This window comes from Salmo salar, chromosome 03 (genome assembly GCF_965601325.2).
Source record: "Salmo salar chromosome 03, fSalSal1, whole genome shotgun sequence".
In the NCBI taxonomy this organism is placed as follows: Eukaryota; Metazoa; Chordata; class Actinopteri; order Salmoniformes; family Salmonidae; genus Salmo; species Salmo salar.
This window is the reverse complement of record NC_138293.1, coordinates 79,115,383-79,187,164: the sequence shown is the minus strand read 5'-3', so window position 1 is coordinate 79,187,164 and position 71,782 is coordinate 79,115,383. Positions and strand designations below refer to the sequence as shown.

Genomic DNA, 71,782 nt, shown 5'->3' with positions numbered 1-71,782 from the left:
CTACATTAGGCTGGAGTCTGCTAGGGGGATATAGCTATCTACATATGGCTGGAGCATGCTAGGGGGATCCATAGCAGGTTTTCTGCTATCTACATTAGGCTGGAGTCTGCTAGGGGGATCTAGCTATCTACATTAGGCTGGAGTCTGCTGGGGGATCTAGAGCAGGTTTTCTACTATCTACATTAGGCTGGAGTCTGCTAGGGGGATCTAGCTATCTACATTAGGCTGGAGCCTGCTAGGGGGATCCAGAGCAGGTTTTCTACTATCTAAATTAGGCTGGAGTGTGCTAGGGGGATTTAGCTATCTACATTAGGCTGGAGCCTGCTAGGGGGATCCAGAGCAGGTTTTCTACTATCTACATTAGGCTGGAGTGTGCTAGGGGGATCTAGAGCAGGTTTTCTGCTATCTACATTAGGCTGGAGCTTGCTAGGGGGATCCAGAGCAGGTTTTCTGCTATCTACATTAGGCTGGAGTCTGCTAGGGGGATCTAGCTATCTACATTAGGCTGGAGTCTGCTAGGGGGATCTAGCTATCTACATTAGGCTGGAGCCTGCTAGGGGGATCTAGAGCAGGTTTTCTGCTATCTACATTAGGCTGGAGTCTGCTAGGTGGATCTAGAGCAGGTTTTCTACTATCTACATTAGGCTGGAGTCTGCTAGGGGGATCTAGCTATCTACATTAGGCTGGAGTCTGCTTGGGGGATCTAGCTATCTATATTATGCTGGAGTCTGCTAGGGGGATCTAGCTATCTACATTATGCTGGAGTCTGCTAGGGGGATCTAGCTATCTACATTAGTCTGGAGTCTGCTAGGTGGATCTAGAGCAGGTTTTCTACTATCTACATTAGGCTGGAGTCTACTAGGGGGATCTAGCTATCTACATTAGGCTGAAGTCTGCTGGGGGGGATCCAGAGCAGGTTTTCTACTATCTACATTAGGCTGGAGCCTGCTAGGGGGGTCCATAGCAGGTTTTCTGCTATCTACATTAGGCTGGAGTCTGCTAGGGGGATCTAGCTATCTTCATTAGGCTGGAGCCTGCTAGGGGGATCTAGAGCAGGTTTTCTGCTATCTACATTAGGCTGGAGTCTGCTATGGGGATCTAGCTATATACATTAGGCTGGAGCCTGCTAGGGGGATCCAGAGCACGTTTTCTGCGATCTACATTAGGCTGGAGTCTGCTAGGGGGATCTAGAGCAGGTTTTCTACTATCTACATTAGGCTGGAGTCTGCTAGGGGGATCTAGCTATCTACATTAGGCTGGAGTCTGCTAGGGGGACCTAGCTATCTATATTATGCTGGAGTCTGCTAGGGGGATCTAGCTATCTACATTATGCTGGAGTCTGCTAGGGGGATCTAGCTATCTACATTAGTCTGGAGTCTGCTAGGGGGATCTAGAGCAGGTTTTCTACTATCTACATTAGGCTGGAGTCTGCTAGGGGGATCTAGCTATCTACATTAGGCTGAAGTCTGCTGGGGGGGGATCTAGCTATCTACATTAGGCTGGAGTCTGCTAGGGGGATCTAGCTATCTACATTAGGCTGGAGCCTGCTAGGGGGATCTAGAGCAGGTTTTCTGCTATCTACATTAGGCTGGAGTCTGCTAGGGGGATCTAGCTATCTATATTATGCTGGAGTCTGCTAGGGGGATCTAGCTATCTACATTATGCTGGAGTCTGCTAGGGGGATCCAGAGCAGGTTTTCTGCTATCTACATTAGGCTGGAGTCTGCTAGGGGGATCCAGAGCACGTTTTCTGCTATCTACATTAGGCTGGAGTCTGCTAGGGGGATCTAGAGCAGGTTTTCTACTATCTACATTAGGCTGGAGTCTGCTAGGGGGATCTAGCTATCTACATTAGGCTGGAGTCTGCTAGGGGGATCTAGAGCAGGTTTTCTACTATCTACATTAGGCTGGAGTGTGCTAGGGGGATTTAGCTATCTACATTAGGCTGGAGCCTGCTAGGGGGATCCAGAGCAGGTTTTCTGCTATCTACATTAGGCTGGAGCCTGCTAGGGGGATCTAGCTATCTACATTATGCTGGAGTCTGCTAGGGGGATCTAGCTATCTACATTCGGCTGAAGTCTGCTAGGGGGATCTAGCTATCTACATTAGGCTGGAGTCTGCTAGGGGGATCTAGCTATCTACATTATGCTGGAGTCTACTAGGGGGATCCAGAGCAGGTTTTCTACTATCTACATTATGCTGGAGTCTGCTAGGGGGATCTAGCTATCTACATTAGGCTGGAGTCTGCTAGGGGGATCTAGCTATCTACATTAGGCTGGAGCCTGCTAGGGGGATCTAGAGCAGGTTTTCTGCTATCTATATTAGGCTGGAGTCTGCTAGGGGGATCTAGAGCAGGTTTTCTACTATCTACATTAGGCTGGAGTCTGCTAGGGGGATATAGCTATCTACATATGGCTGGAGCATGCTAGGGGGATCCATAGCAGGTTTTCTGCTATCTACATTAGGCTGGAGTCTGCTAGGGGGATCTAGCTATCTACATTAGGCTGGAGTCTGCTGGGGGATCTAGAGCAGGTTTTCTACTATCTACATTAGGCTGGAGTCTGCTAGGGGGATCTAGCTATCTACATTAGGCTGGAGCCTGCTAGGGGGATCCAGAGCAGGTTTTCTACTATCTAAATTAGGCTGGAGTGTGCTAGGGGGATTTAGCTATCTACATTAGGCTGGAGCCTGCTAGGGGGATCCAGAGCAGGTTTTCTACTATCTACATTAGGCTGGAGTGTGCTAGGGGGATCTAGAGCAGGTTTTCTGCTATCTACATTAGGCTGGAGCTTGCTAGGGGGATCCAGAGCAGGTTTTCTGCTATCTACATTAGGCTGGAGTCTGCTAGGGGGATCTAGCTATCTACATTAGGCTGGAGTCTGCTAGGGGGATCTAGCTATCTACATTAGGCTGGAGCCTGCTAGGGGGATCTAGAGCAGGTTTTCTGCTATCTACATTAGGCTGGAGTCTGCTAGGTGGATCTAGAGCAGGTTTTCTACTATCTACATTAGGCTGGAGTCTGCTAGGGGGATCTAGCTATCTACATTAGGCTGGAGTCTGCTTGGGGGATCTAGCTATCTATATTATGCTGGAGTCTGCTAGGGGGATCTAGCTATCTACATTATGCTGGAGTCTGCTAGGGGGATCTAGCTATCTACATTAGTCTGGAGTCTGCTAGGTGGATCTAGAGCAGGTTTTCTACTATCTACATTAGGCTGGAGTCTACTAGGGGGATCTAGCTATCTACATTAGGCTGAAGTCTGCTGGGGGGGATCCAGAGCAGGTTTTCTACTATCTACATTAGGCTGGAGCCTGCTAGGGGGGTCCATAGCAGGTTTTCTGCTATCTACATTAGGCTGGAGTCTGCTAGGGGGATCTAGCTATCTACATTAGGCTGGAGCCTGCTAGGGAGATCTAGAGCAGGTTTTCTGCTATCTACATTAGGCTGGAGTCTGCTAGGGGGATCCAGAGCACGTTTTCTGCGATCTACATTAGGCTGGAGTCTGCTAGGGGGATCTAGAGCAGGTTTTCTACTATCTACATTAGGCTGGAGTCTGCTAGGGGGATCTAGCTATCTACATTAGGCTGGAGTCTGCTAGGGGGACCTAGCTATCTATATTATGCTGGAGTCTGCTAGGGGGATCTAGCTATCTACATTATGCTGGAGTCTGCTAGGGGGATCTAGCTATCTACATTAGTCTGGAGTCTGCTAGGGGGATCTAGAGCAGGTTTTCTACTATCTACATTAGGCTGGAGTCTGCTAGGGGGATCTAGCTATCTACATTAGGCTGAAGTCTGCTGGGGGGGGATCTAGCTATCTACATTAGTCTGGAGTCTGCTAGGGGGATCTAGCTATCTACATTAGGCTGGAGCCTGCTAGGGGGATCTAGAGCAGGTTTTCTGCTATCTACATTAGGCTGGAGTCTGCTAGGGGGATCTAGCTATCTATATTATGCTGGAGTCTGCTAGGGGGATCTAGCTATCTACATTATGCTGGAGTCTGCTAGGGGGATCCAGAGCAGGTTTTCTGCTATCTACATTAGGCTGGAGTCTGCTAGGGGGATCCAGAGCACGTTTTCTGCTATCTACATTAGGCTGGAGTCTGCTAGGGGGATCTAGAGCAGGTTTTCTACTATCTACATTAGGCTGGAGTCTGCTAGGGGGATCTAGCTATCTACATTAGGCTGGAGTCTGCTAGGGGGATCTAGAGCAGGTTTTCTACTATCTACATTAGGCTGGAGTGTGCTAGGGGGATTTAGCTATCTACATTAGGCTGGAGCCTGCTAGGGGGATCCAGAGCAGGTTTTCTGCTATCTACATTAGGCTGGAGCCTGCTAGGGGGATCCAGAGCAGGTTTTCTACTATCTACATTAGGCTGGAGTCTGCTAGGGGGATCTAGCTATCTACATTATGCTGGAGTCTGCTAGGGGGATCTAGCTATCTACATTCGGCTGAAGTCTGCTAGGGGGATCTAGCTATCTACATTAGGCTGGAGTCTGCTAGGGGGATCTAGCTATCTACATTATGCTGGAGTCTACTAGGGGGATCCAGAGCAGGTTTTCTACTATCTACATTATGCTGGAGTCTGCTAGGGGGATCTAGCTATCTACATTAGGCTGGAGTCTGCTAGGGGGATCTAGCTATCTACATTAGGCTGGAGCCTGCTAGGGGGATCTAGAGCAGGTTTTCTGCTATCTATATTAGGCTGGAGTCTGCTAGGGGGATCTAGAGCAGGTTTTCTACTATCTACATTAGGCTGGAGTCTGCTAGGGGGATATAGCTATCTACATATGGCTGGAGCATGCTAGGGGGATCCATAGCAGGTTTTCTGCTATCTACATTAGGCTGGAGTCTGCTAGGGGGATCTAGCTATCTACATTAGGCTGGAGTCTGCTGGGGGATCTAGAGCAGGTTTTCTACAATCTACATTAGGCTGGAGTCTGCTAGGGGGATCTAGCTATCTACATTAGGCTGGAGCCTGCTAGGGGGATCCAGAGCAGGTTTTCTACTATCTACATTAGGCTGGAGTGTGCTAGGGGGATTTAGCTATCTACATTAGGCTGGAGCCTGCTAGGGGGATCCAGAGCAGGTTTTCTACTATCTACATTAGGCTGGAGTGTGCTAGGGGGATTTAGCTATCTACATTAGGCTGGAGCCTGCTAGGGGGATCCAGAGCAGGTTTTCTACTATCTACATTAGGCTGGAGTGTGCTAGGGGGATCTAGAGCAGGTTTTCTGCTATCTACATTAGGCTGGAGCTTGCTAGGGGGATCCAGAGCAGGTTTTCTGCTATCTACATTAGGCTGGAGTCTGCTAGGGGGATCTAGCTATCTACATTAGGCTGGAGTCTGCTAGGGGGATCTAGCTATCTACATTAGGCTGGAGCCTGCTAGGGGGATCTAGAGCAGGTTTTCTGCTATCTACATTAGGCTGGAGTCTGCTAGGGGGATCCAGAGCAGGTTTTCTGCTATCTACATTAGGCTGGAGTCTGCTAGGGGGATCTAGAGCAGGTTTTCTACTATCTACATTAGGCTGGAGTCTGCTAGGGGGATCTAGCTATCTACATTAGGCTGGAGTCTGCTTGGGGGATCTAGCTATCTATATTATGCTGGAGTCTGCTAGGGGGATCTAGCTATCTACATTATGCTGGAGTCTGCTAGGGGGATCTAGCTATCTACATTAGTCTGGAGTCTGCTAGGTGGATCTAGAGCAGGTTTTCTACTATCTACATTAGGCTGGAGTCTACTAGGGGGATCTAGCTATCTACATTAGGCTGAAGTCTGCTGGGGGGGATCCAGAGCAGGTTTTCTACTATCTACATTAGGCTGGAGCCTGCTAGGGGGGTCCATAGCAGGTTTTCTGCTATCTACATTAGGCTGGAGTCTGCTAGGGGGATCCAGAGCAGGTTTTCTGCTATCTACATTAGGCTGGAGTCTGCTAGGGGGATCTAGCTATCTACATTAGGCTGGAGTCTGCTAGGGGGATCTAGCTATCTACATTAGGCTGGAGCCTGCTAGGGGGATCTAGAGCAGGTTTTCTGCTATCTACATTAGGCTGGAGTCTGCTAGGGGGATCCAGAGCAGGTTTTCTGCTATCTACATTAGGCTGGAGTCTGCTAGGGGGATCTAGAGCAGGTTTTCTACTATCTACATTAGGCTGGAGTCTGCTAGGGGGATCTAGCTATCTACATTATGCTGGAGTCTGCTAGGGGGATCTAGCTATCTACATTAGTCTGGAGTCTGCTAGGTGGATCTAGAGCAGGTTTTCTACTATCTACATTAGGCTGGAGTCTACTAGGGGGATCTAGCTATCTACATTAGGCTGAAGTCTGCTGGGGGGGATCCAGAGCAGGTTTTCTACTATCTACATTAGGCTGGAGCCTGCTAGGGGGGTCCATAGCAGGTTTTCTGCTATCTACATTAGGCTGGAGTCTGCTAGGGGGATCTAGCTATCTTCATTAGGCTGGAGCCTGCTAGGGGGATCTAGCTATCTATATTATGCTGGAGTCTGCTAGGGGGATCTAGCTATCTACATTATGCTGGAGTCTGCTAGGGGGATCTAGCTATCTACATTAGTCTGGAGTCTGCTAGGTGGATCTAGAGCAGGTTTTCTACTATCTACATTAGGCTGGAGTCTACTAGGGGGATCTAGCTATCTACATTAGGCTGAAGTCTGCTGGGGGGGATCCAGAGCAGGTTTTCTACTATCTACATTAGGCTGGAGCCTGCTAGGGGGGTCCATAGCAGGTTTTCTGCTATCTACATTAGGCTGGAGTCTGCTAGGGGGATCTAGCTATCTTCATTAGGCTGGAGCCTGCTAGGGGGATCTAGAGCAGGTTTTCTGCTATCTACATTAGGCTGGAGTCTGCTAGAGGGATCTAGAGCAGGTTTTCTGCTATCTACATTAGGCTGGAGTCTGCTAGGGGGATCTAGAGCAGGTTTTCTACTATCTACATTAGGCTGGAGTCTGCTAGGGGGATTTAGCTATCTATATTATGCTGGAGTCTGCTAGGGGGATCTAGCAATCTACATTATGATGGAGTCTGCTAGGGGGATCTAGCGATCTACATTAGGCTGGAGTCTGCTAGGGGGATCTAGAGCAGGTTTTCTACTATCTCCATTAGGCTGGAGTGTGCTAGGGGGATTTAGCTATCTACATTAGGCTGGAGCCTGCTAGGGGGATCCAGAGCAGGTTTTCTGCTATCTACATTAGGCTGGAGCCTGCTAGGGGGATCCAGAGCAGGTTTTCTACTATCTACATTAGGCTGGAGTCTGCTAGGGGGATCTAGCTATCTACATTATGTTGGAGTCTGCTAGGGGGATCTAGCTATGTACATTAGGCTGAAGTCTGCTAGGGGGATCTAGCTATCTACAATAGGCTGGAGCCTGCTAGGGGGATCTAGAGCAGGTTTTCTGCTATCTACATTAGGCTGGAGTCTGCTAGGGGGATCCAGAGCAGGTTTTCTGCTATCTACATTAGGCTGGAGTCTGCTAGGGGGATCTAGAGCAGGTTTTCTACTATCTACATTAGGCTGGAGTCTGCTAGGGGGATCTAGCTATCTACATTAGGCTGGAGCCTGCTAGGGGGATCCAGAGCAGGTTTTCTACTATCTACATTAGGCTGGAGTCTGCTAGGGGGATCCAGAGCAGGTTTTCTACTATCTACATTAGGCTGGAGTCTGCTAGGGGGATCCAGAGCAGGTTTTCTACTATCTACATTAGGCTGGAGCCTGCTAGGGGGATCCATAGCAGGTTTTCTGCTATCTACATTAGGCTGGAGTCTGCTAGGGGGATCTAGCTATCTTCATTAGGCTGGAGCCTGCTAGGGGGATCTAGAGCAGGTTTTCTGCTATCTACATTAGTCTGGAGTCTGCTAGAGGGATCTAGAGCAGGTTTTCTGCTATCTACATTAGGCTGGAGTCTGCTAGGGGGATCTAGAGCAGGTTTTCTACTATCTACATTAGGCTGGAGTCTGCTAGGGGGATCTAGCTATCTATATTATGCTGGAGTCTGCATGGGGGATCTAGCTATCTACATTATGCTGGAGTCTGCTAGGGGGATCTAGCGATCTACATTAGGCTGGAGTCTGCTAGGGGGATCTAGAGCAGGTTTTCTACTATCTACATTAGGCTGGAGTGTGCTAGGGGGATTTAGCTATCTACATTAGGCTGGAGCCTGCTAGGGGGATCCAGAGCAGGTTTTCTGCTATCTACATTAGGCTGGAGTCTGCTAGGGGGATCTAGCTATCTACATTATGCTGGAGTCTGCTAGGGGGATCTAGCTATCTACATTAGGCTGAAGTCTGCTAGGGGGATCTAGCTATCTACATTAGGCTGGAGCCTGCTAGGGGGATCTAGAGCAGGTTTTCTGCTATCTACATTAGGCTGGAGTCTGCTAGGGGGATCCAGAGCAGGTTTTCTGCTATCTACATTAGGCTGGAGTCTGCTAGGGGGATCTAGAGCAGGTTTTCTACTATCTACATTAGGCTGGAGTCTGCTAGGGCGATCTAGCTATCTACATTAGGCTGGAACCTGTTAGGGGGATCTAGAGCAGGTTTTCTGCTATCTACATTAGGCTGGAGTCTGCTGGGGGGATCCAGAGCAGGTTTTCTGCTATCTACATTAGGCTGGAGTCTGCTAGGGGGATCTAGAGCAGGTTTTCTACCATCTACATTAGGCTGGAGTCTGCTAGGGGGATCTAGAGCAGGTTTTCTACTATCTACATTATGCTGGAGTCTGCTAGGGTGATCTAGCTACCTACATTAGGCTGGAGCATGCTAGGGGGATCTAGAGCAGGTGTTCTGCTATCTACATTAGGCTGGAGTCTGCTAGGGGGATCTAGCGATCTACATTATGCTGGAGTCTGCTAGGGGGATCTAGCTATCTACATTAGGCTGGAGCCTGCTAGGGGGATCCAGAGCAGGTTTTCTGCTATCTACATTATGCTGGAGTCTGCTAGGGGGATCTAGAGCAGGTTTTCTACTATCTACATTAGGCTGGAGTCTGCTAGGGGGATCTAGCTATCTACATTAGGCTGGAGTCTGCTAGGGGGATCTAGCTATCTACATTAGGCTGGAGTCTGCTAGGGGGATCTAGAGCAGGTTTTCTACTATCTACATTATGCTGGAGTCTGCTAGGGGGATCCAGAGCAGGTTTTCTACTATCATCGTCATTATTATGATGTTGCCAAGATTTCAGAGATCCATTGCTTCATATCATTGCTATGACATCATTGCATGATACCTCACTATTTCTTCTGGCTGAGCAATTATGACTGAAGGATCAATTTGAATATCCTTTGATAACATGAGTCATGGTCGAAATCCATGGGATGTAAATATTCCTACACTCATTATGTACTTTTTCAGAAACAGTCAGTTTAAGAACCATCAGCTGATCCAGGTTGGATGTGATTGGTAACAGATGAGCGAACCACATTGTAACACCTGTAGCAGTTGTGTCTTGTGGCCCTGACATGTAACTCCTCTAAGTCATCAACAGAGGTCAGTGTTTCTACCTAGAATAAAGGAGAGAAGAAAACTGCATTCCAGTGTTTATGTTTTTTAAACTGTAGCCTATACCCAAACACAATAAATATGATCTTTATATTAAGGAATGCGTCAAATAATGTGTAAACCATATCCAGGCTGAAAGCAGAGATGTTCTCATCAGAGCATATAAGACTAGACTAGTTTGAATGCATCCATCTTGAAAATAATCTATTGCCAGAAATGTGTTTTTAAAGTTGCCATGATTTTGTTTCCATGGCTACCAAGAGATGTGTGTGCTTCTAAGCAGAGCTTGTGTTATTATGGTCTGTTTGGTCTGTGGGTTCAAGGTGAACTTGAGCCTGACATCTATGTCTAGGTCCTGACTAGTTCCGTACGTAACACTTGTCAACAGCCCTTAATGAAAGTGGTCTTTTCCTCCTGGCCTCTTTTTCATTTGCAGCTTAGGGGGTCAGAGGTCGGCCCTGTGCTGTGTGTGGGCCCGAGGGGGCAGACGGGTGAGGGGCCCACCCTGGGAAAACCTTGTTGACTCTTTATCCTTTATTTCCCTGTCCCTCTTTCTGATCGAGTCCCAGTCACAGTGTCAGCCCCGGATCAAGGCCAAGCCCCAATACGACTACTACCTACCTACCCCAGTCCCAACGCTAACCCCAACTCCAGCCCCCAGCCGTAACCCCAACTCCAGACCCCAGCCGTAACCCCAACTCCAGCCCCCAGCCGTAACCCCAACTCCAGCCCCCAGCCGTAACCCCAACTCCAGCCCCCAGCCGTAACCCCAACTCCAGCCCCCAGCCGTAACCCCAACTCCAGCCCCCAGCCGTAACCCAAACTCCAGCCCCCAGCCGTAACCCCAACTCCAGACCCCAGCCGTAACCCCAACTCCAGACCCCAGCCGTAACCCCAACTCTAGACCCCAGCCCCCAGCCGTAACCCCAACTCCAGCCCCCAGCCGTAACCCCAACTCCAGCCCCCAGCCACCAGCCATAACCCCAACTCCAGCCCCCAGCCCTAACCCCAACTCCAGCCCCCAGCCGTAACCCCAACTCCAGCCCCCAGCCGTAACCCCAACTCCAGCCCCCAGCCCTAACCCCAGCTCCAGACCCCAGCCCTAACCCCAACTCCAGCCCCCAGCCGTAAGCCCAACTCCAGCCCTAACCCCAACTCCAGACCCCAGCCCTAACCCCAACTCCAGACCCCAGCCGAAACCCCAACTCCAGCCCCCAGCCGTAACCCCAACTCCAGCCCCTAACCCCAGATCACTACCTACCCCAGCCACAACCCCAGCTCCAGCCCCTAACCCCAGACTACTAGCTTTATACCCTAGCCCAGGGACCAGCCCCAGCTTCAGCCTTTTACCCCAACTTAAGCCCCATCTCCAGCACTACATCCTAGCTCTAGCCCTTTCCCTTTACCCCAGTCCCAACCCCCAGCCTCCAGCCCTGGCTTCAGCCCAGCCAGCCAAGTCAAAAGTTCAAATTCTGCCTTAAACACAGCCCAGTCTGTGGGCCTACCACCTCCCCCCGCATCGGGTCAGAGCGTGGCTGGAGAGAGAGCGCTGAGATGAGAGAGAGACAGACTGCAGGGTGCCCATCTGATGGAGAGAGAAAGAGAGAGAGCATGCATCACTCCATCCCAACTCCACTTTGCTTTCCCGTCACCGCCCCTTCATCTAACCCCTCACTTCCCCCTCTCCCCCCTCCGCATAGCCCCTTTACACAGATGTGTCCAGCCGAGGGTGAGAGAGAGATGGCCTACATCCTTTCCTCCCCCTCACCTCCCCCCTTCCGTCAGCCCCTCACACATGAAAGATCTGAGGACCAGTGGGTGATGGGTGGAGGATGGAGGGCCCAGCCAGACCCAGACACAACACAGGGCCGGCCAGGCTGCTCTCTTCTCCGTCCCCCTGGGCTCAGCAGCCCTTCACAGCTGGGCTGGAATGTGACCTGCTCCAGATTTAATGCCAAACTTGGCCCTCCATGTGAAGGGGGGATGAGGAAAGGTGGTGGAGGAAGATAGTGGGCTGGTATAAACTAGAAAATGACACGCACACATGCACAATTATTCTTGCATGTGAACATACAAATACATACATAGATACATACATACAGACAGACAGACAGACAGACAGACAGACAGACAGACAGACAGACAGACAGACAGACAGACAGACAGACAGACAGACAGACAGACCACCTGCTGTCAGTCATTTTACAGGTATAGACGCATAGCTCAACACAGAGATAAGAAGTGGACATTCTTTCAAAGTGTCATTTTTATTTCTTTACCATTGTGTTATGAACATCTTTATCATTTGGATTTACAAAATAACATAAAATAAGTCTGTCCATTATTGAATTGGATGTATCTCTAAAAGGAGAGGATCAAAAATAAATATGATGTTAAGAACAGAAGTTCATATACTGTATAATCAATCATGAACTACAAAGTGGTTTCTAGTGAAATCAAAGGAGTTGTTTGATTCCACAAGCTTTACATTACATTATCGTGAGCTCAAGCACTCAGAATATATATTACAAAACGTCTCTTTCAGGATACCATAGATACTTTAAGTCAACATAATATAACATTCATATTAACCAAGGCACAGAGTTTAGCTATCTGACAGGCATTAGTACATTCATGCCAAGATAATATATTTGAATTTAAAATATTATTCAAAGAGACATTTTAGTTTAACTAAAATATTTCCAAGGTAAGCGCTTGATATAAGTCACCACTACAGTACTATATACGGAGAATTAACTCTCCTTTCAGAAAGTGAATCCACACAAAGTATAAATCTGTTGTTGTTTTAAATATACCTCCAGCCATTTCCATAGTACAGAGGAGCCCCAACACTTAATGTCCAAACTTCAGAGTAAAGGAGAGAGAGAGAGAATCTGGAATCAGCTAACAGCAGCCGTCATCTGAGGAAATCATGGATCTTCTAGATATCCACTGTATATGGGGAACATCAGAGTGAAGGAGATAGCCAGTGGAAAATATGACAAAATACATACAAAATGTGACTTCTGTGGAAACTAAAGAGAAAGTCATGGGTAGGGAAACAGCTTGTCGGATCAGTGTTAAGGTTTTGGTTCAGTCCCCACCTTCAGGAGAAGGAGAAAGCAATAATCAACAAAAGCCATCATCCGGCTACTGAATGGTAAGAAACATTTAAAAGGTCCCAGTCTACTCTTCTAGATATTTTCCCTACTGGATAGTGGGGAAATCTCAGACAATAGCTACTACTGGATGCTACAACCAGTTTGCTCTTCTTGATATAGACAGCTCTTGTACAGTATAGTGGGGATCTCTCAGAGAGTAACTACTGGTTCGTTGGGAACTCTTTGAGAATGTCACAGGTCTTCTTGTGAATGACCTCTCGGAGCTTCCTGACCCTGCGTGCGGTGGAGCTCCCCACGAAGCTGTCGGGCTGCAGCACGGCCATGCCGTTGTGGACGTCTCCCATGATGATGAGCTGCCCGTTGGCCGTGGTGATGTTGGGGCACGGGCAGTTCCAGTCCATGTTCATCAAGGTCACCTCCAAGGGTTCCTGGCCGAAGAACTTGAGGCCCATTTTCTCGTCCTTTAGGATCTCCTCGACGGTGATCAGGGCGTGGCCCGAGTCCTGTTCTTCAGGCAACTCTGTCACTCGCCCCAGGATGATGAAGTCGCTCTTGCAGAAGCTGGTCACCATCTTGCCCCGTGGTTTACACATCTTACAGTTATGGTTCTTCAGAAAAGGACACATCTCCTCACAGGCCTCTTTAGATTCAAAGTTGTTTTCATTGCCTCCACAGCCGCCCCAGATGAAGGACTGGCACTGTTTGAGGGTGCTGCTGTAGGCCCAGCGGGGCTCGTAGGCCTTACAGGGTCCCTGCAGGCTGGGGAGGGAGCAGGGAGCCGACAGCTCTGCCCCGCACGACAACATGCATGTCTCATAGCTGTCAAAGTGGTTGCGGTTCTTGTTGCACTGGCTGTAGGTGAAGGTGAAGCAATTGTTCCTCTTGGCTTCGTAGTACCAGCTTATGCTCTCCTCCCCACAGTCGTCACTGTCCGGCCCCTTCAGGCACTCTTCGGCGGGGAACGGGAACGGGTTGGTGGCATTCCCTACCTCACCCTCCTTCCGGCCCGTGTCTCTCTGGATCACCGACAGGGGGTAGTGGGAGGTCACAGCCCCCCCCAGGTTCTTGGCCGTGCAGGTGTAGATGCCGGCATCCTGTTGCTGGGCATTGTAGATGACCAGCTGGCCGATGTTGGTGACCACTACGTTCCCCTGCATGTGATTGGGCCTCATCACTGTGTTCTCCTTGCCCTCCAGCTGCTTCTCCCAGGTCACCTCCGGACTGGGCTTACCTGACACTTCGCACAGGAAGCTGGCTGTCTCGCCCACGAACACAGCCTGCTGAGTGGGGTTGCTGAGCATCATTGGAGGATGGATGTCGGCCGGGGGAGTGGTCTCCAGGAGGGCAGTGGTTGGCCGCAGGGTGGTCTCCATGGGCAACGGGCTGGTGTTTGGCCAGGTGAGGTGGTACCTGCAGAGGTGATGTCAGAGAGAGAAGAATAGATTAGTTACCACAGTAATGTAATCCGCCTTGAGCTGGGTGTGTGATAGACAAAGGTTGGTACAAGAAACTGAAATGCAGAGGAATACGTACATCTCATACAAATGCAGAAATATAGGGTTATTATGTCTACAGTTATAATTCAGAATCCCATCTATTAATTTTCAGTTCCTGTTACCATAGAGATGGATATCAACATAACAAAGCAGTCATAGTACAACAAAACAGTAAACACCGCAGTCTATTCATAACTTTTCTATTAATATGTGATTAATATGGGAGTCTATACATAGATGTTTCCTGTTTACCTGCAGGTGACCACAGAGATAGAGATGCCCTTGGAGCAGGCCTCTGCATCCATGTAACACTTATTGTAGTAGGTCATACCATCTGAGGCGCATGTGAAGTGGGGCTCTCTTTCACAGCGGTCCCGGCACTTACACACGGGCTGGCCCTCCCAGATGTCACACTCGGAGCCCTGCTGCGTACACATGAACTTGTCACACTTGACCCCTTTTGGCATGCCAACTGGCCCCTTCTTGCCCTTAATGTCCATGTAGCGCGCCGCCACACAGCTCTTGTTCCCACACACGTTGTTGCAGCATTTCTCAAAGTTTTCACAGTCCTTAGGGGTGATAGGGGATACATGGGAGGTGTTCTGTTAGGATCAGCATGTTTCACTTCATTATGCACTCAGGGAACATATAGGATGATAAGGAACTTGAGAGTGATGCATTTTCTAATGTAATGAAACAATACTATGCAATGTGAGGTTGGTATTGTAGGCTACACATTTTACTTGCTTACTTCTCAATATCTCATAATGCAGAGTAATAAAAGTTATTAGAGTCAATAGTCATAGGTGGCAGGTAGCCTAGCAGTTAAGAGTGTTGGGTCAGTAACTGAAAGGTTTCTGGTTCGAATTACTGAGCTGACTAGGTGAACAATCTGTTGACAACAAATGTAATATCGTGGGCATATACACGAATGACGGAGATATTCAATCTAATTCAAAGATAAATGCAGAAATAAACAACAGAGGCAATGTGGTCACAATTGCATTTTAATGACCAAAAACAGTGCGCCTTTCATTCCACCTTTCATTCCATTAATTAAATTGCAGAAACTTTATGTAGAGAAACTTTTGACAGAATAAAGTGTCCCCTATTTGTCTCCAGCCCGCGAGGAAAACTGATCCCAGAAACTCACCCGGTCCAACTCGCACTCGCGCATACAGGTGCTCATGGCGTCCACCCACAGGTTGGGGTTCATCTCGTTGGGGCACATGCCCGCGTGAGAGTACACCACTTTGTTGGGCATGGACATTGGCATCGCTTTCACCCTCACACAGCTGTCTATGATCAGGAGCAAGACGTAGCACTGTCCAAAGAGAAACCAGATCCATCGAGGAAACAACATCCACCACATATCCAGCGCGTAACGGGACTTTCACAAGGATCCCGAAGAAATGAAACAAGATCCGAGGAGCGTCGAAGTTAGCTAAGTTTTCCCGATGAGTGCAAAAATATTAAATGGTCATAAATAACAAAGCCAAAGGGTGAAATTAAGTTGATGTAAAATGTGATAAAACGGTCAGGAGGACGTGTGGTGAGTGCGGAGTGTTGCTGCAGTGAAGAACTCCGTCAGTACGCTGGTCAATGTTTAATAGTCTGGAGAGATTAGGTGGTATTTGAACCCTATTACTTAAGATCTAACTACATGAATTACAGTGGCTAGTCTACCCCGACAGCAAATTCCAGGCGAGTTACAGTTCTGATGAACATATTAAAAAGTCCACAACAGCAGCAGCAGCAGGCTCGAGCAGGGACCGCCGGCAAAATACCTGTGCTGTGCGCGTCTGGTGCGCAAGGCGCGTGCGACACCTTTTCCCCCTTTGTGTAAATAGTTGGAACACCTTCATTGTAGCCCACTATGCAGTACTGTAAATGTGGAAAACATACTGTGGTAGCATGAAAACAAATGATATTCATACTGATATAAGTATTTTTATATTAACACAATATTTACTCTTATGTTGACACACATTTAGATACTTAGATAATAATATCTAAACAGTTAACTATCTGGATCAATATGGCCTTATTGAACACCATTGCATAGTGCTGTTTTCAACCTTTCCCAGGAGTGGGTTTACATCTTCAGAGATGAACCAGTAAAACTATGTGGAATGAGCTTAATACATCCGTAATACTTGTCTGGGGAAGGCAAAGGGTTGAATTCTTTGAGATCTTTGCTCTGAGACTTATCTCCTGCTACTGTAGGTTATATGATACTCGGTGGCATGTAGTCTAGCAGTTAACGCATTGGGCCACTAACCGAAAGGTCGCTAGTTCAAATCCCAGAGCTGACAAGGGATGTGCCCTTGAACAAGGGACTTAACCCTAAAATGCTCCAGGGTTGCCATAGACAATGGTTTGCCCCACTCTCCAAGGGTGTCTCAGGGAGAGTTGCGATATGCAAAACACATTTCCTATTCACAGAGTTGTGATATGCAAAACACATTTCCTATTCACACACGCATATAATACACACTTGTACATGTGTGAAATAGGACAAATATAAGCACTGACCAAATTATGATGACTATTGTAGGTCATACTATACTGTATGTACAGTGTGAAGGGGTCACACTATTGGTCTCCTGGTGATGGCACCATACCCAGTGATATTCTTCACAGGCACAGTATTTTGTCACCAAGCTTGGGTAGGTTACTTTCTAAATGTAATCAGTTACTAGTTACCTGTCCAACATTTTAATCAGTAACTTCGCTTTTGGATTACCCAAACTCAGTAACGTAATCTGAATACTTTCAGTTACTTTTGGATTACTTCCCCCTTAACAGGCATTAGAAGAAGACAAAAAGGATCCATCAAATGCATTTGGTGTGTCATCATAGTCGTCTCTGACGTGTGGTCAGACTCCCTCAGCTGCAACAAACTTAAACTTGCTCCTTTTTCAATGCTGAATTGAATGTCATTGAGAAAACAGATAGTTGGCATAATGTATTTTTTTTCACAAACACCCTCTCTGAATTTTAAAGTAATCCAAGAAAAAATCATCTAGTTTTTGTTTAAAGTATCTGTAATCTGATTACAATATGTTTGCTGGTAACGTAATTGATTACAGTTAAAAAAAATTGAAATCAGATTACAAGTAATTTACATGTAACCAGTTACTCCCCAACCGTTTTTTTATCCTGGGTTCAAAGGTTTGTATTGAACTCTGGAGAATGCTCACACATCTCCCTACTCGGCCACTGATGAATATGCCTCATGATTATGGAAACATCAGCAACACTTTGATCCTCTGTCATAAGACCTGTATAACACTGACAGAACATTGGCATGACACGTTATAAACAAACAGAGGACTCTATGAAAAAATGAGTACACAATGTTTGGAAGTGTCGCAAAGGAACAGCCTACCTTAAAAACAACTCCCTTTTTGCCTAATTTCCATTTTCCTAGACCTCTCAGTCCATCTACTATCACTGTTCTGAACATTACTTCCACAGGACGTGCTGTGGGGAGGACGGCACATAACAATGGCTGGAATGGAGTAAATGGAATGGTATCAAACACATGGAAACCATATGTTTGATGTGTTCGATACCATTCCATTTATTCCTTTCCAGCCATTACTATGAGCCTGTCCTGTGGTTAGTTCTGTTAGAAAGAGGGTCCATGAGGTTCACACTTAGAGAGGTACAATAGGATCTTTCCCATAGCTATCAACCCAACATTCTATGGGACATGGATTGAGTGGTCTGTATGCATGTGTAAATCTACATCAGTCTCTCTCCATCCAGTCTCCTTCCAAGTGGAGCCCCTGCTGTGTCTAAGAGGCCCAGGCCCCTGCAGCTCTAACTTCAGTCAGAGCCCTCACTGACCCACTGACCAGGCACACTGGCAGACTAGCAACCTGCTGCTCACACACATAAACACACACATACAGACTCCACACATGTATGCACACACATTCATATATTCCACAAACACACTCATACATGTGCATATACAAAGCGTGTGCACACACACACACACACACACACACACACACACACACACACTAAAACACAAGCTAACACACTAACGCGCGCAAGTGCACACGCACATACACTACCATAATCCGAGCAACAGTACAAAGTGATCCCTTTTCTCACAACATGCATTCAGACATCTTGGGTTTGATGCCTCCTCACCCCCAGCCTCCCCCTTCAGCCCTCACCCCTGGGAGGTGGAGACCCCAACATTCCCACCAACGCCGACACACGAAGGCTTGAAAACATGTCACATATTGAATAACGATTTCCAGAGAACCCCCTCCAAGCACTCTGACACCCTCCCTGCATTCAGCCTATATGTCTTGTCTGCAAACAGTCCTTTTGACCTTCTGTGAGGACTTTGCAGCCTCTCTGAACCTTGTCCAAAACAAGCACAATGTTTTTTCGATCACTTATTTAATCTTATCCAAACCCACGCAATTTCACAGTATGGAGACATGATAATAAAACACTCACATAAATATTCTATAAGTTCCTGTGTGTTTTGGTGTTCTTACAAAGGATTCAATTTCCTGTTAAAATAAACAGGGGTGTGAGGTGTTTTCTCATACTGTCTTTCCCTTGTGCTGGCAGTACTCCATCAATCTAAAAGCAAAAAAGCTGAAAGCCATAAACATAATGAAATATATCTCACTGAAAACCAGCGAAGTAAACTAGACAATATTTCAAAATTCCCCAAATTGCGTTATTTAACAGGTTGATATAGTGTGATTTGTAACCAGCAATACAATCACAACCACCACACAAAGCCACAAGTCCCTCTTGCCTTGGTCAACTCAAGCCAATAAGGTCCAGATGGGGTGACGTGTGATGTGACCTCCTGTCATTCTGAGAAAACACCTACATCTGATACTGAATCTGTTCTTAACCTGTTCCTACCTAGGTTCCCTTCTCACCACCCTGCCCCTCTCATATACGGGAACATTTTACACATTTGCCAGGACAAGATTAGATAGTTAACCGTAAATGACATAACAGTGCAGAGGCTGCCAGAGCCATAATAACGCTCTATAGGGTTATTATAGAATACAGAGTCACGGGACAAAGGATAGATTAGAATCCAATCAAGAACAATTAGTTCAGTTCAACCAAACCTCTTCAACCAAGCATCTTTGAGTTGCAGTCTGACAGATGGGGATATGGGGATGTTACAGTGAGAGCTTTATGAGGGATGTGAGGGAACATTGCTTTGTCCTGTAAAAGCATGAGAGCCAACTGCTAAGTCAGGGTTTGATTGGAGTTTAACTGGAATGGGACTATCCTCTGGAAGTTTCAGTTGTCTCTTGGTCAGACTCACCAGTGTACTACCACAAACTATCCATTTCAAGGTAACAGAACCACCCACCAACCTCCTCCACTCATGCCCGACTCCATCTCTGATGGGTGCTGAGGGTGACTTCCACACAGGGTGTTTGGCAGGGTAGACGTTGTCTGGTCCGGGGGCAGTTGAGCTGGGTCTGTTTGGGACCCCCTCTGCCTGTCGCCCCCACATACACATACTTGACAGGCTCAGGGGAGGCTGGGCTGTTGCTGCTGATCTGATAAGGCAAGGTCAACATCTAAGCTGCCTCACACTCTCCCTAATCAATGTAACTAAGCGTGTTTAGCAGTAGCACCAGCACAGTCAACCACAGCAGACCAGACTTGGACCAGACCAGGGCTCAAAACTCAACATATTCCTTCTTGAAATCAGCATCATTATCTGGACCTGATTAAACATAGCAGATCAAATGTCACAGACGTGACACAATCTGTTATTTGAGCCTACATACCTGGGACATTGTTTGTAGTGAATGGGAACAACTTACAAGGAAAAAATGTTGATTGTGAATTGGGTAACAATTATGCACCAATGAAGTACCATAGCAATGTTCTGTAGGGTTGCCATGGCCAAATGAGGATAGGTTGGCATCAGACTAACTTCTACTGCTACTGATTGACTCTAGGTCATCTGGGGCAGCATCTAAGCTGTCTCATACTCCCTTATAAATGTTGTTAATCAAAATGAACCTGGTCAAGGACTACCTCGGTCAAGGCTGGTCAAGGATTGCCTCGGTCAAGGGCTGGTCAAGGGCTTCACTATCTACACTAACTTTTGAATCAGCACCTAATTATGTGATTTTTATCCACCATCAACCAGAAAATGACCTGTGACCAAGCTATACAAAAGGGTTCTTCGGCTGTCCCCATAGGAGAACCCTTTTTGGTTCCAGGTAGAACTCTTTTGGGTTCCATGTAGAACCCTCTGTGTAAAGGGTTCTATCTGGAACCAAAATGGTTCTTCAAAGGGTTCTCCTATGGGTAAAGCCAAAGAACCCTTTAAGGTTCTAGATAGCACCTTTTTTTCTAAGAGTTCAGCGATGCAATGCAGTAATACCTGATTATCTCCTTGAAGCTGTGACCAGTATAGCACCTGTTTCCCACAGTGATGTACCAGTCCTCAGAAATACACAGCTGGCTTAGAATGTGCCCGAAATGTTTTTCCATTCCTGCCTTTTCTTTTTACAGTGGGTTTAGAATGTTGTATGTGCATTTGTGCAACAGCTAAGTAGCTCTGTGCTTTATCCCCCGGTGAATGGCACGAATTGCATGAAAACCATGGTGCAGGGCCACAGTCCAAACCCATCGCTTGAGGTACCTGTGAGTAACGTCGCCCTTTGCCTCCGTTCCTGCGGGGAACTTATCCAAAGTTTCTGACACACACACACACACACACACACACACACACACACACACACACACACACACACACACACACACACACACACACACACACACACACAGAACATGTATGAAGGTCAAACACCCAGGTACATAGACTTAACTACACACACGCACACACATATCCGCCCGCCCTGACCAAACAGGCAGAGGGTAGACATGTAGCAAACAAACACACATACAGAGACCTACTTACCTACGCACATACACACACCTACGAGCACGTCAGCACACAAATATCACTCCGTTAAGTGTCACTTTCCAGCCGGTTGGTATTACACAACTAGTGCCTTGCTCTTGTGTCAGTTGAGCAGGCCTTAAAACATCTGCTGACCACATGAGGAATATTTTCATTCCTTTTCCAACCAGCTTCGCACATATTTGGGGGCAGTGTGGCGATAGCTTACTCACTGTTTGTGTTCTTTAAATTAGGAAGAGAACATAATAACATTCTTGCATTCTTGAACATGGGCTTTTATAGTACATGTCAACACTTATACAGACAGGGTACAGCGTGTGCAGGGTCAAGAGTGTGTGGACCGGCTGAAAACAAAGCTGTACACAACTAGCTGTATCAGGAACAGCCAGTAAAGACATCTGACATCTGATCCTGTCACCTAAAGGATTTCTGCTCCTGTCACCTAAAGGATTTCTTTTCCTGTCACCTAAGGGATTTCTGCTCCTGTCACCTAAAGGATTTCTGCTCCTGTCACCTAAAGGATTTCTGATACTGTCACCTAAAGGATTTCTGATCCTGTCACCTAAAGGATTTCTGATCCTGTCACCTAAAGGATTTCTGATCCTGTCACCTAAAGGATTTCTGCTCCTGTCACCTAAAGGATTTCTGATCCTGTCACCTGTAGGATTTCTGCCCTAGTCACCTGTAGGATTTCTGCCCTAGTCACCTGTAGGATTTCTGTCCTAGTCACCTGTAGGATTTCTGTCCTAGTCACCTGTAGGATTTCTGTCCTAGGCACCTAGGGCTGTTCAGTTCTAGCTTTCTGTTATGAGATTCTACTCCGACTAAAGCAGCTGTGTTATTTTGAGACCCCACTCCCACCTGTACTAGGGGAAGCAGCTGTGTTGTGTCAAAGTCCCTGAGGTCAATCTACACATCAATCTACACATCCAATCATTCTCTTGGAGCTTCACCAGTGAGACTGGAGAGAGGAATAAGGTCTGTCTGCCACTGAGCCACGGTAGGAAGGAAAACAATTCCCATGCTTGTTTCTGGTTACCAAGGTCACCAAAAGCCACGTTTCTAGATAAAGGGACCTTGAAAAAACTTTCAGCAGCGTTAGTGAAGCATCACTTTGGTTACGCATGCACTACCTGGTACAGTAGCTCCCCCAAGTTCATCAAGAACAAGTTAGACAGCTCCAAATAAAATGTCAAGGGTCATTCTGAATCTTAGTCATCGGGCTCATGTTGGTCCGTCTCAGCTCAGTGAACTACAGTGGCTATCAGTTGATAAAAGGGTCCCGCAGCGTAAGCTGGCATTGGCCCATAACATCGTGCATGGTCATGTACCCCAGTATCTAAAAAATTATTTTACTGATGTTATGTATTATTAAAGAAAATTGTATTTTTTTGTTGTTGACCAAACTGCCACTGTCAATGGGCTGGAAGAAATAAATAGATTTAGAGTGGTTGATGACTAGGCTGTTTAAAGTTGAACAAATGAATGACTTTTCGACTCCTAAATTGTGTGTGAACTAAAGTGATGTATGTGCTTCTGTAGGTTTTCTACCTTCGTCTGACACCACACTGAACTAGTCTTCTTCTCAAACCATCTGCATAAAATCTTAAACCAGGCACAATCACGTTTTCAGAGGTATCTAGACTATGTACAAAACATTAGGAACACCTGCTATTTCCATGACATAAACTGACCAGGTGAATCCAGTCGAAAGCTATGATCCCTTATTGATGTCACCTGTTAAATCCACTACCGTCAGTGGAGATGAATGGGGTGGAGACAGGTTAAAGAAGGATTGTTAAGACTTAAAACAATTGAGAGATGGATTGTGTGTGTGCCATTCAGAGGGTGAACAGGCAAGACAAAAGATTTAAGTGCCTTTGAATGGGGTATGGTAGTAGGTGCCAGGTGCACCGATTTGAGTGTGTCAAGAACTGTAACCTTGCTGGGTTTTTCACAGACAACAGTTTCCCGTGTGTATCAAGAATGATCTACCACCCAAAGGACATCCAGCCAACTTGACAACATGGGCCAGCAGCATGTGTGGAAAGCTTTTCACCTTGTAGAGTCCATGTCCCGACAAATTGAGGCTGTCCTGAGCACAAAAGGGGGTGAAACACTACAGTATATTAGGACGGTGTTCCTAATGTTTTGTACACTGTGTATCCTATTGTAATAACACCCCCCGACTCCCAAATCTATCTAGTTAAACAGTTTTAAAGCTTCATATAATCATGCTTTTTGGATGAAATTTAAGCATGTTTCATTTGAAATGATTTACTTTGGGAGGAGAGCAAGGCAGTAAACAGTTGCACCACTGCATTGGCATGGTTGATTCATGTCAACACTGACTTATCTACACCCTCTGGTGGATCTTAGCAGAAACAGATGAGGTTTCATTTCAGTTCTCTGCCATATTCAGAATTACCATCTCATCCTTTGATATAACCACCAATTTCAGACAAAAGGAAAGATTGATCAAGTTATCCACCATGCTTTATCAAAGAACAGGTACAGGTCTTCACAATCAAACAAGTTAAACAGTGCCTATAAGGAATTTATCAAAGGTACACAGGACATATAAAAATATCAGACTCTGAATGCATAGGTTAAGTTACTGTATTCTTCCTCTAGAACATGAGCAATCAATCAGTACAATGTTAGTCATCCATTTGCACAGAACTAGTATTCATTCTGGAACACTGGTGCTCTTTCACTGGGCACAAAATGGCCGTAGGCGTTTCAAACATCATCGTTCAGCTTCTTCAACCAGGTACCTCTCGGTCTTGTGGCACAAGTTAGGAATACAAAATTCTCTGGAGAGTCCATTTGACATGTTCAAGTTAGTCTTGTATTTCTTCAACATTTACACTCAACTCAACCCATTCAACACAGTAGATACTGTGGCTTTATACTTGGTTTCATCCTAGCTGCAACCTACCTTCACTTTCACCTCCATTGATAAACACTTTCCATACTTGTAGGCATCGATACAAACTAAAGACATTTCTCATTAAAAAAGGAAATGACAAATTAATAAAAATATATAATATTTAAACATACTAAGACAGTCAGAGCTTAAGGAATACATTTGAACGGTAAACAATTAACGGTTTTGTTAGTAACTGACTGTTGATTGTTTATAAACTTCTGTAGTGGGGCACTGACTGTACCGTTGAACTGAATGTAATGTTAACCAGCATAAAGAACTGGTAGGACATGTTAGGGTCTTAGTCTTCCTCTATGAGCAAATGTGTTTGTCACAAAGCATTTTAAGCAGTAATCTCTTCAATCAATGCACTCTCATTCAGCTTCAATACTAACGTTTGCATTCTTGTGTATGAATCGTCATTTATACTCAAACAAATAAGCAGCAAACACCACAACTTGACAAAAGTAAAATGTCAGTAGGTTAAACCCGGGAATCCCTCAAGAACTAACATTTGATCTCTAGCTAGCTTACATGTTAATGTAGGTTATATGTTTAAAACGTTCTCACAGAGCAGTATGAATTTGTGTATTATGACAAATGCACTGTATGATAGAAGCAACAGCTTGGGAGGAATTGCTGGGAAAAGTGTTATGGAAGCACTCAAACATAACAGCTGTGTCAAACTTTTGAAACGGAAACAATCCTTTCAATCTGTCCTTTGCCCACGTCATTCAGTTCGCTCCGAAAAACTAAAAACACATTTCATACAGCAATTCAAAAATAGGACATTTATGATTGATAATCTATTGTGGAGAACCAGACAATGTTTCTGGCTAGGTTTGTATTTGGTTTTGATCTAATCACAGTAAATGGAAGTATCTTAAGTGAAGCGATCCAGAAACGGTTTAACATACTCATTTTAGGGGAACCTCTAACTTGAGCTGGAATATACTTCCCCTAATGTGAACCTAGCGGATTCTGCTTAAATCAATAATACCTTAACTCTATAGGAACGGTCTACCATTCAATTCATTCACAGCTGAAAGTGTCAGTTGAATATTATACCAAATAACTGTTACATTGAAAAGAACCCCTCACACACAAACATTCAACCAAACTGTAAAACATTTAAATATTGCCCCTGAAACAAATACATGTTAATCTAAATGAGTTTTGTTTCAGCAAGTAAACGTTAAAACAATAAAACTCAATTCATAGAGCAGGAGCGATGAAGAATTTTCCCACATTGGGTGTTTGATTGAAATCCAGACGGTGTCTGTGGAGCTAGCTAACTGTAGCATCTGTTAGAAGGCTGTTATCTTCCAACTGACCAAGAGAGTTCTTTAACAAACAGACCCACTGTCTTAACAATACGGATGAAACTTAAAGCATCTGTTTGCTTACTAAGCACATAACAACAAACAGTTCTACGAAACTAACAAAAACTTCTCAATTGGCAAGAGACAACACTCACACCCCACTCCCTCTTAGATGATCAAACCTCAGTAGCACACAGCAACATCTCTGGAAATAGCTCCATCAGGCATCCACTTAAGAACAAATAAACAGGGTAGTGTGATAACATGGGCAACCACTGAAGGAAAAACTGGAAATATCACTGAAGTGTGGGAATATGACAGTGTGTGTGTGTGTGTGTGTGTACAGTCTGCAGCATGTGTGTGGATGCCAGTTGGAACGTCGGCAGCCACCTGTCATGTCCACTAAGCAAGCGGCACTACTGCATGTTGCTGTGTGCAAGTCAGCTGTGTCGCAACAATGTACTAAGCCGCCCATGTTGGACTAATAAGAGCCATAGCTCTATATCAGAAGAGCTGTTCAAATGGCCTCTACTCTTCTCAACCCCCTCATCATCCAGGAGCCAGGTCCACAGTACATGTATGACTAATGCCCAGTACAAAGGGATCCATGTACAGCCATCTAGGAAGACTGTCACTGTCCCTCAACGCCAATGTTCCACTGTAGCCCGACAACACAAACTAGAGGGAGGAGAGAGAGTGGGACAGAGGGAAGAGAAGAGGGGAGAGAGAGGGAAGGAGGCCCAAATTCTTCAGTATATAACTGAGGACATGATGCATGAGTAATTGGTTAGCGAGCGCTGCATGGGGACAGACTGGCAGGGAGCAAGGCAAGGACAGGCAGGGCGACCACGTTACCTAGCTAACACAACAGGATTTTTAAACAAACCCCAATAACGCTGGCTGAACGACACCAGATCATAATGCAATGAAATTGACTAATAACGAAAGTGGCTATTACGGCCAATAGAGAGCTAGTAGGGTCCACATGGACATCAGGGTTTGTCTGGGTGTCTGTCAGTCCTGTTGGTCTCTAGTAGGTGAGTCTGGAAGCCTTCATGTTGTAGCAGGGTCTGTCAGTGAGGCCTCCCGCCCCAGAGAGGAGTGCCAGGCCCTCAGCCTTCTCCAGCACCACCTCTAACTCCTGGAAGTCCTGCAGCCGAGCCACGTCTTTGTCCTGGGAATAATAAAGTTACATTCAATAAAACACATCTTTATTGTCCACAAAAGGGCCAATTGTTTGAAGTGATTATGGTAAAAAAAATCAAGGACATAAATGGTTCATCACACACAGGACTTACAGACATTAGGTGGGAGGATAGAAGAGATGTAAGTGTGTGTTTCACAGTCTTAGTCAGCAGTTGTTCTGGGATTACATAATGTGACAACAGCTCCCTTCATAACTGGATGGGTGACATTGTTTTCATATCAAATCCACCCATGTAGTGCAAGATGGGACTACCGTGTGCCATGGAACACAATGTAGCTCAAATCAATTAACTTGCAAACATTATAAGTTTGAAACCATTGTGACAATGTACATTTTCTGTGGCCCTAACTCATAAGAAAAGAATAGAGCTGTACACACACACACACTCTCTCTCATGCAAATGATTTATTAAAATGGTAATAATGGGTGACCATCATTCCATTATCAAGCAGCCGTCATGATCAGGGTTCCAACCTAACAGAACAGCGTGGTGCTCCAACCTAACAGAACAGCGTGGTGCTCCAACCTAACAGAACAGCGTGGTGCTCCAACCTAACAGAACAGCGTGGTGCTCCAACCTAACAGAACAGCGTGGTGCTCCAACCTAACAGAACAGCGTGGTGCTCCAACCTAACAGAACAGCGTGGTGCTCCAACCTTAACAGAACAGCGTGGTGCTCCAACCTAACAGAACAGCGTGGTGCTCCAACCTAACAGAACAGCGTGGTGCTCCAACCTAACAGAACAGCGTGGTGCTCCAACCTAACAGAACAGTGAACTGTTGGGCCTACGAGGTGTGTCTAGGAGTGTTCCTGCCTGCCCTGCATCTTTTATTAGTGGTGTCTGGCCCTGCCCTACCCCGGCCTGCTCGCTCCATTGAGCTAGTTAGTGGAGTGGAAAGGTAGCTGCAGCCTCAGGGTTCACAGTGCTAGTGCTCAGCCACTAGTGTTATAACCAGCCAGTTTGAGTACCAGAGCCACCCGAAACATCACCCTTCCGATGCATGCGTGTGTGTGTTCCTGCCATTCCATACCTTTCGTAGCATGGTGTTGGGCAGCTTGCGGATCTTCTCCACGTGTTCGGTGCTGATGTCCAGCTCGCGGCAGCACACCCGGAGCAGCGAGCGGTAGGTCAGCTCCTGTCTGTCCAGCTCCACCTCGATGAAGTCGTTCTCCCGCGCGTTGGGGTTCTGGATGCGCACCTTTAGGACCAGCTCTGGGAGAGACACACAGATACACCAATGAGATTACGCTAGCTACGTCAGTGTGTGAGATGCAGTAGAGAGAACACTCAGTATCTGGGCACATTCAGGCACACACACAGGAAGAAAGCATTGGATAATGGGTCCGAAAGTGCAGAGTGATGATAAAACAGGCTCAACATGCAATGGGATTAGCTCCAAAAAAGCTCTGCTGTTGACTCAAATCAATGCTTGAACACCACAACATTAGAGACAAACAGACGTCACACAACATCAACAGCACAACATCAACAGCAAGTGCAGTGTGGCGACCGTCCTTACCTTGCACATTGACAGGGAATGTACTGGTAAAGAAGAAAGGCTGGAAGGCAGGCATGTTACCCCCAGCACCCTGGCCACAGTTGAGCTGCTGAGGGAGGGACTGCTGCCGGGTCATAGATGGGTTAGCGTTAGCCACCTGGGCTTGGCTGCTACTGCTAGTGGTGCTGGGGCTGGGGGAGGGCAGGGGAGGAGAGCACACAGGCCCATTATGGGCCACCAAGTGTGGGTACTCCCCGTGGCTGACCAGGTGGGGCTCCATGGAGAGGTCCATAGGCAGGCCTCCGTTGACAGTGAGAGACGAGGCGGGGCTCAGCGACACTCCGTTCTGCTGCGCCAATGGAATGAAGGCCCCCTCCCTCGGGCTCGGGGTGTCAGAGAGTAGGCTCTGCGGTTGCTGAGGCAGCTGTTGCTCGTGGGTGGGCGACAGGGAAGCTGAGTCGCTGTGTGGGTCATCTGATGAGTGGTCTCCATTGCCATTTTGGGTCAACTGTGCCAATATGAGCTCAGCCTTGTTGTCCATCTTACTGTACATGAATGGTGGGTTGGACAGGTAGTTTGGGATGATTGGCAACTCAGGCTCCTTGATTTCAGGCACTTCCTCCTCCTCAACTGTGAAAAAAATACATAAGACACTACATTGAACTGGGGAGAACGTTGAACATTGGCATGCTCAGAGCATGCTGTGAAAACCAAAACATAGCAGGTCCTGGCAGGAGCCTCCATCTATGATCATTACCCAAACTGTGACCCCTAACTATGAGCAGGTAAAACAATTAACTGGCAATGAACTAGTGCTTAGGGGTGTCATTAGTGCTTCTAATAGTCATTATACCCAAACTATTATACAGAAACTATTATACAGATATTACATGAACATGTTTAAGAGAATTTTAACACAAAAACAGTAATAACTGGGAGAGTGGTGATGTGATGATGGGACATTTACCTCCTAACAGTCTTCTGATTTCAGGCTTAGAGGTCAGCTGGACAGCCAGCTCATCTTTAGCTGTGAGGATCTCTTGGTCAGCGCCAGAGTTCAGCAGGTACGACACAACCGGTTTGTGGTTTCTCTTGCATGCCCAATGCAAGCATGTCCTGAATAGGAGACAATGAATAAAGGAAGTCTCTGATCTGCTCTGGAATGATTCATAATGTTGATGAAAGATTGATTGAGTCATCATCATGCAATGTCAAACAGCCAATGTGGGAACAGTCATTGTGAATGATAAAGTAGTTACTGGAGGTAGAACCAGATGAAGTACAGTGTTCACCGACTTTACCTACGCAAATACTTGCACCCTGCAGCCAACATTTACTAGTTCATTTTTATTGTCATCATAGTCAAACTTGAGAACCCACGCAGGGGTATATTTGCGTCACTTGCAGGTAAAGGATATTGCCATCTAGGCATAATTGGATAACACACTATTCTTCTTAGGCCAGCATGAAATGGTGACATTTGACATGCCATTGCATAGAGCACGTTGCCAACATTGCGCAGGCAGCATTTTAACAATCAATCGATAAATAACATGTAAGGACAGGTGATTATAGATCAACTTAGATTTAAGTTTGATATATGTATTAGACACACTTACCATCCGTTTATTTCGTTTTGAGAGTTGACATTTACTCCGCTTTCCACTAAAATCCGCACCTCGTCGATGTCTCCAATCGCAGACGCCTCTCTCAAGCGCTCTTGCAATTCCTTATCCAACGACGTCGTTGACATTTTGTACAAATTATTAGCTAACTTAACGAGATCATGGGAGACAATAATGACTTTACAGGTCGTAAGAGGGTGACGCCTTGGTCTGAAAATAGCTGCTTAATTGCACTAAAAATAGCCGGCGACTAGGGGAGTGTTGTTAGCTAAGAAGCTAACGTTAACTGACTAGATAGCTAGCTTTACAGCTACTGGGATCGCGCAAGATTGTTGATGTCCGTAACGTTAAGCTTAGCAGGAACAATATGTATCAAAGGACACCATCAATGGTCAGCGGTTAGTTTAATGTAATATGTTGTAGCTGCACCGGCTTGTCAACTCTTTTAAATGAGTTTTGAAATGAAAAGTCCATTACATTGTAGCTGTGTTGCGCAAAGGCTCCGACGTGCGCTGTCAACTATTCCTCCCATATCGGGGACAGATTTGAATGTAACAACAGTGGGAAGAAAGTTGTATGTTCCTCCTTGCAAAATACGATTTATTTTAATTAGCTCTCGTAATAATGAATGTTACAATAACCCATGTGTTGTGTTGACATTTATTTACCTTGCACATTCATGTTTGAATGTTCAACGTACACTGTTTTGTGCAATATGTCCATGTATGCTACTTTTGGAGTCAACGAGTTAGCTGTCCAACAGGTCTAGTTACAGATTTTCTGGACGATATTCCGAAAATATCTGGTGTGTGTGTTTAAAAGTACACAAATTGTGGACACAGTACTTACTGAGAGCACCTACAGCATCCTTGCTTTGTTCATTCCCACAAATAAGTAATTTTCTTCCCCCTTGAAATCGTCTATATTGTCTTCAACCAAAATCATCATTCTAATTTTTCAGACTCAAAACTTTATAGCTTTATAGCTTGACACCACAGTATACTTTGACCTCATCGACTAGCATGATAATCAAGAGTGATAGTCAATGATTTACAGTTATACCTTTTTCAAAGTTGTGGTCAATCAACTTTATTTGATTTCAGACTGATTTTGTGTATCAGAAAGTATGTAATGTGGGGGACCTAGCCCAATCATGGACTAAAGCAGCCTAACATCACTCCTTATAGTCCAAGGACCTTACATGTTCTGTTTAAAGGCTCATTTGGCTCTGGAAGTTAAAGCAGCCAAATACTCCCATCTAAACGTGAATCGATACTCAATTGCGGAATAGTTCTATAAACATAAATCCCTCTACTTTCATATCACATAAAAATAATTTCACTACATGAAAAATACACACTTACTGCAAACTTGTTTTAACTAGGTATAACACAGTTGCAGCTAACAGTATTTTTCAGTGACAACATCTTTGTGGAATCTGTCTTCTGTTTACACACAGGCGTCCAGAGATGCAGATAGCTAATTAACACAAGTCCACCCGGGCCTTGTTCGAAAGGATCAAAACCGCAACGTATTTTTAGGGTTTGACCAACTATTTGTTTGCATAACCTATATAATATAACAAAGAAGCTATGCTATAATATAAAGTTTATACTCTATATGATAAGAGCATACTGCTGTGTGAGAGGAAGGGGCTCATGGGATGTTGAGTCATATGGAAAGAATGCAGATGCTGTAAATCAGGGATATGGAAGAACTTGTTAAAAGATAAGGGCAGGATATGGGTGAAATGTATATGCGGAGGGGTGTCGGGGTTTTAGAGAACTGTGCATTGTGCAGTCACAAGATAAATCGACTGCCAAAGATAATAACTACGCCCGGCAACAGGAGGCGTCTCGAGGTTGGGACCAACCTGCACGCCAACGATAGGATGAGTAAGTTTAAACCACGCTCATCCTCCCTCTGACAGGCCAGCAGTGAGTGGGAACTATCTCTGTCAGAGTATTTAATGAAAAGCAAAGGATGTGTAACTGAGTTCTCTGTCTGCCCTGTGTGGTGACACAGCGAGCCCGTATATACGAACATCATATTTACCATAAATGTGTTTGCATTAATTAAAGTACAAAGAAATCAGAAGTTACTATGTGCTGACTGTTTTGTTCTAATACCAGATTGAATTGACACGACCCGACAGTATCAAGGGTAAATTGTGACTGACTGACCAAGAAATAATAATGAGTCTATATTTATGATGCGAGGTGATTTGCATTTTTTATTTTAATTTTTTTATTTTTATTATTATAAATGTATTTTTTATTAACAACAAATCATTACAGGAAGTACATGGGAACACAAGTATATATAAATACTATACAAAGGACCTTTGGGCTAGGGGGTACAATATCACATTACAATTACACAAGGACCTTAAGGGACATACATACACTTATTATTCTAACAGCTTTTTTGTTAGTAGAGTATTTAATTGTCTTAAAATACAGTTCAATTTATTTTTGTAAGGTAAGAAAATGTGTTTTGTTTGTAAATTTACATTTGTGAATATGAAATTTGGCCAAAAGAATAATGAAATGAATTACATAAAATTGTTTCAGTTTATTTCTATCGTAGAATCCAAGCAGCTCATCTCTCCACAATAGTGTAAACTCTTCATAAATGTGTTCAATTGTAAATCTACTGATGTCTTGCCACAGATTCCTTACATGAATACAATGACAAAAAAGATGCAACACAGTTGATGTTTTCCTTAAACTTCTTCATATAGTGGTTGGCAGGATAATATTTATGAATAATTTTAAAGGAAACTTCCTTAATTTTGTTAACAAGTAGGTATGTGTGTGGCAACATCCAAACTTTTTCCAACAGATATTATCAATAAATCCATTCCAATAAGGTATGACATAAGGTATAGATACAACATCCTGCTGAAACAAGGTTCGTATCGCCCTGTTGTTGAATGGACCAAAAGAGAAACAAATCTTTCCTACTGATGAGTCAACAGGGTCAGCGGAAGGTAGGCTCTGAGGGTCAGGTCTTGACACGTTCCTGAATAAAACACCTGAGGGAATGGCATTTAAAGCAATTGCAAAATCTTTAGGTGTTACAGGGACCTTGTAAAGTGATAAGAATTCCTTATAACTGAGCAAAGGACCCTCTGCATTTACCAGTTGGCTCACCAATAGGATATTATTTACCAGTTGGCTCACCAATAGGATATTATTTACCAGTTGGCTCACCAATAGGATATTATTTACCAGTTGGCTCACCAATAGGATATGATTTACCAGTTGGCTCACCAATAGGATATTATTTACCAGTTGGCTCAACAATAGGATATTATTTACCAGTTGGCTCACCAATAGGATATTATCTACCAGTTGGCTCACCAATAGGATATTATTTACCAGTTGGCTCACCAATAGGATATTATTTACCAGTTGGCTCACCAATAGGATATTATTTACCAGTTGGCTCACCAATAGGATATTATATCGGAACCAATGTTCTAAAAACAAAGAAGTATTTTTATACAATATGTCCCGATTATTCCATATATAATATCTGTGTGGAGAAAAATTATGCTTATAAATTAAGGACCATGACAAGATGAAAAGCAGAAAGTTTCACTGGAACTTTGTCAATATTATAATTGCAAACCAACATGAAGTTAAGGCCACCAAAAGTAGAGAACACTGTGGGAATCAAACCCACAACCCTGGCGTTGCACACACCATGCTGGCGTTGGAAACACCATGCTCTACCAACTGAGCCAGAGGGAAGACCCTACCCCGACTACCTGCAGCGGCCCGTCAGGAAGTGCAGGACCCAGTTGCAGAGGGAGGTGTTTAGGCCCAGGATCCTTAGCTTAGTGATGAGCTTTGAGGGTACCATGGTGGTGAACGTTGAGCTGTAGTCTATGAATAACATTCTCACATAAGTGTTCCTTTTGTCCAGGTGGGAAAGGGCAGTGTGGAGTGCAATAGAGAATGCATCATCTGTGGATCTGTTTGGGCGGTATGCAAATTGGAGTGGGTCTAGGGTTTCTGGGATAATGGTGTTGGTGTGAGCCATTACCAACCTTTCACAGCACTTCGTGGCTACAGACGTGAGTGCTACGGGTCTGTAGTCATTTAGGCAGGTTGCCTTTGTGTTCTTGGGCACAGGGACTACGGTGGTCTGCTTGAAACATGTTGCTATTACAGACTTAGTCAGGGACATGTTGAAAATGTCAGTGAAGACACCTGCCAGTTGGTCAGCACATGCCCAGAGCACACGTCCTGGTAATCCGTCTGGCTCTGCAGCCTTGTGTATGTTGACCTGTTTAAAGGTCTTACTCACGTCAGCTACGGAGAGGGTGATCACACAGTCGTCCAGAACAGCTGATGCTCTCATGCATACCTCAGTGTTGCTTGCCTCAATGCGAGCATAGAAGTGATTTAGCTCTTCTGGTAGGCTCGTGTCACTGGGCAGCTCGCGGCTGTGCTTCCCTTTGTAGTCTGTAATAGTTTTCAAGCCCTGCCACATAAGACGAGCATCGGAGCCGGTGTAGTATGATTCAATCTTAGCCCCATATTGACGCTTTGCCTGTTTGATGGTTCGTCGCAAGGCATAACAGGACTTCTTGTAAGCTTCCGGGTCAGAGTCCCGCACCTTGAAAGCGGCAGCTCTACCCTTTAGCTCAGTGCGAATGTTGCCTGTAATCCATGGCTTCTGGTTGGGGTATGTACATACAGTCACTGTGGGGACGACGTCCTCAATGCACTTATTGATAAAACCAGTGACTGATGTGGTGTATTCCTCAATGCCATCGGAAGAATCCCGGAACATGTTCCAGTCTGTGATAGCAAAACAGTCCTGTAGTTTAGCATCTGCTTCATCTGAACACTTTTTTAGAGACCGAGTCACTAGTGCTTCCTGCTTTAATTCTTGCTTGTAAGCAGGAATCAGGAGGATCAGGACGCAGAGCTTTGTACGCATTTCTGTGTGTGGAGTACAGGTGATCTATAATTTTTTTCCCTCTGGTTGCACATTTAACATGTCGATAGAAATTTGGTAGAACTGATTTAAGTTTCCCTGCATTAAAGTCTCCGGCCACTAGGAGCGCCGCCTCTGGGTGAGTGGTTTCCTGTTTGCTTATTTCCTTATACAGCTGACTGAGTGCAGTCTTAGTGCCAGCATCTGTCTGTGGTGGTAAATAAACAGCCACGAAAAGTATAGCTGAAAACTCTCTAGGCAAGTAGTGTGGCCTGCAATTTATCACAATATACTCTACTTAAGGCGAGCAAAATCTAGAGACTTCCTTAGATTTCGTGCACCAGCTGTTGTTTAAAAATATGCACAGACCGCCACCCCTCGTTTTACCGGAGTGTGCTGTTCTATCTTGCCGGTGCAGTGTATATCCCGCTAGCTGAATATCCATGTTGTCATTCAGCCACGATTCCGTGAAACATAGGATATTACAGTTTTTGATGTCCCGTTGGTAGGATATTCGTGATCGTACCTCGTCTAATTTATTGTCCAATGATTGCACGTTGGCGAGTAGTATTGACTGTAACGGCAGCTTTCCCAGTCGCCTTCTCCGGGTCCTGACCAGGCATCTGGCTCTTTGTCCTCTGTACCTGCGTCGCTTCCTCTTGCAAATAACGGGGATGTCGGCTCTGTGGGGTGTTTGGAGAATGTCTTGTGCGTCGCCCTTGTTGTAGAAATAGTGTTATTTGGATAGTGTTATTTGTAGAGTGAAATTTCTCAAGTCTAAAGGAATAGGATGAATTCTGTTCTCCCTCCTCAATCCATTTTTTCCTAGATCTAATAAAGGCTCCTTCTGCTTTTAATCTATATATATTATCCAGTTTATTTAATCTATATTTATTATCCAGTTTATTTAATCTCTATATATTATCCAGTTGATTTAATCTATATATATTATCCAGTTTATTTTGTAACTCAATCAGTTCCATCTTCTCCTCCCACCGAGAGTCCGGCTGGGGACCTCTGAAAAAGGCAAGTTATCATAATGATGACCTTTTCCTCCTCAGCTCTTGTGGTTTAAGCAAGATTACCACCATATTTTCTAAGGTATTTGGACACCTCAAATTTAAAGAGCTCCCAGATGTTTCAATACGATTTTTCTTCACAAGCCCTTTCCCAAAAGTGTGAAAGCAGATCTTTAACCTCAATTTTAACTATATCATTATTTAATAACGAGCTATTTAGCTTCCAGCATGAAGCTCTACCAAGGTTAGTATAAGGGGTAAATATTTTGATATCAATGTGCGAGGTGATTTGTAGATCAGTCAGTCGGCAGTCCAACACGGCCTGTCTTCCATCTGCTCTTGTAAACAATCACTGAAATATGGCGGTGTGGGAACCTTAACCCTGACAAAGGTTAAATTGATACACACCTTTATAGGGTTAGGGTTAAGGTTCCCACACAGCCATATTTCAGTATATATAATTTATCGGTGATATGAAAGATAAGATTCTTATGCTTCTAAAACCTTACTGCAAGCGATGCTAGTTAATGTTCAGACCAAGCGTCAGGGCTCTTAATAAACCCCACACAGAATACGCCTTCGCCCAATAACTCTTATGTGGGAGTCACGATGATCAAGGGCTTGTGGGGGACCGTGAGTGGATGCTACAGGACATCCAAGCAGAGGGTGGCGTAATTTCTTACACAGCGGCGGTTTCAGGTTCCGCACAGTGGGTAGCGACTGTTGCTGAATGCGAACGGCTGCCATTTTGATCTGAAATAACTAGGATCTGTATTTTTTGGCGCAATAATAAATGGTTTAACTTAGTAGATACAATAGGTTTTTGCTTTCAGTTTTTAGGCAAAATGCTTTCCGCAGCCCAGTTACTCGATGAGTTGATGGGTCGAGACAGAAACTTGGCCCCCGATGAGAAACGATGCAACGTACGCTGGGACCACGAGACCGTAAGTTAGCCACTTTGTTAGCTGTAGCCAGCTCGCTGGAAACAATTTCGTCCCGTTCTTGTTTTCAGTGAGTCGTTTTATAGGTAGGTAACTAGCAAACTGACGTAGATATTGTTGTGTTTGCTTAAACGTAATAGCTGGCTACCTACATGATGTTCGCTAGCTAACAGCATCCTAACTAGATATAAACCAACGACCGCTAGGGTCGGGTGTTAGCTAGTTAGGTAAGTTAACGCGTTAGCTACAATTGAGGACAGCATGTTCCTCCAGGCCCAACCCCCTGACCCACGAATCCGCATTAAACTAACGACCAACACTGTCCCTGTACTATGACTAGGTAGATCATGTTATATAGTAGTTAATGAGTAACTTCGCCAACGACAACATACGAGTTTGCTAATGACGGCTAGTTACAGGTCCACTGACAACTGGGCTAGCTAGCTTGCTAAATAAAAACAAGTGGGTACTTTTAACGTTATTTGCAGACATCAACAGAATGTGAAACCGTAATGGAGACAAACTAACGTTGGCTAGCTGCGAATTTCAGTCAATATTGACATTTGTATTGGCTCAAAGTTAGACATTAGCTAGTTTAGTAACCTTATGCTATGTCGTTGTCAATGTAACGTTAGCTAGTTAATCAAGTTGCATGAGTTTTGAGTCGAATCACATTTTATTGGTCGCATACACATATTTAGTAGCTGTTATTGCGGGTGTAGCGAAATGCTTGTGTTCCTAGCTCCAACAGTGCAGTAATATCTAACAATATAACGTTACACATCTAAAAAGTTATGTAACTTACAGTGCATTCGGAAAGTATTCAGACCCCTTGACTTTTCCCACATTGTTACATTACAGCATTATTCTAAAATTGATTAAATTGTTGTCCCCTCAATCTACACACAATACCCCATAATTACAAAAAAGTGTATTTTTGCAAATGTATTAACAATAAAAAAACGAACATTTACACAAGTTTTCAGGGCTTCTGAGTAGCGCACCGGTCTAAGGCACTGCATCTCAGTGCAAGAGGCGTCACTACGGTCCCTGGTTTGAATCCAGGCTGTACTACATCCGGCTGTGATTGGGAGTCCCATAGGGCGGTGCACAATTGGCCCAGCGTCGTCTAGGCCGTCATTGTAAATAAGAATTTGTTCTTAACTGACTTGCCTAGTTAAATAAAAAAATAAGTATTCAGACCCTTTACCCAGTACTTTGTTGAAGCACCTTTGGCAGCGATTACAGCCTCAAGTCTTCTTGGGTATGATGCTACAACTTGTATTTGGGGAGTTAATCCCTTCAATGCAGATCCTCTCAGGCTCTGTCAGGTTGGATCGAGAGCTTCACTGCACAGCTATTTTCAGGTCTCTCCAGAGATGTTCGATCGGGTTCAAGTCCGTGCTTTGGCTGGGCCACTCAAGGACATTGCGGCTTGTCATGAAGCCACTCCTGTGTCGTCTTGGCTGTGTGCTTAGGGTCGTTGTCCTGTTGGAAGGTGAACCTTCGCCCCAGTCTGAGGTCCTGAGTGCTCTGGAGCTGAGCGGTGCCTGCTTTCCCCCAGATGTGACGCTTGGCATTCAGGCCAAAGATTTCATCAGACCAGAGAATCTTGTTTCTCATGGTCTGAGTAAGAGATGCACAATATATCGGTGAACATATCGTAATCGGCCGATATTAGCTAAAGATGCCAATATCAGTATCGGCCCGATGTCTAGTTTCACACCGATGTTTAAAAACCGATGTCAAAGCTGCCGTGCATATCTATATAATGTAGGTAATGACATAATGACACCACGTAAAATGTTGTGCAGCACAGCATCCCTAACCGAGCCCACAATGTCTGCTGTGTGGATCGAGCAGTCAACAAGTTGAGCAGTCATTTGAAAGAGTAAGACATTTTCTGTGAGACAACTCAAAGGCAAAATCCATTAAAGCCAAGATAATAGAATTCATTGCCCTTGACAATCAACCGTTCTCTGTCGTGGGGGATGTTGGCTTTCGCCGACTGGTCGAGCACCGGTACACACTACCAACCGCGCTATTTTTCAGATGTTGTCCTGGAGTTACACAGTAATAGCGTCACTGCTATTAGCTTCACGACATACATAAACTTAGCAAAAAAAGAAACGTCCCCTTTTCAGGACCATCTTTCAAAGATAATATGTAAAAATCCAAATAACTTCACAAATCTTAATTGTAAAGGGTTTAAATACTGTTTCCCATGCTTGTTCAATGAACCATAAACAATTAATGAAAATGCTCCTGTGGAACGGTCGTTAAGACAGTAACCGCTTACAGACGGTAGGCAATTAGGTCACAGTTATAATAACTTAGGACACTAAAGAGGCCTTTCTACTGACTCTGAAAAACAAAGAAAGATGCCCAGAGTCCCTGCTCATCTGTGTGAACGTGCCTTAGGCATGCTGCTAAGGAGGCATGAGGACTGAATTGCAATGTCTGTACTGTGAGACACCTAAGACGGCACTACAGGGAGACAGGACGGACAGCTGATCGTCCTCGCAGTGGCAGACCACATGTAACAACACCTGCACAGGATCGGTACATCCGAACTTCACACCTGCGGGACAGGTACAGGATGGCAACAACTGCCCGAGTTACACCAGGAACGCACAAACCCTCCATCAGTGCTCAAACTGTCCGCAATAGGCTAAGAGAGGCTGGACTGAGGGCATGTAGGCCTGTTGTAAGGTAGGTCCTCACCAGACATCACAGGCAACAACGTCGCCTATGGGCACAAACCCACCGTCGCTGGACTAGACAGGACTGGCAAAAAGTGCTCTTCACTGACAAGTCGTGGTTTTGTCTCACCAGGGGTGATGGTTGGATTCGCGTTTATCATTACCCCAAGGCCTGTACTCTGGAGTGGGATCGATTTGGAGGTGGAGTGTCCGTCATGGTCTGGGGCGGTGTGTCACAGCATCATCGGACTGAGCTTGTCATTGCAGGCAATCTCAACGCTGTGCATTACAGGGAAGACATCCTCCTCCCTCATGTAGTACCCTTCCTGCGGTACCCTTCCTGCAAGCTCATCCTGACATGACCCTCCAGTAATGCAATGCCACCAGCCATACTGCTCGTTCTGTGCGTCATTTCCTGCAAGACAGCAAAGTCAGTGTTCTGCCATGGCCAGCGAAGAGCCCGGATCTCAATCCCATTGAGCACGTCTGGGACCTGTTGGATCGGAGGGTGAGGGCTAGGGCCATTCCCCCCCCAGAAATGTCCGGGAACTTGTTGGTGCCTTGGTGGAAGAGTGGGGTAACATCTCGCAGCAAGAACTGGCAAATGGTGCAGTCCATGAGGAGGAGATGCACTGCAGTACTTAATGCAGCTGATGGCCACACCAGATACTGACGTTTACTTTTGATTTTGACCCCCCCTTTGTTCGGGGACACATTATTCAATTTCTGTTAGTCACATGTCTGTGTAACTTGTTCAGTTTGTCCAAGTTATTGAATCTTATGTTCATACAAATATTTACACATGTTACGTTTACTGAAAATAAACACAGTTGACAGTGAGAGGACGTTTCTTTTTTTTGCTGAGGTTACTATGGAACGCCGTTTGGGTGTTTGCGTGTCGAAGTTACTGTAGCGCTGTCAAAGCTGTACAAAAAAGTCTGCAAACACCGGCCACGAACGATGTTTAGAATACCGCGTTGGTAATAAAGCATAATTTGTTCGACCGCAGCTTCTGGGGTACCTAGCTAGTACCAATACATCCAGCCTGAAAACAATGACCAGTAGAAACTGCGGTCATTTTCATTATTCTTAGCAATGATTTAGGAATCCTTGTAAGTATTAGCTAGGTTGCCACTTGTTGTTCGCCTATTGAAAATGAACATCAGTTCATGAAAAAAATTTAAATAAATAGCTAGCCAACTACTTAACCCTGTTGCCACAGCTAACATTGTAAGCAGCCAGCCAGCTTCATCAGGATCGTGACGCTCGACCGGAATGGGTTATGTGTTGTGAAGCTAGCTACAATAAGGATTAGGCACACTAGTGGAATTTGCGGTTTTCCTTCAAAATAAAAGTATGCCATTGACAGTGACTCAAATGATAACAATAGTAGAATTATGCCATACTTTTATTTGAAGGCTAACCGCAAATTCCACTATTATGCCTAATCCTTATTGTGGCTAGCTTCACATACAGTGAGGGAAAAAAGTATTTGATCCCCTGCTGATTTTGTACATTTGCCCACTGACAAAGAAATGATCAGTCTATAATGTTAATGGTAGGTTTATTTGAACAGTGAGAGACAGAATAACAACAAAAAAATCCTGAAAAACGCATGTCAAAAATGTTATAAATTGATCTGCATTTTAATGAGGGAAATAAGTATTTGACCCCTCTGCAAAACATGACTTAGTACTTGGTGGCAAAACCCTTGTTGGCAATCAGAGGTCAGACGTTTCTTGTAGTTGGCCACCAGGTTTGCACACATCTCAGGAGGGATTTTGTCCCACTCCTCTTTGCAGATCTTCTCCAAGTCATTAAGGTTTCGAGGCTGACGTTTGGCAACTCGAACCTTCTGCTCCCTCCACAGATTTTCTATGGGATTAAGGTCTGGAGACTGGCTAGGCCACTCCAGGACCTTAATGTGCTTCTTCTTGAGCCACTCCTTTGTTGCCTTGGCCATGTGTTTTGGGTCATTGTCATGCTGGAATACCCATCCACGACCCATTTTCAATGCCCTGGCTGAGGGAAGGAGGTTCTCACCCAAGATTTGATGGTACATGGCCCCGTCCATCGTCCCTTTGATGCGGTGAAGTTGTCCTGTCCCCTTAGCAGAAAAACACCGCCAAAGCATAATGTTTCCACCTCCATGTTTGACGGTGGGGATGGTGTTCTTGGGGTTATAGGCAGCATTCCTCCTCCTCCAAACACGGCGAGTTGAGTTGATGCCAAAGAGATCCATTTTGGTCTCATCTGACCACAACACTTTCACCCAGTTGTCCTCTGAATCATTCAGATGTTCATTGGCAAACTTCAGACGGGCATGTATATGTGCTTTCTTGAGCAGGGGGACCTTGCAGTCGCTGCAGGATTTCAGTCCTTCACGGTGTATTGTGTTACCAATTGTTTTCTTGGTGACTATGGTCCCAGCTGCCTTAAGATCATTGACAAGATCCTCCCGTGTAGTTCTGGGCAGATTCCTCACCGTTCTCATGATCATTGCAACTCCACGAGGTGAGATCTTGCATGGAGCCCCAGGCCGAGGGAGATTGACAGTTCTTTTGTGTTTCTTCCATTTGCGAATAATCGCACCAACTGTTGTCACCTTCTCACCAAGCTGCTTTGCGATGGTCTTGTAGCCCATTCCAGCCTTGTGTAGGTCTACAATCTTGTCCCTGACATCCTTGGAGAGCTCTTTGGTCATGGCCATGGTGGAGAGTTTAGAATCTGATTGATTGATTGCTTCTGTGGACAGGTGTCTTTTATACAGGTAACTAGCTGAGATGAGGAGCACTCTTAGTGCTCCTCATCTCAGCTCGTTACCTGTATAAAAGACACCTGGGAGCCAGAAATCTTTGTTTGAGAGGGGGTCAAATACTTATTTCCCTCCTTAAAATGCAAATCAATTTTATAAAATTTGACATGCGTTTTCTGGATTTTTGTTATTCTGTCTCTCACTTTTCAAATAAACCTACCATTAAAATTATAGACTGATCATTTCTTTGTCACTGGGCAAACGTTCAAAATCAGCAGGGGATCAAATACTTTTTTCCCTCACTGTATATGGGTCCGATCACCATAATAAAATAACTGTCTTATTTTTTTTAAATGTCCAACACTGTAGATGTGCGAGACATCTTTACCAGTGCTCATAGCATGCGTTATCGATGAATCGTTGTGACATATGAAATACGAGTGATATTGTAATCAATGTGTAAAAACTATGCAAAAAATGTACGAACCCGTTAAATTATTGTGACGTGCAGTCATATTCAGATCCTGATTGGTCAACAAGCTTTTTTGGCACGTAAAGACCCAAACGGCGTTCCATAGAAATCCTGGTTGAGAATGAAACGACTGAAGAAATGAACGACGAAACAGCACAGCAAGTACGTGAAATAGTTTTTGATGATGTTTTACTGGTAGTGGGGGCATACGTAAATGCTAACAAAATAATTATGGTGTGTGTGTAACCTTTATTGAACTAGGCAAGTTGGTTAAGAACAAATTCTTATTTACAATGACGGCCTACCCCGGCCAAACCCAGACGACGCTGGGCCAATTGTGCGCTGCCCTATGGGACTCCCAATCACGGCCGGATGTGGTAGAGCCTGGATTCGAACCAGGGACTGTAGTGACGCCTCTTGCACTGAGATGCAGTGCCTTAGACCGCTGCGTCCATGTGTGTGTGTTAACTATTTAACTACTAGAATGCTTAAAATCCTGCTAAACTTTAAAAGTCTTATCGGTATCGTTTTATTTGTCAAGGAAAATATCGGATATTGGTATCGGCCAAAAATGTCATATCGTTACATCAGTAGTCTGAGTCCTTTAGGTACCTTTTGGCAAACTCCAAATGGTTTGTCATGTGTCTTTTAATGTGGAGTGGCTTTCGTCTGGCCACTCTATCATAAAGGCCTGATTGGTGGAGTGCTGTAGAGATGGTTGTCCTAGAAGGGTTTTTTCAGTGACCATCGGATTTTTGGACACCTCCCTGACCAAGGCCCTTCTCCCCCGACTGCTCAGTTTGGCCGGGCGGTCAGCTCTAGGAAGGGTCTTGGTGGTTCCAAACTTCATCCATTTAAAAATGGAGGCCACTATTTTTGGGGACCATCAATACTAAAGACATTTTTTGGTACACTTCCCCAGATCTGTGCCTCGACACAATCCTGTCCCGGAGCTCTTCGGACAATTCCTTTGACCTCACGGCTTGGTTTTTGCTCTGAAATGCACTGTCAACTGTGGGACCTTATATAGACAGCTGTGTGCTTATCCAAATCATGTCCAATTAATTGAATTTGCCACAGGTGGACTCCAATCACATTGTAGAAACATCTCAAGGATGATCAATGGAAACCGGATGCACCTGAGCTCAATTTCGAGTCTCATAGTGAAGGGTCTGAATACTTATTTAAATAAGGTATTTCTGTTTTTTTTTGTGTATTTGTATGCAACATTTTCTAAACCTGTTTTTGCTTTGTCATTGTGGTATTGTGTGTAGATTGAGGGGATTTTCTGTTCATTTAATCAATTTTAGAATAAGGCTGTAACGTTACAAAATGTGAAAAAAGTGAAGGGGTCTGAGTACTTTCCGAACGCACTGTATGTGTGTATTACGTGCTAAATGGTTACCACTAAAAATATTAGAATTGGCATTATTACCAAAGCAAAGGTCACTAGCTACTAATCTTGTTCATCAGTGAGATTAGGCTAATCAATGTTTGAAGATGCATGTTTGATAGACGATCCATGTTGCAATTCCCAACCAGTTTGCAAGCAACATTTTTGTCAGGCCCGGCATTGAAGAGGTTTTGTGGCTTCAGTATTTCCCAAAATCATGCATCTGTTGGCTCACTAATGACGTGCCTTATCCTTTCTCCCTTCACTTGCAGACCTGTAAGTACTATCTCTGTGGATTCTGCCCTGCAGAATTATTCACAAACACCCGGTCTGACTTGGGTCCCTGTGAAAAAATCCACGATGAAAACCTTAGGAAAATGTACGTTTTACTTTTTTTCCCATCACTTTTTGTTGTTTGTGTTATAATTAAGCAATAAGGCCTGGGGGGGTGTGGTATATGGACAATATACCACGACTAAGGGCTGTTCTTAAACTAGTATCACATGTCTATAGCGTATAACAGGTGTATAACTCCCTTTTCATCCCTATGTGCACCAGGTATGAGAAGAGCTCCCGGTTCATGAAGGAGGGCTATGAGAGGGACTTCCTACGCTACCTGCAGTCTCTCCTGGCCGAGGTGGAGAGGAGGATCCGCAGGGGCCACGCCCGTCTGGCCCTGTCGCAGGCCCAGCAGGCCGCAGGAGTAAGAATACCTATAGATATACTCAGTCAATGCCCATAGGTTCGCCACTATAGAGAACACAGAACTCAACATGGAAACCTAGGCCAACCCTTGTATTCGGGTTTGTCATGTTCATCAATGTTGTTAGATTATGCTGACTGGACCTTCTCTTTCTCCAGCAGGGGCCTGGTGGTCCTGTGGGGAAGAACGAGGAGAAAGCTACAGTCCTGACAGAGAAGATCGAGGACCTAGTCATGCAGGTGAGCTGCCTGGGTTTACCAAAACATTACATTCCACCATCGAGCACATATACAGTTGAAGTCGGAAGTTTACATACACTTAGGTTGTAGTCATTAAAACTCATTTTTCAACCACTCCACAAATGTCTTGTTAACAAACTATAGTTTTGGAAAGTCGGTTAGGACATCTACTTTGTGCATGACACAAGCAATTTTTCTAACAATTGTTTACAGACAGATTATTTCACTTATAATTTACTGTATCACAATTCCAGTGGGTCAGAAGTTTACATACACTAAGTTCACTGTGCCTTTAAACAGCTTGGAAAATTCCAGAAAATGATGTCATGGCTTTAGAAACTTCTGATAGGATAATTTACATCATTTGAGTCAATTGGAGGTGTACCTGTGGATGTATTTCAAGGCCTACCTTCAAACTCAGTGCCTCTTTGCTTGACGTCATGGGAAAATCAAAAGAAATCAGCCAAGACCTCAGAAAAAAAAAATGGTAGAGCTCCACAAGTTTGGTTCATCCTTGGGAGCAATTTCCAAACGCCTGAAGGTACAATGTTCATCTGTACAAACAATAGTACGCAAGTATAAACACCATTGGCCCACGCAGCTGTTATACCGCTCAGGAAGGAGATGCGCTCTGTCTCCTAGAGATGAAGGTACTTTGGTGCGAAAAGTGCAAATCAATCCCAGAACAACAGCAAAGGACCTTGTGAAGATGCTGGAGGAAACAGGTACAAAAGTATCTATATCCACAGTCAAACGAGTCCTATATCGACATAACCTGAAAGGCTGCTCAGCAAGGAAGAAGCCACTGCTCCAAAACCGCCATAAAAAAGCCAGACTACGGTTTGCAACTGCACATGGGGACAAGGATCTTACTTGTTGGAGAATTGTCCTCTGGTCTGATGAAACAAAAATAGAACTGTTTGGCCATAATGACCATTTATGTTTGGAGGAAAAAGGGGACGTTTGCAAGCCGAAGAACACCATCCCAACCGTGAAGCATGGGGTGGCAGCATCATGTTGTGGGGGTGCTTTGCTGCAGGAGGGTCTGGTGCACTTCACAAAATAGATGGTATCATGAGGCAGGAAAATTATGTTGCTTCAATATATCCACATCTCAAGACATCAGTCAGGAAGTTAAAGGTTGGTCGGAAATGGGTCTTCCAAATGGACAATGACCCCAAGCATACTTACAAAGTTGTGGCAAAATGGCTTAAGGACAACAAAGTCAAGGTATTGGAGTGGACATCACAAAGCCCTGACCTCAATCACATTTTGTGGGCAGAACAGAATAAGTGTGTGCGAGCAAGGAAGCCTACAAACCTGACTCAGTTACACCAGCTCTGTCAGGAGGAATGGGCCAAAATTCATCTAACTTATTGTGGGAAGCTTGTGGAAGGCTACCTGAGACGTTTGACCCAAGTTAAGCAATTTAAAGGCAGTGCTACCAAATACTAATTGAGTGTATGTAAACTTCTGACCCGCTGGGAATGTGATGAAAGAAATAAAAGCTGAAATAAATAATTCTCTCTACTATTATTCTGACATTTCACATTCTTAAAATAAAGTGGTGATCCTAACTGACCTAAGACAGGGAACTTTTACTAGGATTAAATGTCAGGAATTGTGAATCTGATTTTAAATGCATTTGGCTAAGGTGTATGTAAACTTCCGACTTCAAATGTACATGGACCCTACACTACCGTTCAAAAGTTTGGGGTCACCTAGAAATGTCCTTGTTTTTGAAAGAGAACCACATTTTTGGTCCATTAAAATTTAAATCGAATTGGTCAGAAATACAGTGTAGACATTGTTTGCTTTTATTTTTTTCTTTCAAAAGCAAGGACATTTGTAAGTGACCCCAAACTTTTGGACTGTAGTGTACATGCATCCATCATGTGAAGGCCTACATTCATGCAGGACACATACTCTGGAGTGAGTAAGTTGTTTTCTATGACAACAAAGTTGCCGTTTGTATGTGCTGTGTTCAGATTGAGGAGTTGGGCTCAGAGGGCAGAGTGGAGGAGGCCCAGGGGATGATGAAACTGGTGGAACAGCTAAAGGATGAGAGAGAGCTGCTCAGCTCCACCCCCTCGGTGAGTTACTCCCGGTTCTTTCTCACTCCATCAGCATTGATCAACTCAGTTATCTATTTAGTAAGCCTTTTGTATGAATTCAATACCGTGAACTAAACCTGGGGATGAATACATTTTTGGTTGAAAGTGCTGTAGTTCTAAAACTAAAAGTCATCCTGGTTGATTCCAGACGATTGAGACCTTTGCGGCCCAGGAGAAACAGATGGAGGTGTGTGAGGTGTGCGGGGCGTTCCTCATTGTGGGAGATGCCCAGTCCCGGGTGGATGACCACCTGATGGGCAAGCAGCACATGGGCTACGCCAAGATCAAGTCCACCGTGGAGGAGCTCAAGGTAAGTCCTTAGGTTTGAAGGATTGTTCACTCCCAAGTCAATGTGTGTTTGTCAAGATTCCATATATGCCATTTGTTGTACTGTATGCTTTAATACCCATGAAAAGGAAGTATAATTTAATCATTTTGACTGTTGCTGTTTTGAAAGACCAGTATGTTGATATTGCTGATAAAGAAAAACATTTGGTCATATAATTGAATTGTTGTTGATAAGTCATGAATGAATGATTTTCTGTTAAGGAGAAGTTAAATCGGCGATCCGAAGACCCCGCCGGAGAAGACAAGGGAGAGCTAGAAAGCAAGGACTGGGAGCGTGAGAGGGAGGAGAGGGAGACTAAGCGCAAGTTGGAAGAGGAGGAGAAAGAGAAGGAGAAGGAGAAAGAGCGTGAGAAGGAGAAGGAGAAAGAGAGGGAGCGAGTGAAGGAGCGGGAGAGAGAGAGGGAGCGAGAGAGGGAGAAGAGAGGAAGGAGGAGCCACTCGAACAGCCGCCACTCCAGCCGGGCGTCGGACCGTAAGAGGAGTCGTTCCCGGGAACGCCGGCGGTCCAGGAGCAAGGAGAGGGAGCGCAAACGTAGCAGGTACTGTACTGTATGGCACGTAGACTAGTACTGTATGGCACGTAGACTAGTACTGTATGGCACGTAGACTAGTCTTATGGCTGATTCACACTATAGGCCGACCCCCAAATGTACTGTGCTGGCTCATTCATTTTCCTTTCAAATTGTCTTTTCCAGCACGGTCCGAGCGACTATGGTGGATGCTTGACCCATAACTCTAAACCGGGGGAGGGGGTCTACTAAGCTATAAGGAATTGTGTTAAGGTCATACCAAAGATCATTTTGCTATTTGATTTGGTATTTTAAGACCCCTTGTATCACACCTTTTTTTTATGTTAAGAAACGTATTTGATTAAAACATTTTTTGGCCTTACTGCTATTAGCCTATACAAACGCATTGAATAACAGATTCACTACATGGAAGAACAAATAGTCCCAAAAAGACATCTAAAGGAAGTTTGTTCTGAAGTGTCTGTCCTACATCTGAGAGATTATTATTATTATTTATTTTTTTTTTAAACATGTATTTAACCCCTTATTTTTGCCAATTAACAGTCTCCATATATACTTCCATAAATGTTTTCAACTGGTACGGGTGGTCCTTCAGACCAGTCTTGAGGCCTGTGGGCGTCTTAGAACAGAACAACAGACATGTTCCTGAGAGTCTCACCTTTACATATTAGTGTGTACCCCAAACTGTTTGGACGCTACAGACAGAAGTTGGCAGTTTGGCTGTAATGACTTCTGACGAGTCCCAAGACGCTTGTGGGGATCGTAGAGCAAAACGGAGAACACCATCGTGTTCATGCCAGTCTCATCTTTCCATAGAGGGGTCATAATAGTTCAGATGCTACAGACGATTTTGTGAGAAGACCGATTTTTAGGGATGTCTCATGGTCTGACAAACAGCGCTCTAGCTCTGTCACCTTTCACCACAGATGGGATGTCTCATGGTCTGACAAACAGCGCTCTAGCTCTGTCACCTTTCACCACAGATGGGATGTCTCATGGTCTGACAAACAGCGCTCTAGCTCTGTTACCTTTCACCGCAGATGGGATGCCTCATGGTCTGACAAACACCGCTCTAGCTCTGTCACCTTTCACCGCAGATGCGGAAGTGTTACATAGGCGGATGCAGTGGATTGAGACACATCCATTGCAAAAACAACATATCTACCTTAATCTGAAATATTTTTCTGGAGATATTATTATTCTAATTAGTTTTCCGTGGGGTGCGGACATCGACTTTAGGGGGTTAACCAGCCCAGTACAGCTCTGCCTGGCCCTATAATGTTAATCAGGGATCACAGTTCATGTGTTTGTGAAAAACTCTCACTCGTTGAAAGTTCCACTGCTCTGCTCTTGAGTGTGTCGTGGATTAACATGTGTCCTGTGTTTTCCACAGAAGCCGGGACAGGGACCGGGAGAGGCGGCGCAGCCGGGAGCGTTCGGACAGGAAACGGCGCTCCCGCAGCCGGGAGAGGAAGAGGTCCCGCAGCTCGGAGCGCAAGTCTCACCGCCACCGGAGCCGCAGCCGGGACAAGGACAGGACGTCCAGAGACAAAGGTGAGACATGGGACAAGTTGGCACATTCAAACACATTTAGAATAATCACAACTTAGATCTTGCAGGTTTCTTGCAGCAATAGCAGGGTTTCTTTCTGAATCTAAAAGGTGGTGGGCGTGGTCCATCCGTCGGCGTGGCTGAATTTTAGAGAACATTTTAGAGGCGGTGTAGAGAAATGTTTGAATTTAAGTGAATTTCTTAGTTATCCACATTTCCCCATTGAGCTGCTAGAAAATGTTTGTTTTAAAGCTAATTTCCTGCAATTCTATTCATTTTGCCATTGCTAATGCTGTGTTCTTTTACTCAAACATAAAATCAATACTGCTAAATTCATATTTTTTTATTTTTTTTATTCTCCTTTCTTTTGGTGATTGTTAAATCTCAAAGACTAAAAAAATGATTATTTATTCTAAATACTTTATCTGGTTTGTTGTTTAAGTTTACACTGAACGCGGTTTCCATCCCTAAAATGTATAAAATAAATATAGACTTTTTTACACTGTTTGGACTTAGGTGGCCTGAAAAACACTTAGGCGGCCCGCCTAAAGATTTAAATGGCAGAAAAATCCCTGACTAGACCTTTTACCCACGTTTGGTTGAGTGACTCCACACTTGTGATTGAGCTGGTGATGCAACAACATTTGGACCATAATGCTCCTTACTGAATTCACAAGTGTGATCTGAAGTGTGTCCTACTCTAGAAGTCTTTGACATGACTCTGTTTCCTACCTCCATCCCTCCCAGAGCGTAAGGAGCCGGAGGAGAGGAGGAGCAGCTCCAAGAAGGACGAGGTGTTAGAGGAAGACAAGCCTTCCTCTGACGTGGCCAAGCCTGGGCCCGTGGAGGCTGAGGCTCCTGCCTCCACTCTGGGCCTGGCCCTTCTGGCCAGGGTCAACGGGGCTGCTCAAGACGACCTCCATTCTGAAGGTGACACTCAGTCCAATTAAAACTGATCTGATAGGACCTCAGATCAGGCTCAGGTAAGTGCGCCCTCCCCCGTCATCCTGGCTCTCAAAACACACACCCCTCCCCCATCTTCCCTCTCAAACCTCCCCTCCTGTTCTCCTCTCCCCCTGTTTACTTTCAGTTCTATTGCCTTTGATTTGTATGTTGTATCTTTACCCTGTTGTTTTGGATATAGTGCATCGTAAGTATGCACTGAAGATGGAGCTAGACCGATGATGAGAGAAGAAGGTAGAAACAGAGGTCACAAAGCCCAGAGGGAAAGACCAGTGTAGTCCTGAAAAACATACCTGGAGGTACCCCTCGTTTTGTATCGGTTATATACATGCATACATATTATATATCTCTATATTTTGTCTATTGGACAAAAATCTCTTCCAATTTTAAATCCAAGCATTTCTTTCTGCCTGTATTGCCTCTTGTATATTTTTTTTCTCTTCAGTGATGGTGGCAGTAACCATGTCTTTTCATTTGTCGATTTTCATAGCCTATATTGAACGTATTACAGTGACTGTTTGTCTAGATATGTGGACATGTATCCACACATAGACACTGCATTTTACAGATACTTTAAAAGTAAAGTGAAGCTATATATGGAAGGATCCGTACTATTTCTTTGACCTACTGAATGCACAGTCTAAAACCATTTTTTTCTCCCACTGCCATGGATATTGTGTTCTATATACAGCTCACTGTTCTCTGATATGCATTGTATTGTAACACAGTGTGTTGGTTAGAATTGGGCTGGTGATGGAAGGGTAGGGGTTAATGAATGATTGCAGCTGACTTCCATACCTCACACAGCGTTGGTGTTGAGTGAGTGAGCGACCTCATGAAAGAAAAAGGCAAATTAATAAACCCTCAAGGATCAAACTGTCAAACTATTCAGGTACTCACCCAGGTACTCCTTTCTCTACCCACATCCATTTCTACTGAATGCTGTTGCCTGTGAGCCTACTGCTCTTTATCATGACTAAAGCTTGATGTGTATTTGTTTCTCCTTTGTTTTTTTGTTTTTGTTTTTTTCTTCATCTTTTAAAGGTGTTGTTTTTGTGAAGTATTTATTATCAGGAAGTGATGATGATGATGATGATGATAAGAGGTACAGGTCAACTTGTTTGATATCCTCCAGCTGTTTAATTTAATTAGATTTGATACTTATTAGTGAACCTGCCTTTCAAGACTTCATTGACTTTGAAAGTGTACCAATTTATATTATTTACATGCTGTTGATAGATTATATCTATCATCCAACTAACATTCCTCAGTTTAGGTTTGTCTACAGTTCATGTTATGGTAAAGGGGATATCAAGCAGGTTCCATAATCTCAAAATAGGATGGTTAAAACTTTTTAAAGTTGAGTTCTATTGCCTTATACTGTGTCCCAAACTGAGTGTGAAGAGCAGGGTGGCCATCGTCAGCTAATGTCCACTAACATTAAAGAGCTGTTGGAGAAACGTCCACACAATGCCACGATGTTCCCTGCTCCAAAAATGCAATTTAGTTTTCCCCAACGTTTGCTAGTGTTAGTTTTAGTTTATTTTCCAGTTCGTTAGATTAGTTACCATTCCTCTATGTGACATGTCTGTAGGGGGATTTCTATGAATGCGAAAGATATCTGTATGTATAGTTGATGATAACAGCTTGTGGCTGCTACAAGTTGTGTTACCAGGATCTTTGCTAATGTGTCACCTCTTTGACCGTTTGTGCACCCCAGGGGACGCTGGGAAATCTGGAGGAGGAAGATCTGAAGACCACCTGTCACTCCACCCTGAACCTGTCTCTGCGCTGCTTAAAACAAGGTGAACCACAGATGTAGTGGCTTATTAAAACAACAGTGACATCTGAATCACAACAAAAGACACGCGTGTGTAAAGGTGTCCTCTGTCTTCCTGTTGTTGTTGTTGTTGTTGTTGTTTGAAGATCACATTTTTAGCGCAGGACCAGACAGTCTTCATTCAGTTTTCCGTTGTATTTCTTTCCTTCATCGTTTCTGATATAAAGGACCTTGTCTAGTAGCTGCTGAGGTAGAATGGTATATTAAGGCTTTTATCTATGTTCTGTTTCTCATGCAGTTTTTATGACAAATAAAAACCGTGCTTGTTTTGGTTTGTAATGTCAGGTTTCCACTCTTTCACGGTTCGACCTTTTTGGGGAAATCAGTTGTAAAATCAGTTTGGAAAGTGTTTGTACAATGTTAGTCAGGAGCATCTTTCTCGCCTTCCCACCCACCAGATCTCACACCCACTGACTGATCTCTAGCCCCTTACTGTAAAATATAGTGAGATTTAATTTAGCTTTTTTTGTTCTGATTTTAAACCTGTTCATCTTGATCAATAAAAAGAGCTTGAATGATGTCTGTGGATTTGTTTGACTCTTGTGTTAGGAGTGCTGATTTAGGGTCAGTTTTGCCTTTTAAGTCATAATAAATAAGAGGTTGGAACTGATCCCGACAAATCAGCATTTCTACTCTGAGATGCTTTGTGAATACAGACCCCGGCTCATTAGAATCTACTTCAGAGGATGAGCCCCACTGGGTCTGTATAAAACCTAGAGATTTTCATTAATCAACGGTAGCTGACTCTCACCCCATCTTTGTCTCTATCACTTGCACTGTCTTTTTGGGATGGCAGGTAGTCTAGTGGTTAAGCAACTGACTAGGTATTCCCTGTCTACCATCCAGCATCAAGATAGGAGCTAGATAACTGAGGGAGTTTGGTCTGATTATGGTCCTAATAAGGATACCTTACCAGCCTCTCGCTCTTCCCTGGATCACACTTTAGGGCCGACCTGAACCCCACTGTGCTGGCTCAGATATTGTCTTTTCACACTCCTTTCCAGCACGGTTCCAGCAACTACAGTAAATGTGTAACCAGGCCAGCCCAGTAGCCTACAGTTGGGCTTGGCTCAGTCTGGCCTTTTTTATTTGTGTGATTTCGGCTTTTTAGTCTCGGAACGGACCATGTCAACCCAGCAGGCAATTAGACAACGCAGCAGGCGATTCCTGATCAGAGCAGTGTAATTAATAATTAAGGGTGGTGGGGTCAGTGTACAGGCTGGGTTTGTGCCTGCCTCCTGTGGCTGGTCTGAGTAAGCACTGGAGCCCAGCCAACTGCTTAAGGATTAGTGCCAAGGTCTAAGTGATTGTACTGGGTGTAGACTGCACCTGCCTCTTCCAGAGGGGAATTGGGTCTAGGGCTTGGAGTTTTCCCAGGTCGGGTCTTGTGGTCAGAAGGAACGTTTTAGCCCGACTGATGATAAATCGTGATTAGGGCCAGAAGGTTTCCCTAACCAAGTGACCTGCAGGCCATAAAGTATTAGAAATTAAGAATATTTGATTAAACAATTCAAAACCGTATCTAATAACACATATTAAACACTGATAGCAATGGTTTTATCACAGACAAGGGCCGGAATCATAAACTCAGCAAAAAAAAAGAAAAAATGTTCAGGACCCTCTTTCAAAGATAATTTGTAAAAATCCAAATAACTTCACAGATCTTCATTGTAAAGGGTTTAAACACTGTTTCCCATGCTAAACAATTAATGAACATGCACCTTTGGAACGGTCGTTAAGACACTAACAGCTTACAGACGGTAGGCAATTAAGGTCACAGTTATGAAAACTTAGGACACTAAAGAGGCCTTTCTACTGACACTGAAAACACCAAAAGAAAGATGCCCAGGGTCCCTGCTCAGCTGCGTGAACGTGCCTTAGGCATGCTGCAAGGAGGCATGTGGACTGCAGATGTGGCCAGGGCAATGAATTGCAATGTCCGTACTGTAAGACGGCGCTACAGGGAGACAGGAAGAACAGCTGATCGTCCTCACCGTGGCAGACCACGTGTAACAACCCCTGCACGGGATCGGTACAACCGAACATCACACCTGCGGGACAGGTACAGGATGGCAACAACTGCCAAATTCTGGCCCTAATTACATTAAAATGCCAATCATTTTATAACATTTTTGACATGTGTTTTTCTTGATTTCTTTGTTGTTATTCTGTCTCTCACTGTTCAAATAAACCTACCATTAACATTATAGACTGATAATTTCTTTGTTAGTGGGCAAACGTTCAAAATCAGCAGGGGATCAAATACTTTTCCCCCCTCACTGTGTATATATATATTCTGTTGGTGGTGAGAAATGTGTATAATAATTTAAAATGAAAAACTCGTGTTGAATCAAGTGTTTTTTGTATCAGTTCATAAACCATGGTTTATGCAATGCGCCTTTTAAAGGCATTGTATTCTAGGTAAACACTGCAGATGTGGCTTGGATTGACTCCAGGCCAAGGTTGTAAATTTGAAGACTGAAATGTCTTGGTAAATCTCCCATACAGGTTCTGAAGTCTGGCCCTACTACATTGGCCCTGGTCCACAGAGGTAAAAGCTTTGGCTGACTCTCCCCTGCTGCAGCACAGTAGAAGTGGTGATGAGAGCAGGTGTGCTGCAGTTTGGAATGGAACGTCAGTATCTCTTTCAACTTGTTTCACTGCTATGCTTTAACCTCGGCAGAGTATGAGTAAATAGTATTTAAATTCTGTTTTAGTGGTCAGATCACTGTTCTCCAGAAAAAAGTAAAGGACCAAATTGCATTGCTGTTGTAAAACAGCCTACATGTAAATGTGATGTCTGACCTGTTCACCGGACGTGCTTGTTGCACCCTCGACAACTACTATGATTATTATTATTTGACCATGCTGGTCATTTATGAACATTTTAACATTTTAACATTTTGACCATGTTCTGTTTTAATATCCACCCTGCACAGCCAGAAGAGGACTGGCCACCCCTCATAGCCTGGTTCCTCTCTAGGTTTCTTCCTAGGTTTTTGGCCTTTCTAGGGAGTTTTTCCTAGGGAGTTTTTCCTAGCCACCGTGCTTCTTTCACATGCTTTGCTTGCTGTTTGGGGTTTTAGGCTGGGTTTCTGTACAGCACTTTGAGAATATCAGCTGATGTACGAAGGGCTATATAAAAATAAATTTGATTTGAAATTTGATGTCACAGGAGTTTTACCAGCCCAGAGGCTCCAATGCAACTCCTGTTTGAAGTGGTTGTGTTTGTGCTGGTTGTATTACCCAATATTTGCAGCAGGGGTCAGTGTGCAACTGTCTGCGCTGTGTCACTTTCACCCCAAAGGCTTTAGATGTGCCAGAGCATGAGAGTGGAGTGTGTGTGTCTGTGCTAGTGAGTGTCACACAGTCATTTACACACACACTGGAGCATTGAGAATAAGATCACTGACATTTGACCAGTGTCACACACACACTACTGTATGTCAATAGCCTGGTATTTCTCCCACCTTAACCTTTCTGCATGTTATTAGAACCCTGGTATTTCTCCCACCTCAACCTTTCTGCATGTCATTTGGACCCTGGTATTTCCTCAGGGAGAGGGGCAGAATGAAAGAACAGAGAAAGAGGGAGAGGGGACAGTCATGAACAAGTGAAAATGACAGGGAGCGATAGAAAAACAGATGGAGAGAGAGTCAGCCGGATGTGAGGCATAAATAACTTGAGTGAAAAAGGATAATGGGGATGGATGGTCATCACTCTCTGCCTTCCCTCTTTCCCCTCCTTCCCTCCCTCTCTCCCTGTCACATGCACACACATAGTCAGTAGTGTACAGGTGAAGGTTGAGTGGGAGAGCCGTCCATAGATTGTATCAGAGGGCCATTCATCAAGTGACAGTAAAAGCAGTAATGCGTTGTCACTCGACTGTCTAATGACCCTGACTCCATCACACACACACACCTACTATGTCACCTGCCAGTCATCTAGTAGTGAGGCCAGAGGACTCTCCTCTAGAGTCATGTATTACATTTTGTCTGAGGCTACTACCCATTATCACATATCATTATCACTCTCATTATCACTTGTGCCTGTGAAACAGCTGGCCTACTCTTGCACATAAAAGGCTTTTAAAACCGACTGACAGGTAAGATGTTCCATAATGCTTAATTTATTGTAAAAAGGCAGGATAAACCAGGTAAAAATGACAAAATGGATGGCTAAAATTGGCTCACCATACACATACACAATAATCTCTCAAACTATAACACACCCTCTGTTAAAAAGCGGTTCCTTCAATAATTAGGTCTGAGGGACCACACCTGTGTTGAAACAGCTACTCAATTAACTAGCGAATCAGGAGCTACATAACCGGTTAACACGGAAGAGGTGCAATTGACATTGTAGCTATAATATTGCATGGAATAATGAATGGTTAACATGATAGGGATTCTGCATACATTTTGTTTTATCCAATAAATAAGCAATAGACACAATTAAAACAATGTCCTTGTAGTGAAAGACTTACTCCTTCACACTTAGTACTGTAACGCATGGTGGATAGAGCATGAAAGTACACCCTCTCAGTCTCTCACACACACACACACACACAAATGGGCATTATCACCTTCGTTATTACCACTTAATACCATTAGTACTGTAACATAATGGTGGAGTGAGACTTGGAGCAGCAGAGAGAGTCCTCAGGACACCAGGTGATGGTAAGAGGCTGTAGGTGATGTTTACTGTACTGTACCTCTGTCATAGTAACACAGCAGAGGAGACTGGTTACAGAGGAGACTGGTTGCAGGGGAGACTGGTTGCAGGGGAGACTGGTTGCAGGGGAGACTGGTTACAGAGGAGACTGGTTGCAGGGGAGACTGGTTGCAGAGGAAACTGGTTGCAGGGGAGACTGGTTGCAGAGGAGACTGGCTGCAGGGGAGACTGGTTACAGAGGAGACTGGTTGCAGGGGAGACTGGTTGCAGGGGAGACTGGTTGCAGGGGAGACTGGTTGCAGAGGAGACTGGTTGCAGGGGAGACTGGTTGCAGGGGAGACTGGTTGCAGGGGAGACTGGTTGCAGGGGAGACTGGTTACAGAGGAGACTGGTTGCAGGGGAGACTGGTTGCAGGGGAGACTGGCTGCAGGGGAGACTGGTTACAGAGGAGACTGGTTACAGAGGAGACTGGTTGCAGGGGAGACTGGTTGCAGGGGAGACTGGTTGCAGAGGAGACTGGTTACAGGGGAGACTGGTTGCAGGGGAGACTGGTTGCAGAGGAGACTGGTTACAGGGGAGACTGGTTGTAGGGGAGACTGGCTGCAGAGGAGACTGGTTACAGAGGAGACTGGTTACAGGGGAGACTGGTTACAGGGGAGACTGGTTGCAGGGGAGACTGGTTACAGTGGAGACTGGTTGTAGTGGAGATTGGTTGTAGGGGAGACTGGCTGCAGAGGAGACTGGTTACAGAGGAGACTGGTTGTAGGGGAGACTGGTTGTAGGGGAGACTGGCTGCAGAGGAGACTGGTTACAGAGGAGACTGGTTGCAGAGGTTAGATAAGAGTGTGTGTGGTACTGTTACTACTGCTGCCCCCCCCCCCCCCCCCCTCTCTCTTTCTCCTTCCCTCCTTCCCTCTAAGCAGATGGCCCCTCCACAGGAATCAGGCCCCACACAGGCTCTGAGTAAAAGCCCAGCAGCTCTCTGTTTCTCTCTCCTCCCTCCCTCTTTCTTTTTTCATTCGCTTTCTTTCTCTCTGTGTGTGTTTTTTCTGCGTTTGCAGTCCTGCCTGCCTAGCCATAGCTCCAGAGCCAGGAGCTGCGGAGGCAGAGAGGGAGGAGAGGCAGCAAGTGAGTGGAGTCCAACCCAGCTTCAAAGCCTCGTCGTGGGCTTGATGCTCAGGATGACATCCTCCCTCATGCCGCCTCCACTCCTCTCACAGAGCACAGGAGAGAGAGGGATGGAGAGAATAAATGAAAGAGTGATAATAGGAATGAAAGGGGTGAAGAGAAGGGAGAGAGACATTTGAGAGAATGAGAGTTGGATGAGAGAATTCAGGACTGACAATGAAAGGATGACTGCCTACATCACTCTCAAAAAGCAAAGGGAGAGGAGCGAGGGATATGGAGAAACAAATGGAGAGAGGATGTCCTCACTTCCACCCACCCCATCAGGAGAGAAGAGAGAGGGATGGAGTGAGATGAAGAGGAAAAGGAGTAATGCAGAAAGAGGGGGATGACTAGGATACAGAGAGATAGATAAAAATGATAAGCAAATACTTCAGAAACACAAACTGAATGCCTTGCATGTCATTTTTTTTAAATCACAGAGATTAGAGAGATGGGAAAAAAACAAGAGGGGAGTGGAGAGGGAATGATGGGTTGAACTGCCTGCTCTCAGGCAGGGAGGCCTAGCTGGGTTTATGTGTAAATGGTTGGATGTGTTATTCAGGTGAAATCTATTTCACCTCACCAGAGAGGCTACTGACACACCAAGGAGCTACCGAATCATACTCCGCCAGCGCAGGGAACACTGTCTCCATGGCAACCCCTCAAACTGACCTCCCATAATCTGTACCATAACAACCAGCTGATGCAAAAACCCAAACATGACGGTAAAATAAAAATAGCACAAACACTAGTCTCCCTCTCATTCTCTCAGACAGAAGGATAAGTGGACAATAACTAAGAAAGAATGCACATTGTTAAGCCCACTGGGTCAGTTAAGTGCGGTGCTGACAGAAAAAGTTATCCCAAACTAAATTCACTGCAGCATATCTGGAGTTATGTGTCCAAATTACCACACCTCACTGCAGGTAGGAGCAGAGTAGTAAAGTGTTATCGAAATGAAGTTGCAAGTGTCACTGCTCTACTTCCATGCTTACCTAGTATTTTTGTAAGGATCAGAGGATGTCTGTTATATTCAACCAAAAGTCATAACCAGATCATTTATAAATACTGCCCATGCACCTGTTTTTAACACTAGCCATGGAATGCTTCACATCACTTTTTGAATGACAACACTGCAGTGTAATAAACAATGTTATATGCAGAAGTCGAAACCAGACAATTTATGAATAGCCTACTGTCCATACCCTCACAGTCTTCTCATTACAAGTGCTTGATTGATGGAATATAACCATGATTCTCTTAGCTGTGAATCAGGATCGATGATCCCATCCAGGGTCATGGCTATTGATCACCTATCACTTCTGGTGGTCACTGATTGATATCAGGACAATCCAATTAGTCAATATTGATATGAGATTCTTCGATCAAACCATTAAAGCAGGGGTCGGTAACAGGCAGCCTCGAGCCACAACTGTCCCAAATGATTTGTTTTTGGACCCCCAATGTTTTGGGGGATTTTAGTTTTTGGTCAAAAAGACTGTAAAATCACCCGTAATTCATCATAAATATATATATATAATTTAGAAAATCTGTTTCCAAGTATTCCCACAAATTAAAAGAAGAGATATGAGCTTGTGTCTCAATGCAATCAAGGTATGAAATTATTGTTATTTTCAAATACAAACTCTTTTTGGGCTTAGTTGTGGTCAATTTGCAGTGTGCAAATTATTATAATTATTTTCTGGACCCCGACCACCCACTCCAACCAAAATCTACCTGCGGCTGAATCTTGCCTACCTCTGCATTAGGTTACACATCAAACCACTAGAGGTTAGATTAAACACCAAACCATTAGAGGTTAGGTTACACACCAAACCATTAGAGGTTAGATTAAACACCAAACCATTAGAGGTTAGGTTACACACCAAACCATTAGAGGTTAGATTAAACACCAAACCATTAGAGGTTAGGTTACACACCAAACCATTAGAGGTTAGGTTAAACACCAAACCATTAGAGGTTAGATTAAACACCAAACCATGAGAGGTTAGGTTAAACACCAAACCATTAGAGGTTAAATTAAACACCAAACCATTAGAGGTTAGGTTAAACACCAAACCATTAGAGGTTAGATTAAACACCAAACCATTAGAGGTTAGGTTACACACCAAACCATTAGAGGTTAGGTTACACACCAAACCATTAGAGGTTAGGTTAAACACCAAACCATTAGAGGTTAGGTTACACACCAAACCATTAGAGGTTAGGTTAAACACCAAACCATTAGAGGTTAGATTAAACACCAAACCATTAGAGGTTAGATTAAACACCAAACCATGAGAGTTTAGATTAAACACCAAACCATTAGAGGTTAGGTTAAACACCAAACCATTAGAGGATAGATTAAACACCAAACCATTAGAGGTTAAGTTAAACACCAAACCATTAGAGGTAAGGTTTGATATTCAATATGCAACACATTCATGCTGGTGTTAGCTAAGCACCAATCAATAATTAGGGGTTATTCAAAGTGCTTTTAGGTGTGATTCTATGTGGATGTTTAATCATATCTCACACTATATAATATCAACAATGTTCCTCTATGATGTTATATAATTTACGATGACTAAAACTTGAACAGACTTTCTAGCAAAGTAATGGGATATATTTTAGAGGAGACCGGGTCGAAAGTGTTTATGATTGTCAATGACGGTGCTCAGGCTGACTTGCCTAGTTAAATAAAGGCTCAATATTTTTTTTAAATAAAGTAATGTTTTTCACGTGCTCTACACTCTTCCCACACATGTCTTTCTCTCGCAACCTCCTCTCCTCCCAGGAACTGTGCTGCGATGCAATCTTGATCACACAGGCGACACACTTCCATCTCATGCATTATTCATGATCTGATTAACTAGACGGCTCATCATTATGGTCACTGGAAATTCCCTGTCCCAGTTCAAACAAAAAACATGGGTTTTATTTTTCCTATAGATTGAGGATGAGAGAGAACATTAGCGCACCCAAGGGAGGTTGGCGTTGCTTGGCGGAATGCAACAGCATAACAAGATAACAGGATAAAGAATTACGACGGACATCAAAGCACCAGGGAAATAAACGCTGAACAGTAGTGCAGCTTGACACAATACCAGGATGAGTTTTCAAAGAGCAGATCAGTTTACCTAGAAGGCTGGGGCGGTGGTACTGTAAGTCACTGCTGAGCAGAACGTTACATGTAAAACACATACATATACACGTGCACATATTCCATGGTTAGGCCAAGCATAACAGGTCATTGCATAGCTATGGAAAATGGTTGATGATATACACATTGAGGTGTGATTCCACCTCGATGTCTAATCATATCTCACAGTGTTCCTCTAGAACCTATATTCCTATTTTAGTCATTTAGCAGACAGTCTTATCCAGAGGGACTTACAGGAGCAAGCAATTAGGGTTAAGTGCCTTGCGCACACACACACACACACACACACACACACACACACACACACACACACACACACACACACACACACACACACACCACACACACACACACACACACACACACACACACACACACACACACACACACACACACACACACACACACACACACACACACACACACACACACATCCTCTCAGACCTTTCCCCTGGTCTAGCAGGCTGCTGCTGTCTGCATGAGCAATACATCTGCAGAAAACACACGTCAACCTGTGCTTTGAGTGAAGACTGGGTGAGGGATGTTACACACACATGCATAAATGAACGCATGCACACACAAACACCACCAGGCATTAATACACTGTACCCAGTAACAAAGTAAAAGGGTGGGAGGTCTAGGTGGGAAGCAGGAGGAGGAAGAGGCGCTATGGGGTGGAGGTCTAGCAGGAGGTGGAAGAGGCGCTATGGGGTGGAAGTCTAGCAGGAGGTGGAAGAGGCGCTATGGGGTGGAGAACCAGCTAGCCTCTTTTGGATCAGGGCTCCAATAGCCTCCATTGATCTTCTCATCCTGGAGCAGAGATCAGTCACCAGGGCCAGCTCCAGGCATAAACGACATAAGCGGTCGCTTAGGGCCCCCGGGCGGAAGGGGGCCCTAATAGTAATAAGTGAGAGTGAGAGTGAGACTGTTAGTCAGTCTCACTCAGATATCATTAACATGGCATAAGTCACGGCAAAATGTTTATTTTATTTTTTAGCTCATCTTCTCTCTGCATTGTTGGGAAATTGTTTAGTAACTGCATTGGTAAGTATTTCACTGTTGGTCTACACTTGTTGTTTACGAAGCACGTGACAAATAACATGTGATCTCGTTTTTGAAATTATTTGAAAAAAGATTTTGTATTATCATATGAAAAAGAGAATCAAATATTTGACAATGTCTTTCTGTTCTCCCCTCCTCCTCCCCCCTTTAAAACTTCAACATTTTTATGGTCAATGCATGAGATGAGAAGCAGGTACAGGGAGTGAACCATTTAAAACAGACGGACATAAAATGAGCCAGGGACAGCGTCTGGACATAAACACGACACGACAAACAATGCTACTACAGGGAACAACACAGAGGAGCAGACATATATGCAGGGGAAATCAACAAAGTGAGGGAGTCCAGGTATGGCAGAGAGAATAAAATGGGGGGTAATGTGAAAACAAATGAACCACTCATGGTCTGGGCAGAGAGAGACAAAGAGAGGTCTGGCATGGAGGGTCAGTACTGCAGTCTAGCCTCTGTGATATCTCAAGCCTCAGACTGAGCAGTTTTTCATGCAGTAATGCAGCAGAGAGGGGAATGTGTGTGTGTTCGGGGGGTAAAGTTCATGCTATTGTATAAGAATGAGTACTGACATCTGCACTGATGTGAACTGAGATGGAAAAGACAGTGGATTCTGTCAACACCTGATATTAACCCTCCAAATGCAACAGGTCTTTTAGGACCTCCACAATAGCTGTCCTATAATCCAGGCCTTCTAGAGTACCTGTTCTACCATTCTGAGACAGTACTCTGACATGAACCTGCATGGAGCACAGACAGAGGTGTTGATTGAAACACAGAGGTGTTGGTTGAAACACAGAGGTGTTGATTGAAACACAGAGGTGTTCATTGAAACAGAGGTGTTGACTGAACACAGAGGTGTTGGTTGAAACACAGAGGTGTTGGTTGAAACACAGAGGCGTTGGTTGAAACACAGAGGCGTTGGTTGAAACACAGATGCGTTGGTTGAAACACAGAGGCGTTGATTGAAACACAGAGGTGTTGGAAGGGAGAGAACTAAATGGTCCTTGTTGTTGCTGAATCACTTCAGCTTCAATAAAGCTGACATTAAGCAGCAGAAAACCCTAAACGGACGGTTATTACTGTCGGTTTAGTTGACTGACTTCCTCCCGTGTGTGGGAGACAGAACATCTGCCACAGAACAGGGCCGAAACACGGAGTCCCACAGACAACATCAAATGTATCCCCACAGGAGCACAGAGCAGGGTTGGTCGCAGAACTACATATTTCAGCCTCTTGTAAATTGAATAGACTGAGGGAATTCACTTGTGTAGTAATGTCAGGGAGGGACACGCACACGCGCACATGCACACGCGCGCACACACACACACTGCAGTTGTAAAAACACTCAATGCTACTAGGGTTGAATGAGAACTGGACCATTAAGAGAATCTCATTGGTTTTCCATTTTTTGAGCATAGTATCACCAGTGTATGTGATTGAAGTTAAATTGGGTTTGTGGGAAATCAGTCTGTTATTGCATCTAGCAGTAAACACCGCATCACATTGATATGTTTTTTTTCTCATGAATAATCTCCATATCTTAAACTTTTATTTCATACAATACCTTTTACAATGAAATCTTCTTTGCCAGGAACTGTGGCAAATGTACAACGGGAGATGAGGCAATGGTCTGTGGAAACATCCGTCTCTAATTTCCATTCAATCTATGTGGAAATCAAGTCACTACATTGTTATTGCCACCACTCTCTCTATTTACAATAAATTACAGCTTAATAATAAATAAATACAAGTTTTTCTCTGTCTACATTTTTCCATTATTACACAATTTTGCGGGTTTCAACATGAACTGAACCAGTAAAATAAAGCAGTCAAGCCTTTTTTTTGGACAAAGTCTTACAAAATAAATTAAAGGTGCATATTATGTATTTATATATTCATAGACTCTTTGAACACAGACATTTAAAAAAATAAATAAATCTGGAACTCAAAATGCAGGAAATAAGTACCTCCCACATCCTACTTTTATCAGTCCAGTCATACACTCAACCAACTACAACAAACCAAAGAACAAAATCACAGGTTCCCTCACTTTAACTTTGCATTGAGTGACCAGAAATGCAGGAATTATCAAAAGTCTTAAATCTGTAGTGGAATGAAGGCATTTACAGACTACATTCAGACCCAAATTGACCCCTTAGCCCCTATAAACTTGTGGATATCTAAAATGATTGGACAAAACAAAATTCCATCTAGCCAATCAGAGGGCAAGGTGGAGGTATTACCATATTACGATACTGATCTAATGTACAGCCTACCTATCATGTTTCTTCAGAACACTGTCAGAGGAGATGGAGACAAGTAGAGCAAGACACCAGACTGTTGAGATACACCCCTTTATCCACTGAACCCTTTTCCCCTCCGGTGTGTAGTACATTCCACCACCTGCCTCTCTGTGGTGTGTTATTACCCCGGTGACACAGAGTCAAATTCACCTCCATATCCCTCTCCTCCCTACACAGGCCTGCTAACACATTGGGGTCTGCCCACTGATCCGGTCAGTGTAGAACAAGCAGAGATCCGAAGCAGACAGAACTCTATCTCTGCTGTTCTCTCAATCTATATTCCTTTATCTGGAGTGTAAAGATCTTTATCATTTCATCTCTGCAATAGGGAGGCTTGTCTGAGTTTTAGTCAGTTGGTCAGAAATGTAGCGTGATAGTGTCATAGGATGCGGTGATACAGTATAAAACACTGAATTGATGGTGCGCTGAGCTTTTAAAGTGACGTCTTGATGATAAACAGCTCAGACAAACTACGGTCAATGGGCCATTTATTCCAGTACCAATGGGCCATTTATTCCAGTACTAAAGCTTATACTAGTACTAGACACTATTCTGTATTCAACCTCTGAACACCTTGATATACTGAAATATCCTGAAAATGTAAAGTTGTACCAAGCACTAAAAAACTCCTAGGAAACGATATTATGTGGGCATGAAGAATTTCTGTACTCCACATGTGCTGAGATATCAGTGTCCAAGGCAAGGCTACCTATCTCCATCTCTCTCTCTCTCTCTCTCTCTCTCTCTCTCTCTCTCTCTCTCTCCCTCCCTCCCTCCCCCCTGTCCATCTTTTCCGCCTCTCAAAGCATTAATTGCTCCCTCTATCTGTTTCTCCCTCCATCCTTTCTGCCCTCTCCCTCTCTTTCCCCTATTAAAACCTCTCTTCACCTATTTTCCTCTCCTTCCTCACAAACATCAAAGCAGAGAGACATCAGAAGGATTATAGCTCTGATTCTAATGCTGTTATCTCTCCATTCATGGGCTCTGTGAGGCGACAACGCACGCACGCACACACACACACACACACACACATACACACACACGCACACACACACAGACTTGCCCTGTACACCCCTGTAGTGTAACTAAAGCCCACTCTACACAGGGGTCCTCTCAAAGCGTGAAGAGGAATCGTCAGTATTCAAACTCAAACGGCTTCCATCTAAATAATTCAACCCAGGTAAAAGAGGTAATGCTGGGGAAGCTAAACCTCCCTGTTAGATCTGTCTACTATACCACTGACACACTCAGGAAGAGAGAGGGGGAGGATGGAAGGAGACGATGGATGTTTGGGCGTGTGTGTGTGTGGCCGAAAAACCAAGGCCAAGCTACCGATACGTAGGGTTTGAGATTCACATCAGTAAACCACTGCAATCTTAAAACCCCTTTCCTACCTATTCCCACAACAGAACCTCTCATCTCACCTACAGATCACTTCATGAATAAATCCATGCATTTTCTACCTTGCCTCCGCCCTGTGTGTTTCAAGGCAGGAGGTGTAGTGTTGAATTAGGTGCATGGACACATCCTGTGCAAAAGGTGCGGTCTTCCTGTATCCACTTCCTGTGGATCTACAGCATATGTTCCAGGCTAAATAAAGGCTATTTGTCATCCCACCCCCCAAGTGTGCCTAGTGCAGCAATGCGACATCAGCTCTAACTCTCTCTTCCTGTCTCTCTCTCCCTATCTCTCTCCCATTGTCTGTCTCTCTTTATCCCTCTCTCTGCCTCTTCCTGTCTCTCTCTCCCTATCTCTCTCTCTCTCCCATTGTCTGTCTCTCTTTATCCCTCTCTCTGCCTCTTCCTGTCTCTCTCTCCCTATCTCTCTCTCTCTCCCATTGTCTGTCTCTCTTTATCCCTCTCTCTGCCTCTTCCTGTCTCTCTCTCCCTATCTCTCTCTCTCTCCCATTGTCTGTCTCTCTTTATCCCTCTCTCTGCCTCTTCCTGTCTCTCTCTCTCTCCCTATCTCTCTCCCATTGTCTGTCTCTCTTTATCCCTCTCTCTCTCTCTCTCTCTCTCTCTCTCTCTCTCTCTCTCTCTCTCTCTCTCTCCCTATCTCTCTCTCTCCATATCTCTCTCTCTCCCATTGTGTCTGTCTCTCTTTATCCCTCTCTCTCTCTCTCTCTCCCTATCTCTCTCTCTTCCTATCTCTCTCTCTCCCATTGTGTCTGTCTCTCTTCACCCCCCTCTCTCTCTCTCTCTCTCTCTCTCCCTATCTCTCTCTCTCCCTATCTCTCTCTCTCTCCCATTGTGTCTGTCTCTCTTTATCCCTCTCTCTCTCTCTCTCCCTATCTCCCTATCTCTCTCTCTCTCTCTCTCTCTCTCTCTCTCCCAATTGTGTCTGTCTCTCTTTATCCCTCTCTCTGCCTCTTCCTGTCTCTCTCTCCCTATCTCTCTCTCTCCCTATCTCTCTCTCTCTCTCCCTATCTCTCTCTCTCTCCCATTGTCTGTCTCTCTTTATCCCTCTCTCTGCCTCTTCCTGTCTCTCTCTCCCTATCTCTCTCTCTCTCCCATTGTGTCTGTCTCTCTTTATCCCTCTCTCTCTCTGCAAGCATTCCTCCATGCCTTCACCCTCATCCTATCTGTTTTGCCCTCTCTTTTCTGAGATAGATCTATTTTTCTATTCAATGGCATCTCTGCATGCCTGCAGACAATGACAAAAGCAACACAGCAGACACCATTCTGTGGGTGGAAAGAGGCCTTGTGTGTGTTTTTGAGGAAAGCGATAACGCCATGAGCATCGACACACCCACACAGACACGCCCACACCCACACAGCACACACCCACACAGACACACTCACACAGACACACCCACACAGACACACCCACACAGACACACCCACACACACCCACACACACCCACACACACACACACACACACACACACACACACACACACACACACACACACACACACACACACACACACACACACACACACACACACACACACACACACACACACACACACAGTGTCTGCTGTGCTGCTAATGTCATTGTCTGCAGGCATGCAGAGATGCCACTGAATAGAAAAATAGATCTATCTCACACAGAGCCTGGTAGGTAAACATCCCAGACCACACGTCGATACTGCTCTACCAGAGAACATTCTAAAACCAACGCTCCACTAACTTAGACCTCCTAAATATGTGATTTTAGGGAGCAACGAGTCTCACAGAAACTTTCCTCAACTGAACTTGTGGTTAGAGCACTGAGCTGGCTGGTAATGGCCTCGGTGTAGCGTTCACACGGAACTGAACAGAACGTTCTAAATGTATGTTAGCCAGCACACTGTAAGAATCATTAAAGCTGCACTGCTCAATCTATGTTTCTGTCCACAGTGAGCCCCTACAGTGGCAAGGTAGCCTAGAGGTTAGAGAGGAATGGAGCTGAAGAGGCAGCTGCTGGTCTCTGATCCCATGTACCATCGCTGCTGTTGTGCCTTTGAGCAAGGCACTTAACCCCCAACAAATGCTTTCCATCCAGGGGTGCTGGATGGAGTCAGTGCTGCTGACTGTGTGTGGGCAGAAAATGCATTTCCGCTTGAAACAATAAACGTATATTCTTTTTTAAGGGCTATATTCAATATGTATCGCGGAAGTCCAGCATTATAGCGTGATTGAAATTTAAAGTCAACGGTAAACACTGCATATGTCAGCTCAATCGGAAATTACCGTTAAATGTTTTTTGTATTTTACCCCCTTTTTATCCCCAATTTCGTGATATCCAATTGCGATCCAATCTCATCGCTACAACTCACCAACGGGCTCTGGAGAGGCAAAGGTCGAGTCATGCGTCCTCCAAAACATGACCCGCTAAACCGCGCTTCTTAACACCTGCCCGAATTACCCGGAAGCCAGCTGCACCAGGGGGAAACACTGTTCAACTGACAACCAAAGTCAGCCTGCAGGCGCCCGGCTCGCCACAAGGAGTCCTTAGAGTGCGATGAGCCAAGTAAAGCCCCCCCGGCAAAACCCTCCCCTAAACCAGACAACGCTGGGCCAATTGTGTGCCTCCCTATGGGACTCCGGGTCACGGCCGGGACTCCGACGCACATCCTGGAATCGAACACAGGTCTGTGGTGATGCCTCAAGCACTGCGATGCAGTGCCTTAGACCACTGAGCCTTAGACCACTGAGCCACCCGGGAGGCCCTTACCATTTAATTTTTTTTATTGTGCAATCTGTAACGCTTCAGTGATATATATTTATAAACCAATAGGTGGGTCCAGGCAAATGAACAGTCACTGTGTTATCTGAAGTATGTGTTACCTCACATAGGCTCTGCCTTATTGTCAAGTGTGAGATGCAATTACCAGCTGAATGCATTGTATAGAGTAGGCACTCCCTCTTCCGCTTCCAAAATGATAATAAGCCATCTGTGTAATTTCGGTATTGAGTTTAATATAGTAGCGTTAAATTGAAGCTAATATCGTTTTCTCTCCCCTCCTCTCCCCCCAAACACACTCCAGACAGTTATTATTGGATTCCACTGAGCTAATGTCAACCCAAGCAAAAACAATCTGTGGGCTAATCCCTTTTCAATATCACCATACCACTTTTTAATTGAAACTCTGACAGGGAGCTGTTATTGGTTACATCTACAAAGCCGCCATGGCCAATTAGAGAGAGAGATAGAGGGATGGGGGAGAGTGAGATGGGGAGGGAGAAGGGTTCAAATAGAGAGCGATGAGAGAAAGTGAGAAAGAGAGAGAAAGAGGGGGAGGGTGGACAGAGGGAGAATTTGAATTTGAGGGACATAGAACATCACTGACACCTTGGGCCACTCTAAACAAGATGTACATTGAGTGTGTTCACTGTTACCTACATGCAAATTAGGAGAAATAAATAACTACTCAAATAAAAAATATATATATTTGTCACATGCGCCGAATAGTGTGCCTCCCTATGTACAGTCATGGCCAAAAGTTTTGAGAATGACACAAATATACATTTTCACAAAGTCTGCTGCCTCAGTGTCTTTAGATGTTTTTGTCAGATGTTGCTATGGAATACTGAAGTATATTTACAAGCATTTCATAAGTGTCAAAGGCTTTTATTGACAATTACATGAAGTTGATGCAAAGAGTCAATATTTGCAGTGTTGACCCTTCTTTTTCAAGACCTCTGCAATCTGCCCTGGCATGCTGTCAATTAACTTCTGGACCACATCCTGACTGATGGCAGCCCATTCTTGCATAATCAATGCTTGTAGTTTGTCAGAATTTGTGGGTTTTTGGTTGTCCAACCGCCTCTTGAGGATTGACCATAAGTTCTCAATGGGATTAAGGTCTGGGGAGTTTCCTGGCCATGGACCCAAAATATCGATGTTTTGTTCCCCGAGCCACTTAGTTATCACTTTTGCCTTCTGGCAAGGTGCTCCATCATGCTGGAAAAGGCATTGTTCATCACCAAACTGTTCCTGGATGGTTGGGAGAAGTTGCTCTCGGAGGATGTGTTGGTACCATTCTTTATTCATGACTGTGTTCTTAGGCAAAATTGTGAGTGAGCCCACTCCTTTGGCTGAGAAGCAACCCCACACATGAATGGTCTCAGGATGCTTTACTGTTAGCATGACACATGACTGATGGTAGCGCTCACCTTGTCTTCTCCGGACAAGCTTTTTTCCGGATGCCCCAAACAATCGGAAAGGGGATTCATCAGAGAAAATGACTTTATCCCAGTCCTCAGCAGTCCAATCCCTGTACCTTTTGCAGAATATCAGTCTGTCCCTGATGTTTTTCCTGGAGAGAAGTGGCTTCTTTGCTGCCCTTCTTGACACCAGGCCATCCTCCAAAAGTCTTCGCCTCACTGTGCGTGCAGATGCACTCACACCTGCTTGCTGCCATCCTGAGCAAGCTCTGTACTGGTGGTGCCCCGATCCCGCAGCTGAATCAACTTTAGGAGACGGTCCTGGTGCTTGCTGGACTTTCTTGGGCGCCCTGAAGCCTTCTTCACAACAATTGAACCGCTCTCCTTGAAGTTCTTGATGATCCGATAAATGGTTGATTTAGGTGCAATCTTACTGGCAGCAATATCCTTGCCTGTGGAGCCCTTTTTGTGCAAAGCAATGATGACGGCACATGTTTCCTTGCAGGTAACCATGGATGACAGAGGAAGAACAATGATTCCAAGCACCACCCTCCTTTTGAAACTTCCAGTCTGTTATTCAAACTCAATCAGCATGACAGAGTGATCTCCAGCCTTGTCCTCGTCAACACTCACACCTGTGTTAAAGAGAGAATCACTGACATGATGTCAGCTGGTCCTTTTGTGGCAGGGCTGAAATGCAGTGGAAATGTTTTTTGGGGGATTCAGTTCATTTGCATGGCAAAGAGGTACTTTGCAATTAATTGCAATTCATCTGATCACTCTTCATAACATTCTGGAGTATATGCAAATTGCCATCATATAAACTGAGGCAGCAGACTTTGTGAAAATGTATATTTGTGTCATTCTCAAAACTTTTGGCCATGACTGTAAACCTTACAGTGGAATGCTTACTTACAAGCCCTTAACCAACAATGCAGTGTTTAGAATAAATAAGTGTTAAGTAAAAATAGATAAGTAAGTTTAAAAAAATTAAAGTAAAAAATAGAGCAGCAGTAAAATAACAATAGCGGGGAGTCGTGCCTGGCCATGCAGTCATGAGTGAACAGGGAGTACAGGAGGGGACTGAGCACGCACCCCTGAGTGGGTACAAGTACAGAGTCAATGTGCGGGGGCACCGGTTAGTCAAGGTAATTGAAGTAATATGTACATGTAGGTAGAGTTAAACTGACTATGCATAGATAATAAACAGAGAATAGTAGCAGCGTAAAAGAGGGTGGTGGTGGGGGGTGGTGGGGGTGGGGGGGCAATGCAAATAGTCTGGGTAGCCGTTTGATTAGCTGTTCAGGAGTCTTATGACTTAGGGGTAGAAGCTGTTAAGAAGTATTTTGGACCTAGACTTGGAACTCCGATACTGCTTGCCGTGCGATAGCACAGAGAACAGTTTATGACTAGGGTGGCTGAAGTCTGACAATTTTTAGGGCCTTTCTCTGACACTGCCTGGTATAGAGGTCCTGGATGACAGAGAGCTTGGCCCCAGTTATGTACTGGGCCGTACGCACTACCCTCTGTAGTGCCTTGCGGTCGGAGGCCGAGCAGTTGCCATACTTTGGTAGTCATTTAGGCAGGTTGCCTTCTTGGGCACAGGAACTATGGTGGTCTGCTTGA

General features: G+C 44.6%; 3 protein-coding genes across 6 annotated transcripts; 1 reads left to right on the top strand and 2 right to left on the bottom strand.

Annotated features, from left to right (window-relative positions):
• Positions 1-11,757: 11,757 nt before the first annotated feature.
• LOC106601671 (WAP, Kazal, immunoglobulin, Kunitz and NTR domain-containing protein 2-like) lies at positions 11,758-15,911 on the bottom strand. Its single transcript, XM_014194021.3, has 3 exons — positions 15,283-15,911; positions 14,382-14,698; positions 11,758-14,043 (listed from the first exon to the last, which is right to left on the bottom strand). The coding sequence occupies exons 1-3, from the start codon at positions 15,499-15,501 to the stop codon at positions 12,834-12,836; spliced, it is 1,746 nt and encodes a 581-aa protein (XP_014049496.2). The 5' UTR covers positions 15,502-15,911; the 3' UTR covers positions 11,758-12,833.
• A 7,645-nt stretch (positions 15,912-23,556) lies between these two features.
• LOC106601683 (ankyrin repeat domain-containing protein 40) lies at positions 23,557-30,504 on the bottom strand. Its single transcript, XM_014194033.3, has 5 exons — positions 29,656-30,504; positions 29,004-29,152; positions 28,058-28,666; positions 27,569-27,750; positions 23,557-26,503 (listed from the first exon to the last, which is right to left on the bottom strand). The coding sequence occupies exons 1-5, from the start codon at positions 29,787-29,789 to the stop codon at positions 26,360-26,362; spliced, it is 1,218 nt and encodes a 405-aa protein (XP_014049508.1). The 5' UTR covers positions 29,790-30,504; the 3' UTR covers positions 23,557-26,359.
• Positions 30,505-36,307: 5,803 nt separating this feature from the next.
• On the top strand, positions 36,308-52,704 carry LOC106601739 (luc7-like protein 3). Of its 4 annotated transcripts, none has more exons than XM_045715482.2 (10): positions 36,308-36,577; positions 44,169-44,275; positions 44,455-44,599; positions 44,761-44,838; positions 46,827-46,931; positions 47,101-47,262; positions 47,502-47,839; positions 49,224-49,384; positions 50,129-50,364; positions 52,065-52,704. In XM_045715482.2, exons 1-9 carry the CDS (start codon positions 36,479-36,481, stop codon positions 50,329-50,331), a joined length of 1,398 nt encoding a protein of 465 aa, XP_045571438.1. In that variant the 5' UTR covers positions 36,308-36,478; the 3' UTR covers positions 50,332-50,364; positions 52,065-52,704. The 4 variants fall into 4 exon arrangements, with proteins under 4 accessions (XP_045571438.1, XP_045571437.1, XP_045571439.1 ...); XM_045715481.2 differs by having other exon boundaries at positions 44,758-44,838; positions 47,505-47,839; XM_045715483.2 differs by having other exon boundaries at positions 44,758-44,838; positions 49,227-49,384.
• The last annotated feature ends 19,078 nt before the right edge of the window (positions 52,705-71,782 follow it).

Bases quoted from the DNA above. Each gene is read 5' to 3' on its own strand.
- LOC106601671 (XM_014194021.3), bottom strand. From the start codon at position 15,501: ATGTGGTGGATGTTGTTTCCTCGATGGATCTGGTTTCTCTTTGGACAG. The intron at 14,699-15,282 runs GTGAGTTTCTGG...ATCACCCCTAAG, and splicing joins GCGAGTGCGAGTTGGACCGG to GACTGTGAAAACTTTGAGAA. The intron at 14,044-14,381 runs GTAAACAGGAAA...TCACCTCTGCAG, and splicing joins ATCTCTGTGGTCACCTGCAG to GTACCACCTCACCTGGCCAA.
- LOC106601683 (XM_014194033.3), bottom strand. From the start codon at position 29,789: ATGTCAACGACGTCGTTGGATAAGGAATTGCAAGAGCGCTTGAGAGAG. The intron at 28,667-29,003 runs GTAAATGTCCCA...TTTTTTTCACAG, and splicing joins AATCAGAAGACTGTTAGGAG to TTGAGGAGGAGGAAGTGCCT. The intron at 27,751-28,057 runs GTAAGGACGGTC...TGTCTCTCCCAG, and splicing joins ATTCCCTGTCAATGTGCAAG to AGCTGGTCCTAAAGGTGCGC.
- LOC106601739 (XM_014194094.3), top strand. From the start codon at position 36,479: ATGCTTTCCGCAGCCCAGTTACTCGATGAGTTGATGGGTCGAGACAGA. The intron at 44,839-46,826 runs GTGAGCTGCCTG...TGCTGTGTTCAG, and splicing joins TCGAGGACCTAGTCATGCAG to ATTGAGGAGTTGGGCTCAGA. The intron at 47,840-49,223 runs GTACTGTACTGT...TGTTTTCCACAG, and splicing joins AGGGAGCGCAAACGTAGCAG to AAGCCGGGACAGGGACCGGG.